This window comes from Bombina bombina, chromosome 1 (assembly GCF_027579735.1).
Source record: "Bombina bombina isolate aBomBom1 chromosome 1, aBomBom1.pri, whole genome shotgun sequence".
Classification (NCBI taxonomy): Eukaryota; Metazoa; Chordata; class Amphibia; order Anura; family Bombinatoridae; genus Bombina; species Bombina bombina.
In genome coordinates, this window is record NC_069499.1 from 1,240,949,342 (window position 1) to 1,241,021,430 (window position 72,089).

Genomic DNA, 72,089 nt, shown 5'->3' on the forward strand with positions numbered 1-72,089 from the left:
CTTCGGTTGACCAGATCTGCAAAGCAGCAACTTGGTCCTCTTTGCATACTTTTACTAAATTCTACCATTTTGATGTATTTTCTTCTTCTGAAGCAGTTTTTGGTAGAAAAGTTCTTCAGGCAGCGGTTTCAGTTTGAATCTTCTGCTTATGTTTTTTGTTAAACTTTATTTTGGGTGTGGATTATTTTCAGCAGGAATTGGCTGTCTTTATTTTATCCCTCCCTCTCTAGTGACTCTTGTGTGGAAAGATCCACATCTTGGGTAGTCATTATCCCATACGTCACTAGCTCATGGACTCTTGTTAATTACATGAAAGAAAACATAATTTATGTAAGAACTTACCTGATAAATTCATTTCTTTCATATTAACAAGAGTCCATGAGGCCCACCCTTTTTTGTGGTGGTTATGATTTTTTTGTATAAAGCACAATTATTCCAATTCCTTATTTTATATGCTTCGCACTTTTTTTCTTATCACCCCACTTCTTGGCTATTCGTTAAACTGATTTGTGGGTGTGGTGAGGGGTGTATTTATAGGCATTTTAAGGTTTGGGAAACTTTGCCCCTCCTGGTAGGAATGTATATCCCATACGTCACTAGCTCATGGACTCTTGTTAATATGAAAGAAATGAATTTATCAGGTAAGTTCTTACATAAATTATGTTATTATGAACTAAATTAATCCTATTTAAAACTAAATGCTTAACTGTAAAATAAACCCTAATATAGCTACAATATAAATAATAATTATATTGTAGCTATCTTAGGATTTATTTTTATTTTACAGGCAACTTTCAATTTATTTTAACTAGGTACAATAGCTATTAAATAGTTATTAACTATTTAATAGCTTACCTAGCTAAAATAAAGAGAAATTTACCTGTAAAATAAATCCTAACCTAAGTTACAATTACACCTAACACTACACTATACTTTAATAAATTATTTCTATTTAAAACTAAATACTTACCTGTAAAATAAACCCTAAGATAGCTACAATATAAATAATAATTATATTGTAGCTATCTTAGGATTTATATTTATTTTACAGGTAACTTTGTATTTATTTTAGCTAGTTAGAATAGTTATTAAATAGTTATTAACTATTTAATAACTACCTAGCTAAAAGAAATACAAAATTACCTGTAAAATAAATGCTAACCTAAGTTACAATTAAACCTAATACTACACTATCATTAAATTAATTAAATAAACTACCTACAAATAACTACAATTAAATACAATTACATAAACTAACTAAAGTACAAAAAATAAAAAAAGCTAAGTTACAGAAAATAAAAAAATAAGTTACAAACATTTTACAAATATTACAACAATTTTAAGCTACTTACACCTAATCTAAGCCCGCTAATAAAATAACAAACGCCCCCCAAAATAAAAAAATGCCCTACCCTATTCTAAATTAAATAAAGTTCAACGCTCTTTTACCTTACCAGCCCTTAAAAGGGCCATTTGTGGGGGCATGCCCCCAAAAGTTCAGCTCTTTTGCCTGTAAATGAAAAATACAAACCCCCCCCAACATTAAAACCCACCACCCACATACCCCTAATCTAACCCAAACCCCCCTTACAAAAACCTAACACTAATCCCCTGAAGATCATCCTACCTTGAGTCGTCTTCACTCAGCCGAGCAGCGATGGAACCCAAGTGGACATCCGGACCGGCAGAAGTGATCATCCAAGGGGCGCTGAAGAAATCTTCCATCCGATGAAGTCATCATCCAGGCGGCGCTGAAGAAGTCTTCGATCCGGGCGATGTCATCTTCCAAGCCGGGTCTTGAATCTTCCTTCCGCCGCCGCGGAACCTCCTTCTTCACCGACGGACTACGACGAATGAAGGCTCCTTTAAGGGACGTCATCCAAGATGGCATCCCCTCAATTCCGATTGGCTGATAGGATTCTATCAGCCAATCGGAATTAAGGTAGGAAAAATCTGATTGGCTGATGGAATCAGCCAATCAGATTCAAGTTCAATCCGATTGGCTGATCCAATCAGCCAATCAGATTGAGCTCGCATTCTATTGGCTGTTCCGATCAGCCAATAGAATGCAAGCTCAATCTGATTGGCTGATTGGATCAGCCAATCGGATTGAACTTGAATCTGATTGGCTGATTCCATCAGCCAATCAGATTTTTCCTACCTTAATTCCGATTGGCTGATAGAATCCTATCAGCCAATCGGAATTGAGGGGACGCCATCTTGGATGACGTCCCTTAAAGGCGCCTTCATTCGTCGTAGTCCGTCGGTGAAGAAGGAGGTTCCGCGGCGGCGGCGGAAGGAAGATTCAAGACCCGGCTTGGAAGATGACATCGCCCGGATCGAAGACTTCTTCAGCGCCGCCTGGATGATGACTTCATCGGATGGAAGATTTCTTCAGCGCCCCTTGGATGATCACTTCTGCCGGTCCGGATGTCCACTTGGGTTCCATCGCTGCTCGGCTGAGTGAAGACGACTCAAGGTAGGATGATCTTCAGGGGATTAGTGTTAGGTTTTTGTAAGGGGGGTTTGGGTTAGATTAGGGGTATGTGGGTGGTGGGTTTTAATGTTGGGGGGGGTTTGTATTTTTCATTTACAGGCAAAAGAGCTGAACTTTTGGGGGCATGCCCCCACAAATGGCCCTTTTAAGGGCTGGTAAGGTAAAAGAGCGTTGAACTTTATTTAATTTAGAATAGGGTAGGGCATTTTTTTATTTTGGGGGGGTTTGTTATTTTATTAGGGGGCTTAGATTAGGTGTAAGTAGCTTAAAATTGTTGTAATATTTGTAAAATGTTTGTAACTTATTTTTTTATTTTCTGTAACTTAGCTTTTTTTATTTTTTGTACTTTAGTTAGTTTATGTAATTGTATTTAATTGTAGTTATTTGTAGGTAGTTTATTTAATTAATTTAATGATAGTGTAGTATTAGGTTTAATTGTAACTTAGGTTAGCATTTATTTTACAGGTAATTTTGTATTTCTTTTAGCTAGGTAGTTATTAAATAGTTAATAACTATTTAATAACTATTCTAACTAGCTAAAATAAATACAAAGTTAACTGTAAAATAAATATAAATCCTAAGATAGCTACAATGTAACTATTAGATATATTGTAGCTATCTTAGGGTTTATTTTACAGGTAAGTATTTAGTTTTAAATAGGATTAATTTATTAAAGTATAGTGTAGTGTTAGGTGTAATTGTAACTTAGGTTGGGATTTATTTTACAGGTAAATTTCTCTTTATTTTAGCTAGGTAAGCTATTAAATAGTTAATAACTATTTAATAGCTATTGTACCTAGTTAAAATAAATTGAAAGATGCCTGTAAAATAAAAATAAATCCTAAGATAGCTACAATATAATTATTATTTATATTGTAGCTATATTAGGGTTTATTTTAAAGGTAAGTATTTAGTTTTAAATAGGATTAATTTAGTTCATAATATAAATATTATTTAGATTTATTTAATTAATATTTAAGTTAGGGGGGGGTTAGTGTTAGACTTAGGTTTAGGGGTTAATAAATGTATTACAGTGGCGGCGTCGTAGTGGGGGGCAGGATAGGGGTTAATAAATTTATTATAGGTGGCGACGGTGTAGGGGCAGGATAGGGGTTAATAAATTTATTATAGGTTGCGGCGGGTTCAGGGAGCGGCGGTTTAGGGGTTAAACTATTTATTTAGTTGCGGCGAGGTGCGGGATCAGCAGGATAGGGGTTAATAATTTTATTATAGAGGGCGCCGGTATAGGGGGTAGAACAGTGCAGTTTAGTGTGAGTGCTTAGTGACAGGCTAGCAATAAAGCTGGGAAAAAGCCAAAGAGCAGCGAGATCGGATGAGTGATAACTGTCACAGTCCGCTGCTCATCGCCCCGCGGCTTTTTGACAGCTTTATTTGATAACTTAGGCGTATTTTTTCAGGTCCGCGGCGGCGAAGGTAGGCGAGCTTAGGCGGGCGTATTGGGCCGGCGAAGCCAGAAAAGTAGACGGCTTGATAACTACCCCCCATTGGCTGACCACTAATAGTGGTAACAAAAAGTGAGTGACCATTTTATTACAAACAGTATGTGAAGATTATCCTTTAATGTGCCTGCTGTCACAGATTCATAGACTTTGTCTTCAAAGACAAGTTAGAAGGGCAGAAAACTTTGAAGTTTATGACAGATAAAGGTGGGTATTTGGCTTAAAGGGACACTGAACCCAAAATTTTTCTTTCGTGATTCAGATAAAGCATGCAATTTTTAAGCAACTTTCTAATTTACTCCTATTATCATTTTTTCTTCATTCTTCTGGTAACTTTATTTGAAAAGCAAGAATGTAAGTTTAGATGCCAGCCCAATTTTGGTGAATAACCTGGGTTGTTCTTGGTGATTGGTGGATAAATTCACCCACCAATAAACAAGTGCTGTCCAGCGGTCTTAACCAAAAATTGTCTTGCTCCTTAGTTTAGATGCCTTCTTTTCAAATAAAGATAGCAAGAGAACAAAGAAAAATTGATAATAGGAGTATATTAGAAAGTTTCTTAAAATTGCATGCTCTGTCTGAAAGAAAAAATTTGGGTTCAGTGTCCCTTTAATTTTGTACCTCCTACCAAAGTTAAGCCCTGTCTTTTACCGGCCTGATAGGACAGTTTCAGAGTAAATGCCCCTTTAAGCCACAGTATAAATAGAGTGTCATGCCCCAAACATGGTAAGGGCCACGCTACACTTACTAGGTGTTGGGTCCTGGAAAGTGTTAGGAGCTGAGCTGCAATGGCTGGCAGGGCTGGTGGGCGCCCTATCCATAGAAGGACTGTAACAGTGGATGCTTGGGGCCAAGACCGTCTTTAACACAGGGCAAAAGGGGCAGCTGCCCTGGGCCCAGTCTCTGTTGAGGGGCCCAAGAGTCCTAAAAAAAAAAAAATTTTTTTTTTTTTAATGGTTCATACCAGACTGCTGATGTGACATGGGGAACACACACATTCAGTCCTAATACTGTCACAGTCAAAAGTACTCTGCTTATATTTTTTTTAAAAACTGTGCCAGACCGTGCTGGTGTCATGTGACATGCCAAGCTAGTGCCATGTGCTGTTTTAGATGTGCACTGTGCAGCACTGAATGCAAAGCCCTAACTCGGCATCCAGCCATTTCCCACTGCATCAGAAAATGTCCTACTGGGGTTACCACTGTTACCAGGTAACTGCTCTGGTGGTGGGGATTGTTTCTGGGTAGGGCTGACTGTAGGCGCATGCAGCAGAAAGCTGGAGCGGCAGGCACATGAGGATTTGAGCATCTGTGCAGCTGCATACACTGCTCTCTTCAGTCTTGAGGCTGTGTGACTCATCTCACACTGTATCCATGCCGCCTTGGACAGACAGCATCATGTCTACTGGTCCCCTTAGCCCTGCTCTTTCTGCTGTGGCCCTAAGATCAACTAACTGAAGTTTGTTAGGGGAATAGTGCTTTGTAGAAAGGTGTCAGTGGGAAGAATAAGTGAGTGCACACACACCCCTCCCCATGCAGCAGTGTCTAGTTCAGGGTGAGAGGGAACTTGTTCCTAGCAAAGAAGCTACATGTGCTGGTGTGGCTGATGTATAGCGTCATGCTGATACTTCACACATTATTTTTATAGTTTTTATTTTCTCTCTGTCTCAGATTTTACAGCTTCCCATAGTAGTTCTGCTGTTCCAGTCAGTAAACTTATATTTGTCTGCACCTCCATGCTTCCTCCTTTACCTTGCTTTGCTCCTTTTGGCTACCCTAAATCTCTTTAACCAGCTAACCTCACACCAGAATCACATTCAAAAGAATATTAAATTAATCCACAGTGGAGGAATTTATATATTTATTTACTTATTAGTTCTGCTTAGGTCCAGTTTCACATATTGCAATTTTTTAATTTTTTTTTTTTTAAATGATTAGCCCAGCAGTGGATGACCCACCGCTGGGCTAATAATAAAAAAAAATTTGATTTAGTTGTTTTTTGGGATTTTGGGGTGGAGAGCGAAATTGCATGGGGTGGGGGGGGGAGGCCAAGAAAATTTTTGCCCAGGGTCCAATCAATATTAAAGACGGCCCTGCTTGGGGCTGTGCTTAAAAGCCTTCAGCTTAGCATTGCCAGCAGTGCTGTGTGTGCAGTCTGTGCTGCATCTTTGTTCAACCATGACTTCCTGTTTCACAGGGGTAAATATGAAGTAACACATAGGCCAATTTCACTTAGTCATTCATCACAATGGATAAGACCAAGGAATATAGCTGTGATGTGCGGCAAAAGGTTGAAGAGCTTCACAAAATGGGAAGTGGCTAAAAGAAAATAGCAAAAACATTGAAAATGCCCATTTCCACTATCAGGGCTATAATTAAGAAGTTCTAGTCAACTCAAATGTTAATAATCAACTTGGAAGAGGAGAATGGCAGAAGTTAGTTGGGTCTTGGGGTCATAAAGTATCCAAAACTACAAACTGACGTCACCTATATCACCACAATAAAAAAAGTCCCTACTCTCATAAAAGAACAAACTCAAGCATCTTCAGTTTGCCAGACACTACTGGAACTTCAAATGGGATTGGGTTCTATGGTCAGATTAAACCAAAATAGAGCTTTTTGGCAATTAACAATAGAGGTGGGTATGGCACACACAGAGAGGTAGCTATATGGAAAAGTACCTCATGCCCATTGATAAATATGGTGGTGTCTCTTTAATGTTTTGGGGCTGCTTTTCTACAAGAGGACCTGGATATTTTGTTAGGATACATGACATCATGGACTCATGAATGGACCTTCCAACAGGACAATGATCCAAAACATAAATCAAAATCAACACAAAAATGGTTTACTGACCACTAAATCATGGTCCTGCCATGGCCATCCCAGTCCCATCCCAGTCGCCTGACTTGAACCCCATAGAAAACCTGTGGAGTGAACTGAAGAGGAGAGTCCCCCAGCGTCCACCTCTAAATATGAAGGATCTGGAGAGATTCTGTATGGAGGAATGGTATCAGATCCCTTGCCGTGTATTCTCCAACCTCATCAGGCATTATAGGAGAGGACTAATTACTGTTATCTTGGCAAAGGGAGGGAGCAAAAAGTATTGACAATAAAGGTGCCAATAATTGTGCCACACATATATTTAACAAATATTTGTATTTATCTTTTTAGATAAACCTGCGTTGTGTTTCCAATTGTTTTATATCCATGAGAGCAGAGTATTTTTGTGTATTTTTTTAACAAAAGATCAAAAGGTTAAACAATAAAGACACATTTTCACAGCCTTCTTTGTACCAAGGGTGCCAATATTAGTGTTGGGCACTCATAATGATACAATAAAGTTACAACAGAGTCTCATTAAATAACCCCTATAAATCTAGCATATTATGGTATGATCAAGAATTAAGGACGATGGGGGGCAGAGCTAGCCTTTGAAAAGCACGGACACGTTTTCTTGGAGCTCCCACTCACATCTGTATTATACTTATTTACACTGAGAACCCAGATGAAATAATACTTCTCTAAAATATTGTCTGCAATAGTCTGAGATTTTTGGAACAATGAAGTCAAGTGATTTTGCTGAGTGGGAGCTACGACACATAGCTCCTATATAAAGCCCTGATCCTGGGAAGCACTGAACTCGCAGCACTGTCCTGTGACTATTTCCTAGTGGAACTGAACAATAAATTGGAGCACTTTTACATAATCCACAGGCAAGTACATAGAATCTCCATATCAATCTGTCGCGAACAGCCATTTTTAGCCCGCATATATGTGTAACACCACTCTAAACCAAAGTGCTTGAAAACAGTGTACTACAACTTACCGATATAGAGATCAGGGCTGCAGTGCCCCCTCTACCTCCATTGTACTTAATAATTGGGTCTCAGTACTGTACTCAGAAGGAATACAAAGGTGGGCCTTATTACATACTTTGTAAGACTCTGTACAAAATCACAAACTTCACATTTGAGCCGTTCTACTCACGTGTAATAGAGCCTCAACAGCTCTGGATATAGGAATCTTATATAAAAGAATCCATGGATGCCGGATTATCATAAAAACAAAGTTATAGAAGATTACTAAGGGTCTACAAATGCACCTCTCTAATTATGGCTGCTGCCATTTTAGAACCTCAACCTAGGTTTCACTCTAGATATCTTAAGAAGAGTTGCTGCACACATATTTATTATTATTATTCTTTATTTATAAAGCGCCGACAGATTCCGCAGCGCTTCCCATATGTCAGCCCATGATTTATTTTTCTAACTGGTCCTAATATATATATATATATATATATATATATATATATATATATATATATATATATAGAGAGAGAGAAGAAAGTAAAATGTGTTCACTCAGTATACTGGGTAGACACAAGTGATACTCTATAGTTGGCGCTAGTCAGTATTGTGTATGGTATAGTGGCAGCTATATAAGACAAGTACTGGTTGAGATGTGAGGTCCCAGTCAGTAAGTGAAAAATGTGTATACAAGAATAGATACAGCGCCTATATATCCATTTAAAATATGGGTGGTGTATGGGAATATGAGTGAAAACTAGAGCTGATTGTTAGAAAAATAATAGCAATTAAAAGAATATTTAAAAAATATAAATTATTAGAATCAATTATGCTTGAAGAATGATGAATAGATTATGAAACAGTGTTCATATGAGTCTTTAGACAATATATAGTCCGTAGTAAATCTTCATAAGCAGTTGGTATCAGTAAATAGATGGTATGTAATACCCTTACCAGATAATACCTCAATCTGATGAGGTAAGTATGCCGCACTGGGGGTATATACAGATGGTAGACTCTTCTCCTTGTATTCAGATGTGGTGCCTCTTGGGTTTTCGTGAGCCTCCTGGAGTATGCAGGGATATGTTTCTTGTTGTAGATAAATCCCTTGTACTTCCTTTATGTTGGTAGTTAGCCTCTTGGAGTACCTTTTCTGTCTTGGTATACACTTTCTCCAGCGTAAAGATACCCAGGGAGACAAGAAAGGATATATAGTGTAATACAGTTTATTTACAATTTAGGCATAAAAATATAATTCACATAGCACTCACATTTGGCATCCTCAGATTATATGAGGTATGTATAAGGCATATAGGACTCTAGTGGGTCCTTCCACATACAGGTATGAGATACAAGTGCCCCAATCTAGGTATAAGACTTCGTAGTGAAGTATTATATAGCTATTGCTATTTCCCAAATGAGGTAATATGGTATAGTACACTTATCCCAAAAAGTATATGCCAGCAAACTGGCTACAAGGAGTGACACTGGTATAAAAAACGATTTAAATAAAACACATTTAAAATTAAGAGCATAAGAAATAAGTAGTTGGTGTCCCTGACGCGTTTCAAAGGTTTGTGTGGATAAATCCTTCTTCTTCAGAGGGTTGAGTGAGGAGCTGGGCCGTTATCGCTATTTGTACGCTTCGGGCGGCGGCACGCCCTCTGCGTGCGTGACGTCATGCGTGCCAGCGTTACGGAACGTGAATATCACGTTTGTATTAGGCATAGTGTCTCTGCTCTAAAGCTTATTCATTGGTTACCTGTAGCTGCATGGTTGATTGGATCGGTGCAGCCTAGGCTCATGGGATATGTAGTTCTATAGTTATTGCCCATAGTTAGCTACGATCTCTGGAGGTATAGACAAAATGTAGCACTCGCAACAGTATAGTGTGTACATATTGTAAAGTGTGACCTTGCAATAATGCTTACATACACTTATACTTATAATACCTCACCTATAGAGATGTAAGTTGGTTAGACTTAGTAGAGGCCTGTGGGATATGTAGTTTACTAGGGAATATCCCTCTATAAATATATCTCCACTCTAAAGTGCAGTCTAACAGAGTTAGTGGCTAGATGTAATAAAAGTATTGATGGGGCATGGACATGTCATAATGTATACTCTAAAATAGATATTCACACTGTGTAATCCCATGAAGTATTTTTGTATTTTACAGTTCCTGGATATACAGTGATTAATACATCCTTTGTATATTTTCTTAGTAAGATTAGTATGCATAGATGACATTGCATATTGGTTTCTTACTGATAATTCTTTTTGTGAAAAAGTTTTTCTATATATTTAAAGCTCTCTTAAGTTGTTAAGTTAAGCTTGAGCTTTATTATGGAACATGAGTTGTATACTATATATCTTAGTTAGGATGTAGAGCTCTATATAGTTTTCTGTATTTTTAGAATGTGAGACCTCTTTTATGTAATTTATAGTTGAGGTTCAGTTAGTTGTTGGGCCTATATTGGAAGGCCAGATAATGTTTTATTTTAAAGATATATATTCTCTATATTGATATATGGTACACAAGTGTTCCTTAGTATTGGGTGTATATTATATATTATGCAGGAAGGTATTGTACCTGGTAGATAGATATATATATATATGATCAGAGTGAAACTAATCTTTATTATTCAGCTAGATATATGTGTATTCCTTATACTGTATTTTTTACCTATTATTAGGTCTCAAGAATATTAGTCTTTGTTTTTCTGCAGTTATATATTTGTAATATCTTATATAAAGAATATAGTACTATTCTGTAGTAAGCTTAGTGGGGTCTGGTTGGATATAGAGTAGTATAGATACAATTTATAGGTTAATCAAAGGTTTTAATATATTTGGGAGGCTTTGATTCATGTAACCTACTGAATTAAGAAAGCTGCAATATCTATATCCTTATTTAGACCTTTGGGAGTCATAGAGTCTAGTTTATGTATCCATTCTGTTTCCTTCCTTCTCAGATGGAGTTCTCTACTTACTCCCTCAGGTGGATCTCTGATATGTTCAAGTATAGTGCCTCTTAAACATGACGGATTGGAGTTATGTATTAAGCGAAAATGATTTGAGACACTATGTTTTTTGAAACTACTTTCTATATTTCTAATATGTTCCAAAAGTCTGGTTTTGTAGGGTCTAGTGGTACGTCCTACATACTGGAGCTTACAGTCACATTCAATAAGGTATACTACGTAATCTGTTTTACAGTTTGTAATGGAGTCAAATTCCCAGCTTTTTTTGTTTGTGGATGAAGTGATTTTTTTAGTTGGTTTATTAATACTATAGTGATGTTTGCAAGCCTCGCAGTGTAACCGGTTGCATTTAAAGAAGCCTTTTGTTTTATTTTGCAGCCAATTGGTGGTTTTTTTGGTTTGAGATATAGATTTCAGTTTACTTGGAGCTATTATTGCTCTAATGTTTCTACCTTTTCTAAAAACCAATTTTGGGTTGTTTTTAGTTATTCCGTTTAATAGGTTATCTTTTTTTAATATGTGCCAGTGTTTGTTTAAGATAGTTCTGATAGCATTGGCACCTTCATTATATGTTGTGATCATAAGTGGCACATCTTTTTGTTCTTTGCTATTTTTCTTCGAATTTTTTGTTATTAATGTGTCTCTATTCATTCTATTGACCTTATTCAATGCCTTTTGTACATTATCAGCTTTGTAACCTTTATTTAATAATTTATTGGTCAAAATTTTTGATTCGTGTAAGAAGTCTTTCTGTCTGGAACAATTCCTTTTTATGCGTAGGAATTGTCCATAGGGTATACTTTGTATCCATGCTGGATGATGGCTACTCGTTGCTGTTAGATAACTGTTGCTGTCTGTAGCTTTGCTATATACTTTAGTTTGAATGGAGTTTTCCTCCTGATAGAGTATGAGGTCTAGGAATTCAATTTCTTTAGGATTAGTTTTATCTGTAAATGTTAGGTTGAAATCATTAGTATTAATATAGTTGACGAAATCTTGGACTGCATTCTTATTGTCCTTGTGTTCCCATATTATTATGATGTCATCGATAAAGCGGTAATATGATTTGATGTTGTCTATGAAGGGGTTATTTTCCCAAATGTATTTGTCTTCCCACATGCCCATATATAGGTTGGCATAGCTGGGGGCGAATTTCGTCCCCATAGCTGTGCCACCTATTTGAAGAAAGTATTCATTATTAAAGGTAAAGTAATTTTTTTGTAGGATGAACTTAGCAGAATCCTTTATGAATTCGATTTTATTTGTTTCTAGATTTGATAGTTTATTTAGCCAGTAGTCTAGTGCTTCTATACCTTTATTGTGGGGGATATTGGTATATAGAGAGCTGACGTCCAGTGTAAGCCAGCAATAATTGTCTTTCCATTTGATGTTAGATAATTTACTAATAGTGTCTGGTGTGTCTCTGATGTGTGATTTAAGGTTGGGCACCAGAGGTTGGAGGAATGAGTCTATATATTCTGATAGTTTTGTAGTGAGGGACCCTATTCCTGAAATAATTGGTCTACCAGGAGGATTAATATTGCTTTTATGAATTTTAGGTGTAAGACAATTATTGCTGGCTTACACTGGACGTCAGCTCTCTATATACCAATATCCCCCACAATAAAGGTATAGAAGCACTAGACTACTGGCTAAATAAACTATCAAATCTAGAAACAAATAAAATCGAATTCATAAAGGATTCAGCTAAGTTCATCCTACAAAAAAAATTACTTTACCTTTAATAATGAATACTTTCTTCAAATAGGTGGCACAGCTATGGGGACGAAATTCGCCCCCAGCTATGCCAACCTATATATGGGCATGTGGGAAGACAAATACATTTGGGAAAATAACCCCTTCATAGACAACATCAAATCATATTACCGCTTTATCGATGACATCATAATAATATGGGAACACAAGGACAATAAGAATGCAGTCCAAGATTTCGTCAACTATATTAATACTAATGATTTCAACCTAACATTTACAGATAAAACTAATCCTAAAGAAATTGAATTCCTAGACCTCATACTCTATCAGGAGGAAAACTCCATTCAAACTAAAGTATATAGCAAAGCTACAGACAGCAACAGTTATCTAACAGCAACGAGTAGCCATCATCCAGCATGGATACAAAGTATACCCTATGGACAATTCCTACGCATAAAAAGGAATTGTTCCAGACAAAAAGACTTCTTACACGAATCAAAAATTTTGACCAATAAATTATTAAATAAAGGTTACAAAGCTGATAATGTACAAAAGGCATTGAATAAGGTCAATAGAATGAATAGAGACACATTAATAACAAAAAATTCGAAGAAAAATAGCAAAGAACAAAAAGATGTGCCACTTATGATCACAACATATAATGAAGGTGCCAATGCTATCAGAACTATCTTAAACAAACACTGGCACATATTAAAAAAAGATAACCTATTAAACGGAATAACTAAAAACAACCCAAAATTGGTTTTTAGAAAAGGTAGAAACATTAGAGCAATAATAGCTCCAAGTAAACTGAAATCTATATCTCAAACCAAAAAAACCACCAATTGGCTGCAAAATAAAACAAAAGGCTTCTTTAAATGCAACCGGTTACACTGCGAGGCTTGCAAACATCACTATAGTATTAATAAACCAACTAAAAAAATCACTTCATCCACAAACAAAAAAAGCTGGGAATTTGACTCCATTACAAACTGTAAAACAGATTACGTAGTATACCTTATTGAATGTGACTGTAAGCTCCAGTATGTAGGACGTACCACTAGACCCTACAAAACCAGACTTTTGGAACATATTAGAAATATAGAAAGTAGTTTCAAAAAACATAGTGTCTCAAATCATTTTCGCTTAATACATAACTCCAATCCGTCATGTTTAAGAGGCACTATACTTGAACATATCAGAGATCCACCTGAGGGAGTAAGTAGAGAACTCCATCTGAGAAGGAAGGAAACAGAATGGATACATAAACTAGACTCTATGACTCCCAAAGGTCTAAATAAGGATATAGATATTGCAGCTTTCTTAATTCAGTAGGTTACATGAATCAAAGCCTCCCAAATATATTAAAACCTTTGATTAACCTATAAATTGTATCTATACTACTCTATATCCAACCAGACCCCACTAAGCTTACTACAGAATAGTACTATATTCTTTATATAAGATATTACAAATATATAACTGCAGAAAAACAAAGACTAATATTCTTGAGACCTAATAATAGGTAAAAAATACAGTATAAGGAATACACATATATCTAGCTGAATAATAAAGATTAGTTTCACTCTGATCATATATATATATATATCTATCTACCAGGTACAATACCTTCCTGCATAATATATAATATACACCCAATACTAAGGAACACTTGTGTACCATATATCAATATAGAGAATATATATCTTTAAAATAAAACATTATCTGGCCTTCCAATATAGGCCCAACAACTAACTGAACCTCAACTATAAATTACATAAAAGAGGTCTCACATTCTAAAAATACAGAAAACTATATAGAGCTCTACATCCTAACTAAGATATATAGTATACAACTCATGTTCCATAATAAAGCTCAAGCTTAACTTAACAACTTAAGAGAGCTTTAAATATATAGAAAAACTTTTTCACAAAAAGAATTATCAGTAAGAAACCAATATGCAATGTCATCTATGCATACTAATCTTACTAAGAAAATATACAAAGGATGTATTAATCACTGTATATCCAGGAACTGTAAAATACAAAAATACTTCATGGGATTACACAGTGTGAATATCTATTTTAGAGTATACATTATGACATGTCCATGCCCCATCAATACTTTTATTACATCTAGCCACTAACTCTGTTAGACTGCACTTTAGAGTGGAGATATATTTATAGAGGGATATTCCCTAGTAAACTACATATCCCACAGGCCTCTACTAAGTCTAACCAACTTACATCTCTATAGGTGAGGTATTATAAGTATAAGTGTATGTAAGCATTATTGCAAGGTCACACTTTACAATATGTACACACTATACTGTTGCGAGTGCTACATTTTGTCTATACCTCCAGAGATCGTAGCTAACTATGGGCAATAACTATAGAACTACATATCCCATGAGCCTAGGCTGCACTGATCCAATCAACCATGCAGCTACAGGTAACCAATGAATAAGCTTTAGAGCAGAGACACTATGCCTAATACAAACGTGATATTCACGTTCCGTAACGCTGGCACGCATGACGTCACGCACGCAGAGGGCGTGCCGCCGCCCGAAGCGTACAAATAGCGATAACGGCCCAGCTCCTCACTCAACCCTCTGAAGAAGAAGGATTTATCCACACAAACCTTTGAAACGCGTCAGGGACACCAACTACTTATTTCTTATGCTCTTAATTTTAAATGTGTTTTATTTAAATCGTTTTTTATACCAGTGTCACTCCTTGTAGCCAGTTTGCTGGCATATACTTTTTGGGATAAGTGTACTATACCATATTACCTCATTTGGGAAATAGCAATAGCTATATAATACTTCACTACGAAGTCTTATACCTAGATTGGGGCACTTGTATCTCATACCTGTATGTGGAAGGACCCACTAGAGTCCTATATGCCTTATACATACCTCATATAATCTGAGGATGCCAAATGTGAGTGCTATGTGAATTATATTTTTATGCCTAAATTGTAAATAAACTGTATTACACTATATATCCTTTCTTGTCTCCCTGGGTATCTTTACGCTGGAGAAAGTGTATACCAAGACAGAAAAGGTACTCCAAGAGGCTAACTACCAACATAAAGGAAGTACAAGGGATTTATCTACAACAAGAAACATATCCCTGCATACTCCAGGAGGCTCACGAAAACCCAAGAGGCACCACATCTGAATACAAGGAGAAGAGTCTACCATCTGTATATACCCCCAGTGCGGCATACTTACCTCATCAGATTGAGGTATTATCTGGTAAGGGTATTACATACCATCTATTTACTGATACCAACTGCTTATGAAGATTTACTACGGACTATATATTGTCTAAAGACTCATATGAACACTGTTTCATAATCTATTCATCATTCTTCAAGCATAATTGATTCTAATAATTTATATTTTTTAAATATTCTTTTAATTGCTATTATTTTTCTAACAATCAGCTCTAGTTTTCACTCATATTCCCATACACCACCCATATTTTAAATGGATATATAGGCGCTGTATCTATTCTTGTATACACACATATATATATATATATATATATATATATAATAGATTAGATAGAAAGATAGACATATATATACTGTATATGTGTATATATATATATATATATATAGATATATATATATATATATATATATATATAGATACAGTATATATATAATTATTTATATATATATATATATATATATATATATATATATATATATATATATATATATATATATATATATAAAAGAAAAATGGCATAAAGGTACAATACTGGGTACCTGTGCAAATGGTGGAGAGAACGCTGTCGTCCTTCAGCGTGGAGGAGACTTAGCACCCGGGGACCCGGAATTGCACGTAAGATCCAATGCAATAGCACTTAGTCTGAACTTCAAATGAGTAGTAGATTTTTTAATAACAAATTTCAAAGTTATGTATATTTCCACTCCCCTTGTACCATGTGATAGTAATCAGCCAATCACAAATGCATATACGTATAGTCTGTGAATTCTTGCACATGCTCAGTAGGACCTGGTGACTCAAAAATTGTAAATATTAAAGACTGTGCACATTTTTTTTAATGAAAGTAAATTGAAAAGTTGTTTAAAATTAAATGCTGTATCTGAATCATGAAAATTTAATTTAACCTGAGTGTCCCTTTAATAAAACAATTGAAAATGTATTCAATATACATTAAAAGTTTGAGACAAACTCACAAAAGACAATGAGGAGATACGTCATCTGACTCGTTTCACGTCCCACTGGCGCTTTCTCAAAGATGGTCTGGGAACATCAAAATACAGATATAAAGACCAAGTGAAAAAATACGCCCCCAAACACCTGACGTATAAGATGTCTGTGTGTACTGCCGTGGGTAAGCCCACCCCATGATTGAAGACTTCAATGTATATCAACAAAGTAGGTATTGACACAGATACATTGGTTATCAAGGGTGAGCCCTATTACACATGGGAGTACAAGCAGATCAGAAGATTATTATTATTATCGGCTATTTGTAGAGTGCCAACAGATTCCGCAGCGCTATAAACAAAGGCGGAGTACAACAAAACAATTATAGGGATCAAATGGGTAGAGGGCCCTACCAAGAGTTGCACTGTTGTAGTCAGCTCTTAAGAAGGTGATCTACAAACAGCTGGACTCTTAGGCTTACATGCTAAGGGGGTTCAGGGGATAGCAATAGAGGAGAGGAACTGGTATAAAGAAAGGTTAGCGTAGGTTGTATGCATCCCTGAACAGTAGAGTCTTTAGGGAGCACTTGAAGCTTTTAAAACTAGAAGAGTCTTGTGGAGCGAGGCAGAGAGTTCCACAAGATGGGAGCCAGTCTGGAGAAGTCCTGTAAACGGGAGTGTGATGAGGTGACAAGAGAGGAGGAGAGTAGGAGGTCGTGAGCAGAGTGAAGGGGACGGGAGGGAGAGTATCTGGAAACAAGGTCTGAGATATAGGGGGGAGCAGTGCAGTTGAGGGCTTTGTATAGAAGATACATGTATAATACTCAGTATACTATAGTGAACAAGATAAATGGTGAAAAACACAGAGACAATGTGACAAGTAATAAATAAAACAATAATAAAAAACAAGAAAAATTGAACAAAAACGGTAGATATAAACCATTGTAAATTTGTGCACGACAAGTTGATACCTTTTTAAATGTGCATTTAGATAGAGAGAGCTCTAAATATTGGACCAGTAGACTCCCTATTAATTAGAGGGAAAATATATCTGTCCTAGATCAACAAATATACGATAAAAGATACTTTCATTATTACTTTTTTGCTTTAATACTTATTCACATTTTGTTCTTATACTTTAACTTCTAATGTGATTATGTATGTAAAGACTCACTGAATAATGTCGGCAGCATAGACAATTGGAGTCATAGGTACACCTGATTATTGTGACATATTATTCATATATTTTTAATTATATTTTTAAATGTTTAATGTCACATAAAAACTATTTGTATTTAGTGAAGATTAGGCATTTAATTGTAGTTCACGTCAGTTATCAAAAAGAGACTCAATTATAAACATACATATCGGGAATGTAGAAACAATGTGGATGGAGTAAACATCTACAATCACATTGATCAAAACAAGTTTATACAGGGAGTGCAGAATTATTAGGTAAGTTGTTTTGAGGATTAATTTTATTATTGAACAACAACCATGTTCTCAATGAACCCAAAAAACTCATTAATATCAAAGCTGAATAGTTTTGGAAGTAGTTTTTAGTTTGTTTTTAGTTATAGCTATTTTAGGGGGATATCTGTGTGTGCAGGTGACTATTACTGTGCATAATTATTAGGCAACTTAACAAAAAACAAATATATACCCATTTCAATTATTTATTTTTACCAGTGAAACCAATATAAAACGTCAACATTCGCAAATATACATTTCTGAGATTCGAAAACAAAACAAAAACAAATCAGTTACCAATATAGCCACCTTTCTTTGCAAGGAAACTCAAAAGCCTGCCATCCATGGATTCTGTCAGTGTTTTGATCTGTTCACCATCAACATTGCGTGCAGCAGCAACCACAGCCTCCCAGACACTGTTCAGAGAGGTGTACTGTTTTCCCTCCTTGTAAATCTCACATTTGATGATGGACCACAGGTTCTCAATGGGGTTCAGATCAGGTGAACGAGAAGGTCATGTCATTAGATTTTCTTCTTTTATACCCTTTCTTGCCAGCCACGCTGTGGAGTACTTGGAAGCGTGTGATGGAGCATTGTCCTGCATGAAAATCATGTTTTTCTTGAAGGATGCAGACTTCTTCCTGTACCACTGCTTGAAGAAGGTGTCTTACAGAAACTGGCAGTAGGACTGGGAGTTGAGCTTGACTCCATCCTCAACCCGAAAAGGCCCCACAAGCTCATCTTTGATGATACCAGCCCAAACCAGTACTCCACCTCCACCTTGCTGGCGTCTAAATCGGACTGGAGCTCTCTGCCCTTTACCAATCCAGCCACGGGCCCATCCATCTGGCCCATCAAGACTCACTATCATTTCATCAGTCCATAAAACCTTAGAAAAATCAGTCTTGAGATATTTCTTGGCCCAGTCTTGACGTTTCAGCTTGTGTGTCTTGTTCAGTGGTGGTCGTCTTTCAGCCTTTCTTACCTTGGCCATGTCTCTGAGTATTGCACACCTTGTGCTTTTGGGCACTCCAGTGATGTTGCAGCTCTGAAATATGGCCAAACTGGTGGCAAGTGGCATCTTGGCAGCTGCACGCTTGACTTTTCTCAGTTCATGGGCAGTTATTTTGCGCCTTGGTTTTTCCACACGCTTCTTGCGACCCTGTTGACTATTTTGAATGAAACGCTTGATTGTTCGATGATCACGCTTCAGAAGCTTTGCAATTTTAAGAGTGCTGCATCCCTCTGCAAGATATCTCACTATTTTTTACTTTTCTGAGCCTGTCAAGTCCTTCTTTTGACCCATTTTGCCAAAGGAAAGGAAGTTGCCTAATAATTGTGCACACCTGATATAGGGTGTTGATGTCATTAGACCACACCCCTTCTCATTACAGAGATGCACATCACCTAATATGCTTAATTGGTAGTAGGCTTTCGAGCCTATACAGCTTGGAGTAAGACAACATGCATAAAGAGGATGATGTGGTCAAAATACTCATTTGCCTAAGAATTCTGCACTCCCTGTATGTTTCGACATCTAGCTATAGGGGCATATTTATGATTGTGCGAACGGACATGATCCGATATAGCCGATCAAGTCTGCTGCACATCGATAAATGCAGACAGCATACGCTGTCAACATTTATCAATGCACCAGCAGTTCTTGTGAACTGCTGGTGCAATACCGCCCCCTGTAGATTGAAGGCCAATTGGCCGCTAGCAGGGGGTGTCAATCAACCCGATCATATTCTATCGGGTTGATTTCTGTCGATTTCTGTCCCCTGCCTCAAAATACTCATTTGCCTAAGAATTCTGCACTCCCTGTATGTTTCGACATCTAGCTATAGGGGCATATTTATGATTGTGCGAACGGACATGATCCGATATAGCCGATCAAGTCTGCTGCACATCGATAAATGCAGACAGCATACGCTGTCAACATTTATCAATGCACCAGCAGTTCTTGTGAACTGCTGGTGCAATACCGCCCCCTGTAGATTGAAGGCCAATTGGCCGCTAGCAGGGGGTGTCAATCAACCCGATCATATTCTATCGGGTTGATTTCTGTCGATTTCTGTCCCCTGCCTCAGAGCAGACGGACAGGTTATGGAGCAGCGGTCTTTAGATACAGAGCTTGATAAATATTTCCCATAGAGAGCGTACAGGATTCAGGCAATAGATAATGTTTTCAGGATATAGACTATATTCCCCAAACAGAAGAGGAGGAGATAAATACAGAAAGCTGTTGGACAGGGATGTCCAATGGATCTTTAAACTAGAAACTAAAGAACCAAAAGGAATAAATCTGAGATGGGACCTGGACCTATACCAAGGTCCCTGATCTATGTATTTAATCACTTGTATGTGGCTAATTATTATCCTGTACTCTCTCTATAGCTAGATGTCAAAACATATAAACTTGTTTTGATCAATGTTGATTGTAGATGTTTACTTACATCTACACCCATCCGCATTGTCTCTACATTCCCAATATGTACTTTTATAATTGAGTCTCTTTTTGATAACTGACGTGAACTACAGTTAAATGCCTAATCTTCACTAAATACAAATAGTTTCTATATGATATTAAACATTTAAAAATGTAAAAAAAAATATGAATAATATGTCACAATAATTAGGCGTGCCTATGACTCCAATTGTCCATGCTGCCGACATTATTCCGTGAGTCTTTACATAAATAATCACATTAGACGTTAAAGTGTAAGAACAAAATATTAATAAGTATTAAAGCAAAAAAGTAATAATGAAAGTGTCTTTTATTGTATATTTGTTTATCTAGGAAATATATATCCTCCCTCTAATTAATAGGGAGTCTACTGGTCCAATATTTCGAACTCTTTCCATCTAAATGCACATTTAAAAAGGTATCAACTGGCCTTGCACAAATTCACAATGGTTTATATCTAACGTTCTTGTTCTATTTTTCTTGCTTTTTATTATTAATTTTTTTATTACTTGTCACAGTGTCTCTGTGTTTTTCACCATTTATCTTGTTCACTATAGTATACTGAGTGTTATACATAACCAATGTATCTGTGTCAATACCTACTTCGCTGATATACATTGAAGTCTTCAATCATGGGGTGGGCTTACCCACGGCAGTACACACAGACATCTTATACGTCAGGTGTTTGGGGGCGTGTTTTTTCACACGGTCATTTATATCTGTTTTTTGACGCTCCCAGAACAACTTTGAGAAAGCGCCAGTGGGGCATGAAACGCGTCAGATGATGTATCTCCTCCTTGTTTTTTGTGAGTTTGTCTTGAACTTTTAATGCATATTGAATACATTTTCAATTGTTTTATTAAAGCTTGTGCATAGTGTCTATCCTCTACTATTAAGGACTGCATTTAACTCTTTACCTGTAAGGTAACCAGTATCGTACCCTTATCCCCTTTTCTCTGTGATAGCTTTCAAGCTAATTGTTCCAAGAGTGTCACAATATCTGTTTTTTCAACTATTTGTTTTATCACATTCACTTTGAAAATGCACAAGGTCTGTTTGACACCATTTGCCTCTCTCTTTGCACCAAAAAAGCTATTGCACTGACTTAATATACTGTGTATGTGCAAGAGCTTGAAGCTAAACCTCTCCTATTTGGAAAGGACTGAAGGGATGTACTAACCCCACAGTTGGTAATACAACAGACCTGAGTGTATAAAAGTGTGTTGGCAGTTTTTCTTCTACAATATTAGAATATAATGTCTATTGAATGATATAAATGCCGCTGAACACACACTATACACAAAAGTTGATCTATATCCTATGAACTTTAAACAAATATGTATACTTAAAGGGATAGTAAACCACAAAATTTTCTTTTATCATTCAGATAGAACATACAATTTTAAGCAACTTTCCAATTTAATTCTATTATCAAATTTTCTTCTTTCTCTTGTTATCCATTGCTGAAGGGACAGCATTGCACTACTGACAGGAAGCTGAAAATATCTATTTAGCCAATCACAAGAGACAAATGTGTGCAGGCACCAAATAGCAGCAGCAGCTCCCACTAGTGTATGATATGTGCGTACTCATTTTTTAACAAGGGATACTAAGAGAATGAAGCACATTTGAAAATAGAAGTGAATATAAAAGTGTCTTAAAATGACATGCTCTATCTGAATCATGCAAGTTTAATTTTGACTTTCCTATCCCTTTAAATACAAAATAAGAGGAATTCAAACCTAATTAAGACACACTATGGCACAATCACAAGCCTTGGAAGATATTTTCAACAGAAAAGAAAGACAAAGTGAACTATCACCCAACCAATCACAACTATATGATTTACGTCAACTATTTCTCAATATGGAAAATCTGAGACTAAAAGAATTTAAACTGTGGTATGAAATTATATACCTTGACAAGTACATTAACTCAGCAAGCATCCCAAAAGGATTAAGGATGAAGGATGGATAAAGAATTTATGAGGGAGTAGAATGAGACACTAAGTGAATGCTCACTTAAACTGATGAACAAACTTTTGACCATTAAGAACATCAAAAGATCTAAGGTAATAGAAGAGATTAAAGATCTACAGAAAAAGATGTTACCTTTACAATCCCATGAAAAATATCATGTTTGATGCAGAATTGGCCAAACATCTAGATGATCTAGAACAGGATCTAACATCAAGGAAGGACAACAAAATGCTCAGAGATGAACAAGACTATGCCCTAGATGTAGTGTACAATTGGAACACCTCGACATACACTAGCAAAAAGGGCCAACATTCAAAGAATGCCAATAAGCATAACAAACAACATTGGAAACAAGGAAATCAACAAAAAGAGAAAAAGGTCAATTTCTCGGATTCAAATTTCTCAGTAAGGAGCCACATTGCCTCAACTCCCATACCAGGATCTTTAGATGTATCCAAAACTAACCCTCCTGAAAATGACAACCAAAGATACACAGAGCATCTAGGAGCAAGACCAAAGATACCAAATAGATCCAGTAGTAATGACTCATCCAGTCCCTGCAAAAAAGATGAAAAAACAACAAACCTGTCAAAAAAGTCAGAAAAAAACACAAAACAAGAAAAAAACAGTGATGAGAAGATATGCATTATAATAAATGTGTCCAAACAACTGTTGGAAAAACATGAAATTGAAGTCTTGGAAAAATTACTGGGCTTTGCCCCATCCACAGACTTTGACTTATTTCATACAATTACTGACGTTAATCGTTTTGTGAGAAAGTTGGTATTAAAAAAGCACTTCATGCAAATACAATCTGCTGATAGTTCACATGTATATACTCAAACTACGGTAGATAAAAAGTATGAGAGTCCACTTTCAAAGTCATGTTTACTAGACTCTAATAATACAGATGTTGATTTGAACTTTGAAGATGCTTTAACCGAACAGGTGCTTGAACAGCTTTTAATGTATCTGATAGACCAATAGCAGACATAAGCGCACACAACGTTGTAAATAAACATCTGAGAACCAAGGGTACTTTGTACCCCATACATTGTCGTAACCACTACATAGACATGTTCATACCAAGTAAACCAATCATAAACAACAAAAACATAAATTAAATCTTACACACAAACAGAGACAAGTTCTAAAAAATTTTTTAGAAAAAAAAACAAATTATAACAATTACCCCAGCTGATAAAGGGGGGTCCATAGTGACTCAGGACACAATAAACTATCTCAGGGATGCAGAGAATCAATTAAATGATAAAAACACCTACAGACTGCTCCCTAGAAATCCCACACGTATCTTTTTGACCGAACTGAAAAAACTGTTGGACTGGGGAAAACACCTAGGTATACTGGATAAAAAGCTGTGTGAATATCTGTATATAGACCAACCGGTAACAGCCAATTTTTATCTTGTACCTAAAATCTATAAGAACATGGAGTCCCCCCCCAGGTGGCCCAATAGTTTCAGGGGTTGGCTCTATGGGAGAACATTTGGGGGAATGGCTTGACAACATTCTTCAGCTATTTGTCCAAATAATTCCCAGTTTTGTCAAAGACACCACACATGTGATAAACAAAATGAGTAGACAAATTTGGGAAGATAAGTTTAGGTGGCTAACAATAGACGTCTCATCCCTTTACTCATGTATCCCCCATGAGTTGGGGATCAAAGCAGTTGAATACCATTTGCAACTTAAGAGTGACTTCCCAAATTAATTAATTGAATTTGTGTTGGAAGTATTAAAAATTCTGCTCACCCATAATTTTTTTCATGTTTGACTACTACTATGTACAAATATGTAGTACGGCAATGGGGGCAAAATTTGCTCCCTCATATGCCAATCTGTTTCTGGGGTGGTTCGAGTCAACATATATTTATGGTGTGCAGAATATATACAGCAATTTCATCAAGTCATATGTAAGATACATTGATGACCTGATCTTAATTTGGTCAGGAACAGACAAACAGGCTAGAGATTTCCTTATGTACTTAAATTCAAACATAATGAACCGAAAATGTACCTACCAACTGACTAATTACACCATAGAATATCTAGATATTCTCCTAAAAGGTGAAAATGGAAAGGTACCCTCAGAATTGTATAGACAGAAAATTGCTGGAATAACTATTCTGAGAGCAGACTCTTGCCACTCTAATCATCTAAAATGTATAGGCGGGGAGTGTATCCCCGAAACGTCACACAAGGGATTAAAGAGATTACTCTTATTCAAATCCGGAGAGCGCCATTTGTTTTTTTACATTATGGATTTATTTGTAGTGCACCCCGGTATAAACACGGTCATCGTGAGTGCTAGGCTACACTGTGTATATATATATATATATATATATCTCAAAATAACAAGAGTATTGCATTGAGCAATGATACTTTTTTTATTAGACTAACTATACATTTATAAGTTGACAAGCTTTCGGAAGAGTTCCTTCCTTTATCAAGTCTAAAGCAATACTGACCAATTCAATGGAATTTACAGATTGTATCTTAAAACACAGAATAGCTAAGAAGACAGTGCAGGGATAGGAGGAGGTGTCGTAAAAATCATGAGGGGGGCTTAGGTAACAGGCCGACAGTGTCCAGTGTAGGAGAACAGACAGGGGAAATATATAGCTTTACATAGAGTATATACTGACATAAAGTTATATATATATATATATATATATATATATATATATATATATATATATATATATATATATATATATATATATATATAAAAGCACTCACTGGACTTCAGTCAGCTGTAAAAAAATATTTTATAAAGTGACGTTTCGGAGTAAAAGAACCCCTTCTTCTGACAAGCAAACAGTGTTGAATACAAACATATAAAGGCCTGTTAAGCCCTCCCATAAGCAATCAACCAATCAGTGAGCAGTGTGTGCAAATGATAGCTACTGAGCATGTGTGCAAAATAAAAGATAACAATAACATTTGTATCATGTCATATGTATCAAAATGTGAATCAATAAGTGATAATGATTTCAGGATGTATCAGCTGTGCTCGATGCTGTGGATCCAAAAGGTAACAATAAATATACCCCTGACAGCATTCAAAACATCCTAAGCCGAAAAAAAAGTGTCCTCATTGGCAGGGCCGTTTCTAGAGAATCTGGCTCCCAGGGCAAAGTTCCAAAATGCACCCCCTAACAAATTCTAAAGTCCCCCTCCTAGACCTTGCATGTCCCTCTGTCATTTAGAGGTCAGCTCCAAAGCAGCAGTGCACTCCTGGGACCTAGCTGAACACATATGGTGAGCAAATGACAAGAGACAAATGTGTGTTGCGTAGATTAGAAAAGGACAAAGAACGATGGCACTACTGGTGTTGAGTTCTAATATTGTTAAAGAATACCTCTATATATCTGGTCGGGGTTTATATGTGATTAATACAAATAGAACTGGTGCTGTACATAAAAAGAGACAAGAACTGAAGCGAATTTCTAATGCAAAGCAGAAGAACAGTATGTACATAAATAGCACTCCACAACACATGGAATACTGGACCAAGGGTTCCCACGGGACATATGAAATCCCCCAGTATTAGGGGTAAAACACAGCTTTTATTTGACTAAATTAAAATAAAATCAGTGTGTGTACTAAAAGCCCAAGAAAGTAGCGAAGGTACTTCTATACAGGAGTATTACTCTGGAGTATAGGTGAAGGGTTGGCGACAAAAAGCACCTAAATTACCCCACCGTGTAATTGTATATAGTTCCAGTTTTAGAGTAAAGACTCCAAATATAATAGAGAAAATTATACCACAAATAAATTATGAATGGCTGTGTACAATTGAGGCACACTTATTGATAGGTGAAATAAGTCACCAATGGGTCCGGTAGGTAAGGTACCAAACGAGTGGCTACTTGGACGAAAAGAGTATATATAGTAGGTATTGCCTCACGGAAGATAGTGAGAGTGAATTACCAAAATAAATAATAACCTCTCATGTAGCGGTATAGTACTGACAGGCAGAGGGAGGGAAGATGGTATACAAATATGCAAATTAATAATTCACTCAGGGGTTCAGAATATTAAGTCAATGCCGAATATAAAATAAGGTTACTTGAACATATATCAAGGGAATTGTTGTATAGTCTATTAGATGTACTGGGTTACAACTTAGTATAGAAATAAATAGGTATAGCTCCATAACAGTTAAATAGATATATATATATATAGGACACTGGGTAATTGGCCTTAGTACCAACTAGAATATAAATATAATAGTCAAATTCTAAATTGTGTATCCACAAGTAGGGATGTATTGCTAATATACAGTACAAGAAGATGTAAATTATAGACTTATTATCGCACGGGGGGTTCAAGATAGTAAGTCAGTGACGAATATTAAATGAGGTTACTTGAACATATATCAATGGAATTATTCTATAATCCAGTGCTTTCCAAACTGTGTGTCGGGACACACTAGTGTGTCGGCAGCAGTGTGTAGGTGTGTCCCTGCTTCAGCACAAATTCTTTTTTTAGTTTCTGACTTTCCACCTGCCTGCTACGCATATCACATGGTTGACACATGATTGATACCTAGGGGGACACAGATCATGTTAACCTATTGGCACAGCTCAGTTGGAACTGAAACTATTCCCATTGGCGGTACATTGGCTCCTGACTGCACGCGTAGTCTCCTTAATTGGCTCGTGACTGCATGTGTACTCAGTGAGTGGGACAGCAGTGTGTATACAGCGCGGGCAGTAGTCAATCGGACTCACCGAGCTCTGAGGGCGGCAGATTAAACGCTGAGCTGAAGTCAGAAGTCAGTTGGGTTTTTTTGCAGCTAGCTCCCAGTAGTGCATTGCTGCTGATGCTCTTGATATATGGATAGGAAGTGGAAGCTTAAAAATGCTTGATGATGAAATGCGAGTGTCTTTATCTAATATTCCACCAAATATTCAGAAATTGTGTTCATCCCATCAACCTCATACATCCCATTAAAATAATAAGTAGCTATTGGTGTTATTAAACTTTTTTTTTAATTCTTGCACATACATACTGTTACCTGTAAATACATTTTGTTATTATATAATTTATGTATGTGTCTGTATCTCTAAAAACAAGTTAGATTAACCTCCTTTTTGCTAGTACAACTGAATTACTGTGTCGCGAAATGATGTAGGTCTAAAAAGTGTGTCACCAACATGAAAAGTTTGGAAAGCTCTGCTATAATCTATTAGATCTACTGGGTTACAACTTAGTATAGAAATAAATAGGTATAACTCTGTAACAGTTAAATAAATATAAGGCACTGGGTAATTGGCCTGAGAACCAATTTCAATGTTAATATAATATTAAGCAACATACACTCGTCTCATAACAAGACAGGTATACCATTGGTGGCCACAATTATAACTCTCTTGGCAGAAAGGTCCACACTATATTACCCAACGATGTTAAATTTTAGGTCAAAAAGTTTATTTACTAGTCGGTAACATTGTTAGGTTAGGAGATAACTCAGCCAAGAGTAACCATTTAAATTATCTTTAGATTGTTTTAAATTAACTTAGAAGTATATAAGTACACATTCACGCTTTCTGCTGTTTAAAAATGGAGACTACACGTCCCCAAACGCCCTGACATGTTTCGCCTTTCGGCTTTGTCAAAGGTAAAATTTAACATTGTTGGGTAATATAGTGTGGACCTTTCTGCCAAGAGAGTTATAATTGTGGCCACCAACGGTATACCTATCTTGTTATGAGACGAGTGTATGTTGCTTAATACTATCATTATTCTGAGCTAGTAAAAGTATTCCCATTAGCACTTTCCGGGACAAGATTATAGCAGCGACTGTTTATAGTGCAATTGCATGGACGTAATAAATCTCCTCCCGATACAGAGGACCTAACATATACCTATGCCACAAACATGTTAGTGATCCCAAGGGAGTGTTCGTGCAATATATAAACAATACAGTTACCGTTTTTTTAGGTACTCAACTTAGAACTTGATTATCACATTTTAGGTGTATTACCCAGTGTTTAATAAGTTATTCAATCTTCCTGCTGTTGTACCTATCAATCTCAATACGAAGTTGTTCCGATTATAATGGCAGTACTTCCCAGTCTATAAGCCTAATAATAGGATTAGCCAGAAGAGAAATACTCATAAGTAGGCAATATTGTTGTAACATTAAAACTTTTCAGACACTCTTTTCTGATACCTCTAATTAAAAGTTAATACTTGTTCATTTGAAGCAACGTTACTGTCTTACAGCAATAATAATTCTATAATTTATACTTACTTGTACTGTATACTAGCAATACATCCCTAATTTACTCAGAGGTATTTCTTCAGATTGTTCAAATCTGGGGACTTCCAGAAATAGATCTGATGGCCTCTCATCTAAACAAAAAACTTCCCAGGTATCTGTCCAGATCCAGGGATCCTCAGGCGGAAGCAGTGGACGCGTTGTCGCTTCCTTGGAATTATCAACCTGCTTATATCTTTCTGCCTCTAGTTCTTCCAAAAGTGATTTCCAAAATCCTAATGGAGCGTTCGTTTGTACTGCTGGTGGCTCCAGCATGGCCTCACAGGTTTTGGTATACGGATCTCGTTCGGATGGCCAGTTGCCAACCTTGGACACTTCCGTTAAGGCCAGACCTTCTATCTCAAGGCCCATTTTTCCATCAGGATCTCAAATCATTAAATTTGAAGGTATGGAGATTGAACGCTTGATACTTAGTCATAGAGGTGATTAATACTATGTTACAGGCTCGTAAATCTGTGTCTAGGAAGATTTATTACTGAGTCTGGAAGATTTACATTTCTTGGTGTTCTTCTCATAAATTCTCTTGGCATTCTTTTAGAATTCCTAGAATTTTACAGTTTCTTCAGGATGGTTTGGATAAGGGTTTGTCTGCAAGTTCCTTGAAAGGACAAATATCTGCTCTTTCTGTTCTTTTTCACAGAAAGATTGCTAATCATCCTGATATTCATTGTTTTGTACAGGCTTTGGTTCGTATCAAGCGTGTCATTAAGTCAATCTCTCCTCCTTGGAGTCTTAATTTGGTTCTGAGGGCTTTACAAGCTCCTCCGTTTGAACCTATGCATTCTCTGGATATTAAATTACTTTCTTGGAAAGTTTTGTTCCTTTTGGCCATCTCTTCTGCTAGAAGAGTTTCTGAGTTATCTGCTCTTTCTTGTGAATCTCCTTTTCTGATTTTTCATCAGGATAAGGCGGTGTTGCGGACTTCATTTAAATTTTTACCTAAAGTTGTGAATTCTAACAACATTAGTAGAGAAATTGTTGTCCCTTCATTGTGTCCTAATCCTAAGAATTCTCTGGAGAGATCTTTACATTCTTTGGATGTAGTAAGAGCTTTGAAATATTATGTTGAAGCTACTAAAGGTTTCAGAAAGACTTCTAGTCCATTTGTTATCTTTTCTGGTTCCAGGAAAGGTCAGAAGGCTTCTGCCATTTCTTTGGCGTCTTGGTTAAAGTTTTTGATTCATCATGCTTATGTAGAGTCGGGTAAGTCCCCGCCTCAAAAGATTACGGCTCATTCTCCTAGGTCAGTTTCTACTTCCTGGGCTTTTAGGAATGAAGCTTCTGTTGATCAGATTTGCAAAGCAGCAACTTGGTCTTCTTTGCATACTTTTACTAAATTCTACCATTTTGATGTTTTTTCTTCTTCAGAAGCAGTGTTTGGTAGAAAAGTACTTCAGGCAGCTGTTTCAGTTTGATTCTTCTCCTTATTATTTAAAAATTTTTTATTTGGGTTGTGGATTATTTTTTTCAGCGGAATTGGCTGTCTTTATTTTATCCCTCCCGCTCTAGTGACTCTTGCATGGAAGTTCCACATCTTGGGTATCTGCTATCCCATACGTCACTAGCTCATGGACTCTTGCTAATTACATGAAAGAAAACATAATTTATGTAAGAACTTACCTGATAAATTCATTTCTTTCATATTAGCAAGAGTCCATGAGGCCCATCCTTTTTTGTGGTGGTTATGATTTTTTTGTATAAAACACAATTATTCCAATTCCTTATTTTTGATGCTTTCGCTCCTTTCTTATCACCCCACTTCTTGGCTATTCATTAAACTGAATTGTGGGTGTGGTGAGGGGTGTATTTATAGGCATTTTGAGGTTTGGGAAACTTTGCCCCTCCTGGTAGGAATGTATATCCCATACGTCACTAGCTCATGGACTCTTGCTAATATGAAAGAAATTAATTTATCAGGTAAGTTCTTACATAAATTATGTTATTTATTCAAAATCACAAATTCACACTCACAAAGTTGAACCTCAAACATATGAGGTATGATATGCGCACTGGGAAACAGATTGTAGGTCTCCCAAGGCACAAACACACTGCAGCTGTTCTATGCAGCTCACTCAGTCTGGAGGTCCAGTCTGTGTATATCACAAAGTCCGTGGCAAAGAAATTCCACTTAACAGTCCCGGTTTTACCTTAAATCCTCTTACTGTCCCCAAATGTCATGAATGCCATTCCATAAATGCATATCATATCGTAGATGTAAAGCAATAAAGTTTTTATGAATACCACCACGTCTAATCCTCAAACGGTGATCACACAAGTTGATAAGCCGGCTGCTTGTGGATACTGGGTTCGGTAAACTTCAAATAATATGTCAGTATATGGCTGGGTTATAATACAATATATTATAAATTATTCTTTAAAACAACCCCCCAATAAAATGCATATACGAAACAATTAAAATTAATATAAATTCCGAAATTCTTTATATTAGTTAAAGTTATAAACACATTGAATTATATTTATAGAAACCAGATATAAATCAAACTATACAAGCTTAAACTGTTACAATATTCTATACAAAGATCATAAAAATATACCTTTTACAATTTACCTTATTCACAATGGATTACATTAAAATACCACAATGAAATGCCAGAGTATGGATAACTAACTTTAACAGTGCTTAGTTAAACAATAGAACAATATACTTTAAGAGCCAATTTCTATGCCAAGTTATCTGAGATGAAATAAATTCTTATTCATCTACAATAAGGCAAATTATAAAATATATTTATATAGTTGCAAAGATAAGTTACTTTGTAAACAAAAGACTAGTTTTAAACTACACAGGACTATGAAACACAAGCTTAAAATACTAATTGGCCGTTTTATAATTAATAACGGCAATCTAGCTATAGTTACCAAATAGCTTTGATTTAAATATTATATATATATATATATATATATATATATATATATATATATATATATATATATATATATATATATATATATATATATTTATCAATCGCGTATACTTTACCAAAAATAACCAAATCGATAATTCAGTTTCCAGATTTTTTGGTTTCACCTCATATGAATAAAGGTATTGCCATTTGGATAATAAAAGGTAGCCCAATTTTGCTTATAGTGACTGTGTTCCAAGGCAGCAAGTTATCAGTCAAAAATTCAGCAAACAGCCAGCCAGCCTCTTCTATCCTCTTGCATGAGGTTATATCACGTGATAATCCCCTCCCTTTATTATTCTAATCATTGTTGAAATGGTATGATAGGCCCTCGGAGCTTGTCTCTGATTCGCCCTTGGATCTGAACATCTCATAAGTTATTTTGGGAAACGCCTCCCTGAGTAGCCAAATGCCTTTTGGTTGTAATACCATTTTTGAACTATAGGTGGCAGCAGATAACTAGAAATGCAGTTTTACCATCAATGCTGCTACAGTTTAATATAGTTTCATATATATATTTTTACAATGTATTATATTTTCTAGTATTAATAAGTCACACATGTGTAGTGGACCACGTCACACCCACCACTCATCCTGAGCATTTCAAGACCAGATATGATATATTTCTCATAATACAAAGTAATTCTTATACATTTAAAATATATGGGTATTTAAAAGGACTTTAATACTTTTTAGCATGGATCCAATTAATATTTCAGCCATCATCTTAAAATCACATACATAGCTTGAGATCAGCAATCAGATGTCATTTTCATATAATTATATCTATATTGGATTACTATCCCATATAGATTAATATTTCATATCTGTATATCTCTTGCTGATTGTATAAAACATATGATATTATTTAAAGCACCAATTATATATGTACTTATTAGATGCCTGAAAAATATAAAGAAATAGGTTATTAAAATTGGACATTTTAAATTGATTGTATGGCTTCTTATTAAATTCAGCATATATATTCTAATTTGTCCCTTAAATGTCTGGCATTGTATTGTATCTCAACAGGAATGCAGTATATTTCATATTTCTAATGCATTTTGAATGCATGAAACACCAGATGCAGGTCTGAAATGAAAGAAATAATGTTGTTATTAATTTTGAGACATTTTAAATCCTTAAGACATTCTATGCTTTCAAAGGGCACATGTTTTTAAAACCATGATTTACATTTCCAGATTGTCTGGAAATGAGAATGTGGATTGTAACTCAGCAGGGACAATTTTAAACCTATGTGGTATGAGCTGTTTCCTCTAAGTATGTTTGTATATTGAGAATCTTCAAGGGGCTTCTGATCATATCTTCCACCAAAACACAGACTATTGGCTTCATCAACCCATGGTTTTGTGCTGGTTAATGAGACAGATGCTCTCTTTTGAACTCTTAGATGCTATGTTAATCAGGAGAAAGTATCTCATGTCTGATCTCAGATTTTGAATACATGAATGTATTCAGTGATAAAATCAGCATGTTCAAACATACTATTTGAGAGATTTCATACTTATTTTATCTTATTTTATATATATATATATATATATATATATATATATATATATATATACATACGTATATATATATGTATTGTCCACTGACATTTACAGATACCCTGACAGGTATGTCAGCGTATGTAAGGGTCAAGACTCACTGACTCTCAAAGTGTCACTGTGCTTGTAGCGTCTCTCAGTATTAGGTCCAAGTATACCATCACTCATCGAGGAATAGCCGTTCCTTAAAGGGGCAGTAAACCTAGAAAATAATGTTATATAATTCTGCACATAGTGCAGAATTATATAACATTATCTTAGCGCAAACTTTATGCAACATAATTTTGCCGCTTAAATTTAATTAAAAAAGAGGGTTTTTTAAGACCGCCGCTCTATGCTCTACTGGTCTGGCTTTCCCCCTGAGCGCATCTGGGCAGCTGTCTAGTCACAGCTCGGCCCAATCGCACCATTACACTCAATGTAGCTCGCTCCTGCTCTGTCTGATAGTGGGAGCGAGCTACATTGAGTGTAATGGCACAATCGGCCGGGCTGTGACTAGTCAGCTGCCAAGATGCGCTCAGGGGGAAAACCAGACCCGCTCAATAGAGCATAGAGCGGCGGTCTGAAAAAAAAAACTTTTTTTTTTTCACATCTCATTTTTATTGTTGAGAAAGACAATATGCACACAAAGATGATTACAGTATTACTACAATCAATCAATACATTCCGGATGTTTCCATCCAGGTACAAAATACAGCAGGTAAACATATCCCCCAATTGTTGTTGTTATACATATATGTTTAAGCAACATTTTTGAAGTTACACTTTACTCTTCCCGGTTCGATCTCACAACCTACAAAACCTGTCAGATGTCAATCATGCACTAGATTACCGTTTGTTTCTGTGTGTGCACATATCCTCCCAACCTTCAATTTTCATATTTTTCCATTAATTAAATAACTTAACTTAAACAGAAAAAAAAAAAACACAAACCTTTACTATCTATAACCTGAGGATCGAAGACATCATCGGGCGGACGTACGTGGAGTCCGGCGGCAAAAGAAAGAGAAAAAAAAAGGGGGGGGGGAAGTGGTCAAATATGGACTTCCAATTGTCTAATTAGTCATTAATTCTCTCTAAACAAATGTTCCCCTTCTCCTCTCAATCTGGCCTCTCTGAGTATAACAGAATCCCTGAATGGTACTAAAACCAGTCTCTGTATTTCTAACTCAAATGTTAGAATAAGTCTACGCCACTTCCGTAAGAAAAGGCTCAGTCTGTTTTGGACATCAATTCTGACATCCATTTGTTCTGTGAATATTTGTAGTTTCAGTAGGTTTTTGAAGCCATTAAAAGAGGGGCCTGTCTTTTTTGTCCAGCGTTGTAGTATACACTTCCTAAATACTAGTATTATGAGACTCAGTATTGCCTCATCTTGTTGATATTGGGTATCCCATTGAAGAAACAGTATAGTCTCGGGAAGCAGTGTTATTGGTATATGTAGTGTTTTATTAATCCAGTATTGTATTCTACCCAGTATTGTCTAATTAGTGGGCATGCCCACATGCAATCTAGGAGATTTGGGGATTCCATTGAACATTTAGTACATATATTAGACCAGTGTTTTTCAACCAGTGTGCCGTGTCACACTAGTGTGCCGTGAGAGATCCTCAGGTGTGCCACGGCAGACTGACAACAGTGCGGGGGTGTCCCTCTTTCAAATTTTGAAATATTGGGAGGTATGTGACAGGCTCATCAGGCATCATTTACAACCATAACATTGACATTCATTCACAGACAATCATTATGATTGTTTGTGAATGAATGTCAATATGTCATGTATAGTTTGTAGGAGGCATGGCATGACAGCACAGTACAGTGTGTGTGTGTATATATATATATATATATATATATATATATATATATATATATATATATATATATATATATATATATATCCTGTATTAGGCTACAATGTGTGATTTTGTAAAATTTTGGGATGGTGGTGTGCCGCAGGATTTTTTAATGTAAAAGAGTGTGCCACGGCAAAAAAAAGGTTGCAAATCACTGTATTAGACCAATCAGTTGCCCATTTAGCTATTACTCATGGAGTAAGATAAGCCCTATTTAGGATGCGCACCTGGGATTCCCTGAACATTGCGGACAAAGTGACTTTCCTTGTCTTTTCCATGCTATATCGTATTACCTCCCAAGTGGTTTCCACAAGCCCCTCTCGGACCCATCCAGATTTAATGGCTTTTTGTGAGGCCACTAAGTGCTGATGCTTTGTGTTTGATATATCCCAGAGAGTATAAATCTGCCCATGTGATATAGGGATTGTGTGAGACGGAAAGGAGATCCTTCCCAAAATTCCAGTCTGTCCCTGACCAATGCCCCCACATAATGGCGCACCTGTAGGAACGCGTAAAAATGTGTCCTGGGTAGGTTAAATTCCCTCTGTAAAGAGCCAAATGTTTTCACCGTTCTGGAGAGAGGATCCAGTAAGTGTTTAAGGGACTTCAGCCCCCTCTGTTCCCACTACAGGAAAGGTCTTGTCTCAGAACCCGCTGGGAAATCTGGGTTGTTGACTATAGGTAGATAACATGACGCGTGGCATGATCTTTCCAGACATTTATGTGCTTGTTGCCAAGCTCTTAAGGGGTCTTTGTACAATAGACTCAGACCCAGGGCATTGATAGCCCGCGCATTAGTTATATGTGTTAGGTAAGCCAGTGATATATTCCCCAGAACCGCTTGTTCCAGCGTGGGTCTGTAGAAGTGGTGGGAGCCCACCTGCCAATCAATTACTAAGCGAATCAGTGCCGCCCAATTGTATAGTCTGAAGTCAGGGAGGGCCAACCCTCCATTCAGCAAGCCCAGACATAGTTTGTTCCTCGTGATACGCGGTTTCCCTCCCTTCCATATAAAACATCTGGCCACTCTATTAAGCATTTTGATGTCTGCTTTAGTCAAAAGCAGAGGAAGCATCAATAAGGGGTATAGCAACCTGGGGAGGACCACCATTTTAACAAGGCTGATCCGCCCTGAGAGCGATAGGGGTAAGAGTTTCCAACTCCTCATCTGTGCTTGTAGCTTGGCGCAGATTGGAGTTATGTTATTGGAGTATAGCTTGTTGGGGTTAGCCGAGATCTTAATTCCCAAATAAGTGATATCGTTTTAAGCTACAGTGAATGGGTACCCTTCGGGTGAGCTCGCCCTCGTATGGAGTCACAGGATTTCAGACTTTTGCATGTTTACCTTGTAGCCAAAGAAAAGGCCGAACTCCTGGAGAACATCCATAATGCGAGGGATATGCGTCTGTGGGTCTTGGACAAACAGGAGCATATCGTCCGCGTATATCGCTAAGTGTTGGGGTGCCCCTGCTATATCTATGCCAGGGAAGATTTGCCGCAATTTAATGGCCAAGGGCTCCAAGGCAATGTGGAAGAGGAGGGGTGACAGAGTGCAACCCTACGTCTGATGAGAACATGTTATTAATGAGTATATTCGCCAAGGGGGATTTATATAGATTTTGTGTAAATGTCAAAAAAGGACCAGAGAAGTTCGCTTTGCACATGGCCGAGAAAAGGTAGTCCCATTCAACACGGTAAAAGGCCTTCTCTGCATCCAAGGACAGCAGGAATGCCTCTGGGCTCGTCTTTCCCGCAGATTCTTGTCCCCTGGTCCAGAAGTGCTGAACCACCTGTAAAACTCTTCGCACATTAACCACAGACTATCTTGCATACATGAAACCCGTTTGATCCTCATGGACTATGCTGGGTAAAACAAATTTCAATCTTTCAGCCAACAGTTTTGCCAGTATCTTATAGTATCTTATATATCAAAGTAGTCAGTGTATAATTCAGTGAGTATCGGGGACACCTGGGGTTTGAGCAACCGTTAGAACTCAATCTGCAGCCCATCAGGTCCTGATGCCTTACCCAGTGATATAGACATAATGGACTTTTCAACTTCCTCTCTTACTATGGGGGCATTCAGTTTTTCCTGTTGGGTCTCTGAAATTTGCGGGACCTTAATGGAATCCCAGAATCTCTCCTGCGCCTCATTCCCATTGGGACGTTCACTAGTATATAGGGAGGAATAGTAAGAAGCGAATGCTTTCGTTATTGATTTGGAGTCCCGAATAATCTTTCCCGGGGATTTCAGCGCGGCTATATGCTTAGTGGATGTATTTATATTAACTAGGGATGCTAACAGCTTCCCTGATTTATCTCCATATCGATAGTAGTTACCTCTGGTACGCAGAAGCGACTCTGAGGCCTGATGCGCTAGTAGAGTATCATATTCTTTTTTTATATCTATATATCTCTGGTACTTCTGGGTATCAGGAGTAGTACAGTACAGGAGTTAATATTGCCTGATAAAACAACTTTTGCCGCTGGCCAAAACAATTCTGGTGTCTCAAGGTGTTGTATGTTATCTGCCTGAAAGTTATCCCAGCAGTGTATTAAGTAGTTCTGAAACTCCTGAAAAGAGGCCAAATATTTTGGGAATCTGAAAGTGCGTCTATTGCTCATATGCGTATCCTCGCTGAGGAAAAGCGATATGGGGGCATGGTCAGAGACAGCGACCTCTTCAATTTTAGTGCCTATTACCTGCGAAACTAATGTGTTCGAAATCAAGAAGAGATCAATACGTGACATGGAGGGCGAAACCCTTGAGATGCACGTATAATCCTTTCCATCAAGATTTAATTGTCACCAAATGTCCACAACATCCAGAGACCCTCCCAGTTGAGCAAAGGTCTCCCTTTAAAATTTATCTGAGATCTTGGGGGTCTTCCCAGATTTGATTTTATTCAGATCTCTAAGTCTATCACAATGGGGGTTAAGGGCAAGGTTGAAATCTCCTCCCATAACAATATGAGTGCCCAGGTATGGAGTGAGTATAGCTATTAGATTCTCCCAGAAAGTTCTATCTTTTTGGTTTGGAGCGTAAATATTACATAAAGTGTATATTTTCCCTGCAGTACGAATTTGTACTATAATGTATCTACCCTCCTGGTCTTTAAGAACCTCAACTATGTCATACTCCATCTGTCTTCCAAAGAGTATAGCCACCCCTCTGCTAGCCGACTTGTACAATGCAAATTCAACCCTCCCTACCCAATCCGATTTTAACTTTTCATGTTCTATGTCTGAGCTGAGTTAGAATGGTTTTTCTTTTGATGGAGGAGTGGATTCCCCCTACATTCCATGAGTATAGATTGAATCTTAAATTCTAAATTGATTCTGTGTTGAGAGGAGAGTGTGGTGCATGTAGAGGGACGGGGGGGGGGGGTAGACAAGAAATAAAAAATCTCACTGCAATGTGTAGGCTCCCAGTTCAGCCTCCCATTACATTGTGTTGCCACCAGACCCCACCGTCCATCCTGCTTCACTCTCTGTATTTGTAAGGAAAGAGCATTTGTCATATTGTTACCCTCAGACACATTGTCATAACATTTACATTTTCACATAATGTGACATAAACTTCCATCCTGCGTACTACACCCTTGTTTCAGTTTCATTCCAAGTATAACCCAACAAATAAATTTCAAGCAAAAAACCCTGACCTTTCCTGTCTCTCTAAACAAGTAGTCTAACCACCCCTGGTGTTGCCCTGTTCATCACATAATATCATTAACCATTAACCATATTATTAGACCATGGTGATAAGCATATAGAACAGTGGTGAGGGGAGCCCCCCTATCAAAATGAGTTATAATCTTGTTTGGGCTATATAAGCCATTAATCAACCGATGTAAGATAAATCATGTTTATTTCCAATTCAGCTTATTCTATCACCCTCCCCTCCTCTAGAGTGGCCAGTGCTCCTGGAGCCATTTTCTGCATCTAGATACTCTTGTGCTACCTGCGGGAGTCGAAAAACTTAGGGCCTCTAGGGGTTGCTAATTTCAGCTTAGCCAGATACAGCAAATAAGCCTGTCTACCCTCTCAGTGTAATTTTGAACAAATTGAGGAGAACTCTCTAAGCCTCTTTATAAGATCCACCGAGTAGTCTTGGAATAACAAAAGTCTAGAATTTTCATAAGTTAGGGATTCGACCTTCCTGTACGCCCTCAGAATAGTTAGTTTAGTCTGAAAGTGAAGGAACTTAATCATTACAGGCCGCGCCTGCGCATTATGGTCCATGGACGGTCTCTCTGGTCCCACCCTATGAGCTCTCTCAACACTACCCACTAAAGTTTCCGCTGGTATGTCTAACAGGGAGGGGAGGGAGCTCTCTACAAATTTTAAGATGTCAGCTGGCTTAACCGATTCCGGGAGCCCCAGTAGGCGGACATTATTTCGCCTAGAGCGATTCTCAAGGTCATCAATTTTTTGTTGTAATGCAAGGGAGTGCCTTTCTAGGGCTTCTAGTTTACCAGAATTAACCACTTGTGTGTCCTCAAGGTCAGAGATCCTAGTCTCTGCCTCCATTTTTCTCGTTGAGAACTGTTTCACATCCTCTGACAAGGTATCCACCCCTTTTTGAAGTTTTTCTATCTTGGGCAGAAACAGAGTGGAGATTTGCTTAACAATGGGGTGTGGATCTATCATATGACCCTCTTGTGTTGTTTCATAAGACTGAGGTTGTCCCACAGTATCAGCACTCTGTTTGGCTCTGCGATCAGTAATTTTATTGCGGCTCGCCATTGGATCTTGGATAAGATATTTCTTCATACACGTTAACAAAAATACTTTAAAATTCAACAAACCTCAAATCAATGTACAGAAGACCACACATCAGCTTTTAGCTCTACACAGATTACAGTTTAATCTATACCAATGCAACCCCAGAAAGTGTGCAGCGTGCTGTGGATAAAAGTGAATGGTTAGACATGTTAAGATACATTACACAAATAATACTACAGAATAAGACATATCCTGCATTAAGAAATGAATGCACACTATATTCCTGTAGTCCCTGGCACAGTTACAAAGCGTGTAGGATGAACATATATCCGTCGAGGGCCAAATCCCTGGATCACAGTTCCCTGAATCACACACTCCCTCCTGCAGGCTTTTACTGTGTGCAGAATTATTGGGTGCAAAGCTACCTCAGGCCACAAAGCAGTCCCAGGCCACGTAGCACCCACCACTAGAGATGTGTAAAAGAAAAGTCCCGTGCAGATATCACCTGAGTGGGTTTATAAATAAACAGCGTTCGCTGTGTGGATCCCTAAGTCTTTGACTCTAAGCCCAAACTCTGTCCAGGCCCTTGTAAATCAGTTATAGCTTAGACACCTTGTGATGTTTTCCAGTAGAAGCCTTGTAGATGTGCTAATCCACACTGCCTTATAATTTGCAGGAAACCCCCAGGGAGTTGGTACTGCAAAAGGGCATCCAGGCAATGGTAGATGCACGGGGAAGATAAGGCCCAGACCTCTAGGGGTATTACAGAAAAGCGGCCAATCAGAGTGTTCAAGCTATCCCTGCAAAGCGTTTCTGGTTTATTGTGTATCTGAGGGGGGCTTAAGTAGTTCTTGTTATATTTTTTAATGTTCTGTGTTGTTTGATTTTCTTACCCCTCCACCGAGACTGGGTCTGGCTGCTTCCTCAAGGGCTGATTACCCCAACTGAGACCCGTAGTTGATTCCGCCTCACACAGCTGTAGGGATGCTAAGATCCGTCTGGTCACTGGTCATCTGTGATTTCCCCAAGCAGTGTATTGAGCTGCTGTGACCGAGCATTCCTGTCTAGCTTTGTCTCCGCTCGGCTGCTGCTGTTTCTCTGTGACCGCTTGAACCTCGTGCAGGCCAAGTCCCTCACCATGTGGCAGTCCAGTACTTGGGGCTTAATGAGAACCTTCTCCTCTGTCAGAGAAGCAGATGTAGCGACGAGATTCCGGAGGGTCAGGGGACTGCTCAAAGCCAGCCACCAGCCTGACACCTATAGATCCCTCCGGGTGTTTCGAGACCTCTCTGCAGCGCTTATCTTAAGCCAAGATGGCGGCCGTTGCCGTTTACAGCGCCTCTCCACTTCACCACTTCAAACTGCTATAGTGGACTTTGGTGGGGGAAGGTCGACACCCTCCAACCTCTCCGACGCCCAGACACACTCCCTGCCAAGGGCACAATAGATTCGGGCTCTGTTTGTAGAAATCACCGTAGTTTATATTGAGATCCACTACGGAGCTCCAAGCTTGTGCTGTTGTTGCTAAGCCCGCCCACCGGAAGTCCCCCAAAACCCCCTTTTTTAATCAAATTTCAGCTGCAAAATTATGTTGCATAAAGTTTGCGCTAAGATAATGTTATATAATTCTGCACTATGTGCCGCATTATATAACATTATTTTCTAGGTTTACTGCCTCTTTAAACTTGCTCCTTTCACAAAAGCTAGTAGTTATTCGGACAGAACTCAGTTTGTACTCCAGCGTTTAACTGAAAGCAGGCGAGAGTCTCTTCCTACAGAGGACTCTGACGAAGCAGAGATATCCGAGAAACGCATAAGGCCATGCCCACTTCAGGCTACCGAATGCTGTCAGCTTGTTCCACGCTGTGGGAAGAGACTCTCATCTGCTTTCAGTTAAACACTGGAGCACAAACAAACTGAGCACTAACTGACCTCTGTCCGAAGAACTACTAGCTTTTGTGAAAGGAGCAAGTTTAAGGAACGGCTATTCCTCGATGAGTGACGTATACTTGGACCTAATACTGAGAGATGCTACAAGCACAGTGACACTTTTAGAGTTGGGGAGACTCGACCCTTACATACGCTGATATACCTCATATTGTTTGAGGGTCTATTCTGTGAGTAGGCACCCTAAGGGTTTGGATTGTTATTTTTTTTAGAATTATTATTCTTATTATTATTATTAGAATTTACAAATATACGCACTATGAGGATTTTCCTTGTGCGCTTCCTTCTTTCATTTCAGATTTAACTTCACCTTCAGGAACAAATCCTCCACCTGTATATCTGGGAAGCTGCTTGTCTCCTTCCCTATATTCAGCCTAAGGACTTATTGGAAGTAGTTATTTGATTGCTTTTTCACTTTAAGTAGACATTTTCAACATGTATAATTTTTATTTTTTATTTTTCATAGTGTGCACAGTTATATCTTGTTTATTTATATATATATATATATATATATATATATATATATATATATATATATATATATATCAAAATAACAAGAGTATTGCATTGAGCAATGATACTTTTTTTATTGGACTAACTATACATTTATAAGTTGACAAGCTTTCGGAAGAGTTCCTTCCTTTATCAAGTCTGAAGCAATACTGACCAATTCAATGGAATTTACAGATTATATCTTAAAACACAGAATAGCTAAGGAGACAGAAAGTGCAGGGAGAGGAGGAGGTGTCGTAAAAATCATGAGGGGGGCTTAGGTAACAGGCAGACAGTGTCCAGTGTAGGAGAACAGACAGGGGAAATATATAGCTATACATAGAGCATATACTGACATAAAGTTATATATCAACATTGAATCAATATCTATAAAGATGTGAAATTGTATATACAGGGGGAGTACAAAAGTTAAAAAAAGACAAAAGTGTGGACATAGGCTTACCTGTGTACCTATGTATAAAGAATGTGGAATATACCATGTAACTTCATCACAGAGGGAAATAGACAATTATCAGATCAAACTTATTACAAAAAACTGGAAAAGGACCCCACCCAGGAATACACTTTGCAACTTCGAAAAATAATTAAAACATTCCCTAAACACACGCAACATAAACTGGACAAACTGGTGCCCTCTAACCCTAGCATAGGGACATTCTACATGCTCCCAAAAATCCACAAACCAGGGAACCCAGGAAGACCAATAATAACAGGCATGGACACTCTGACTGAGCAACTATCGGGCCTAGTGGAGAATATTCTTAAGCCATTAGTTATTAACACCACTAGCTTTATAAAAGACACCACTGATTTTCTTAACAAAATCAGCCAGATAACAGAATTGCCAGAGGATACTATACTTGTGACAATGGATGTGGAATCCCTGTACAGCAATATTCCACATAAAGATGGTATTGATGCCTGCTTAAACTTTCTTTCCTCCAACAGCCCTAACCAGACATATAGTGCTTCTACAGTCAGTAAACTTACAGAATTTATACTTACTCACAATTATTTCATCTTCAACCACTCCATCTACTTACAAACCATGGGAACAGCCATGGGCACCAAAATGGCACCACAGTACGCAAACCTCTTCATGGCTGACTTAGAGCAGAGATTCCTAGCCACTCACCCTCACAAACCCTTCAAATACTTTCGCTACATTGATGATATTCTCATCATATGGACAGAAGGAGAAAAAAACCTTGAACATTTTCATAAATCATTTAATCTATTTCATGCATCAATCAAGCTTAAAATGAACTTTTCTAGAGACTGTGTCAGCTTCCTGGATACAACAATATCCATCACAAATGGCAAACTGCACTCATCTGTATACAGGAAACCAACAGATAGATGCAGCTACCTCCACAGCTCCAGCTCCCACCCCAATCACATTAAAAAATCCATAATCTACAGTCAGGCTACAAGATACCACAGAATTTGCTCAGATACCAAGGACCGTGACAAACACCTCATCACACTGTCCCAATCATTCAGAGAAAAAGGTTACAAAACAAGGATTATAAATAAAAAAATTAACTCTGCCCTCAATACTCCACGTGAACACTTACTACAATACAGGGAGAAGAAAAACATATCACGTATCCCACTAGTAGTCAAATACAACCCTGCTGTGGAAGGTATACGAAAAATCATAAAAGACTTACAGCCACTACTCTTAGAGGATCCCACACTCAAAAAAATCTTTCCAAAACCCCCAATCCTGGCATACAGACAACCACCTAACCTAAAACAGAAATTGGTACATAGGAAGCTACCCCTTGAGAAAAAGAACACTCAGAATGGAACCAAGTGCTGCTATAAAGCACTCTGCAAACTGTGTCAACACGTTTGTGAAAGCAGCAGAGCAAACCACAATAATAAATCTTATAACATTAAAGGGGCATATTCATGTATATCTGCAAATGTGGTATACATGATACATTGCACTGCATGTGAAATGGGATGCTATATTGGAGAAACAAGCCAAAAACTGCACCTTCGAATGAACTTACACAGACACTCAATCAAAAACCACTGTGAAACAAAATACTGCACCCCTGTTGGTCACCATTTCACCCAACCTGACCACTCCATCCAAAACCTCAAAATCAAAATTCTCAGAGGCAACTTCAAAAACACCATGGAAAGAAAAACCTTTGAAATGAAAATGATAATGCACTTCAACATGTTTAATTCTGGACTAAATGTGGACTCTGGATTCTTAACACATTATCAAAATTTTTTGTAATATACTTTCATTTAGTCAATTACATTGTATATTCCACATTCTTTATACATAGGTACACAGGTAAGCCTATGTCCACACTTTTGTCTTTTTTTAACTTTTGTACTCCCCCTGTATATACAATTTCACATCTTTATAGATATTGATTCAATGTTGATATATAACTTTATGTCAGTATATGCTCTATGTATAGCTATATATTTCCCCTGTCTGTTCTCCTACACTGGACACTGTCTGCCTGTTACCTAAGCCCCCCTCATGATTTTTACGACACCTCCTCCTCTCCCTGCACTTTCTGTCTCCTTAGCTATTCTGTGTTTTAAGATATAATCTGTAAATTCCATTGAATTGGTCAGTATTGCTTCAGACTTGATAAAGGAAGGAACTCTTCCGAAAGCTTGTCAACTTATAAATGTATAGTTAGTCCAATAAAAAAAGTATCATTGCTCAATGCAATACTCTTGTTATTTTGATATCTAAATCTCTGGACTAACATGGCTACTGCAATCAACGTATATATATATATATATATACAGGGAGTGCAGAATTATTAGGTAAGTTGTATTTTTGAGGATTAATTTTATTATTGAACAACAACCATGTTCTCAATGAACCCAAAAAACTAATTAATATCAAAGCTGAATAGTTTTGGAAGTAGTTTTTAGTTTGTTTTTAGTTATAGCTATTTTAGGGGGATATCTGTGTGTGCAGGTGACTATTACTGTGCATAATTATTAGGCAACTTAACAAAAAACAAATATATACCCATTTCAATTATTTATTTTTACCAGTGAAACCAATATAAAATCTCAACATTCACAAATATACATTTCTGACATTCAAAAACAAAACAAAAACAAATCAGTGACCAATATAGCCACCTTTCTTTGCAAGGACACTCAAAAGCCTGCCATCCATGGATTCTGTCAGTGTTTTGATCTGTTCACCATCAACATTGCGTGCAGCAGCAACCACAGCCTCCCAGACACTGTTCAGAGAGGTGTACTGTTTTCCCTCCTTGTAAATCTCACATTTGATGATGGACCACAGGTTCTCAATGTGGTTCAGATCAGGTGAACAAGAAGGCCATGTCATTAGATTTTCTTCTTTTATACCCTTTCTTGCCAGCCACACTGTGGAGTACTTGGACGCGTGTGATGGAGCATTGTCCTGCATGAAAATCATGTTTTTCTTGAAGGATGCAGACTTCTTCCTGTACCACTGCTTGAAGAAGGTGTCTTCCAGAAACTGGCAGTAGGACTGGGAGTTGAGCTTGACTCCATCCTCAACCCGAAAAGGCCCCACAAGCTCATCTTTGATGATACCAGCCCAAACCAGTACTCCACCTCCACCTTGCTGGCGTCTGAGTCGGACTGGAGCTCTCTGCCCTTTACCAATCCAGCCACGGGCCCATCCATCTGGCCCATCAAGACTCAATCTCATTTCATCAGTCCATAAAACCTTAGAAAAATCAGTCTTGAGATATTTCTTGGCCCAGTCTTGACGTTTCAGCTTGTGTGTCTTGTTCAGTGGTGGTCGTCTTTCAGCCTTTCTTACCTTGGCCATGTCTCTGAGTATTGCACACCTTGTGCTTTTGGGCACTCCAGTGATGTTGCATTTCTGAAATATGGCCAAACTGGTGGCAAGTGGCATCTTGGCAGCTGCACGCTTGACTTTTCTCAGTTCATGGGCAGTTATTTTGCGCCTTGGTTTTTCCACACGCTTCTTGCGACCCTGTTGACTATTTTGAATGAAACGCTTGATTGTTCGATGATCACGCTTCAGAAGCTTTGCAATTTTAAGAGTGCTGCATCCCTCTGCAAGATATCTCACTATTTTTTACTTTTCTGAGCCTGTCAAGTCCTTCTTTTGACCCATTTTGCCAAAGGAAAGGAAGTTGCCTAATAATTATGCACACCTGATATAGGGTGTTGATGTCATTAGACCACACCCCTTCTCATTACAGAGATGCACATCACCTAATATGCTTAATTGGTAGTAGGCTTTCGAGCCTATACAGCTTGGAGTAAGACAACATGCATAAAGAGGATGATGTGGTCAAAATACTCATTTGCCTAAGAATTCTGCACTCCCTGTATATATAAGGGGTATAACAATAACTAAGGATGTTGAATTTCAAATGTATCAACGTTAAATAAGTCTCGCCATACAACCAGCGTCAAAAAGAAAACTTTACTATTGTTTTGGGACTACCGTAGATACCAGAGTATAATGTGTCAGGGTTTTCTACCTGCTTTGTTTGCCATGTGCTGCTGGCAATCATTTTACTCACCTCTCTTGCTGCGTCTGGTGCAGAGTGTGTGATGCTGCTCATTTCCTGCATGCCCTCTTATGGCCAGACTGGTGTACATCATCCGTGTGAGACAGGTTGCAGTCTCAGAATTGTGATGTCATCACTTATTATTTAAAGGGCCTCTATTTAGCATGCTGTGCCCTTGAGTTGTCTCAGACCTGTTTGTGAGTTCCAGTTCCTGTGTAATACCTGGCTGTCTGATGTCCCTCCTGGTTCCTGATCCCTGGCTTGTTCCTGACTCTGCTGTTCTCCCTGTTGCTTATTCTGGCTCGTCTGACTACTTGCTTTGGCTCCTGACTTGGCTCGTCTGACTAATCGCTTTGGCTCCTGACTCGGCTCGTCTAACTACCAGCTCTGGCTTTGACTCCTGGCTTGTTATTTGACTTGTGGACTTTTTATTATTTTTTGTTATTAATAAAGGTGTGATTATTTTTGCACTTCTTGTCTCAGTCTGATTCCTGGCACCCTGACATTACGCAAGGGCCATGAATCCTGATGGTGCTAATAATCCACCTTTATCTACCATAATTTCCAGGATGGATGAACAGGATCACCGCTTGGATCAATTTGCACTAGCCCTGTGTAACATATGCCTGCCTGATATTACTGTCCCTTTAAGACTGCCTTCCCTGCTACTGACAATCATACTGTTTTAGGCAGCATCTGCATTCAACTTACCTGCCTAATTAATCATTCATGCACCTGATTCCCTCAGCCTCTTTTTAAACCATATCAGGCCTAATGTGCATTTCATTAGCTTTAAAGTTTTGTTCCAGAATAACAGAGGTCTGTGACTGTTCCTGCATGGATTTTACCAGCATATTCAAGCTACAGCCTTTCCTTTTAGCTAGGCTTAAAATTATCTAATCACAAGTATCCATATAATTCCATTTTGTTTCCTGGACACTGCTACTTAACAAACTCTGAACTTTATTGCATTTGGTTATAATCACTCTCTAATTACTACAACAGCATCTTACTACAAGGTGTCATAGCTGAAATATCCTACTCCAAATATGTTAATATATTCAGAACTCTGCATCTATGTGTTCAGTTAAAAAGCTTTCATGTGATTCTCCAATATATGCGCAAACAGTATTTAATGCCTTAAACTTGCAACTTGTCTATCACCTGTGCTGCTCTGCTTATTACTGACATACAGCTCTATATAATATTATGTACTTTGAACCTGCAACAAACCTTAGTTTGCATCTATGAGTCAATCTTCTACCAGTTTACTCTGAAGCCTGAATATCCTACATTACTATATTTTTCTCTCATGAATCCTGCAGCTACTCCTATTAACTAACTATAAGTCAGTGAAGCCAGAATATATTGTATACATATGTTGCACTCTCCATGAATTGTACAATAACTTCTTGCAACTATGAATCACAGAATATCATCTATCCACGTCCAGGATACTCTTCCCCGGGTCAGGGGTCAGTGTCTCCAATTCCCTACCACTGCCCTGAGGGTCTGTGTCCTAAATGCGTATATACACCAGAGCATGACATCCTGCAAACCCTGCTGATTCACACTGCACATTTGGACCAAAGTGTCCCGCAAGTTGTGGCTGCTCCATTTTCCGCTGCACCTCTACCTCAGCGATATGGAGGCGATCCTATTCAGTGCAGAGGGTTTTTGAACCATGGCATTTACTTTCAGATGTTACCTCAGGCATTTCCCTCTGACAGAGCTAAGGTGGGATGTCTCATCTCGTTACTCTCCAGAATTGTGATGTCATCACTTATTATTTAAAGGGCCTCTGTTTAGTATGCTTTTACCTGTTTGTGAGTTCCAGTTCCTGTGTAATACCTGGCTGTCTGATGTCCCTCCTGGTTCCTGATCCCTGGCATGTTCCTGACTCTGTTGTTCTCCTTGTTCCTGATTCTGGCTCTTCTGACTACTTGCTTTGGCTCCTGACTCGGCTCATCTGACTACCAGCTCTGGCTTTGACTCCTGACTTGTTATTTGACTTGTGGACTTTTTTTTTTTTAAATCTCTTTTTATTGAGGTTAAAATCATATTACAGCATAGTCCAAATGAAAATATGCATTATATAAATACAGGAAAAACAAAAAGATAAACCTCACAGTATAAACGTGTGACATACACAGATTCGTTTCCGTCACCAAAAAGGTCCGTATATATGGAAAGGGAATTAAACATAACACAGGATCTTAACCTCGCTTTTTTAAAGATTCACCCATGGAATTCTAAACCTTTACAAAACTTCTAGAACATTTATTTCAAAACTAGAAGAAAAAAAAGATACTTCCTTGTCAATTAGTGTGGCCTAGTAAAAAAGAAAAAGCCTAAGTAAAGAAAATTAAATTAAATTCGATTGCCCTATACTATCTTAAAAGACCAGGTACATCAGCATCAACCTAAAAATACCAGAGAACTGAGGGGGGGGGAAGCGGGGGAGAGAAAACAACAGAAACAAAACAGACTAATAGATAATCAGAACAACCAACAATCAGACAAACCGAAAAAAAAAAAAAAACACTGTTTAAAGAAGCCTCTATCAATTAAGCCTCTCCGTTAACCACAACCTAGGTAGTACCCCAGATATTATCAAATTTAGAAATGGAACTGCATTCCGGAAGGGCTCCAAGAAACGAATCTGCTGCTCTGGGGCCCAAGAACTAATCAGACTTCCCCATTTTTTGAAATAACTTTTATACTGATTTTCTGAGTCATTCTTAAGATTCTGCCTTTCGACAAACATCTGGGTTTTAATAACATTGATAACTTCCCTAATACAGGGGATTTCTCTTTGTCTCCATCTTTTAAAAAGCAGACTTCATGCTACCAATATCACTATGTTCACCAGCTGTCTGTCTCCCGTATTAGCTAAAAAATTTTAAAAAAAATATAACCTCTGCCTGTAACTCAACTTTATTCTGAAGATGGCAGTTCATCCAATACTGAACCTTTGCCCAGTACTGCCTGACTTTGGGGCAACTCCAGATACAGTGCAACAGATCCGCCCCTGCCTTTGTACATTTGAAGCAGTTCCCTACATTCGCCTCCGTCCACTTAGCCATTCTAGCTGGGGTCAAGTAAAAATTATTTATTATTTTGCACTGAGACTCCCTCCAGCTAATACACAAAGTCGCCTCTGCTTTCTAATACCTCCTCAGCTTGTAACCTATCAAAATATTTGTTAAATTTGTCTTTGGCTTTATTAATATATATCGGCCCTTTAATATTTAAAAAAATTTGGTACCACCATGAAATTGAGCGTTTCCTTGCCTGATAAAGCTTTAAGCCCGGAGCTAATTGGGCCAGTCCCCAATCAGCTGCCACTTCTCTATTGACTTGTTCGATATAATGGCGTACCTGCAAGTATGCATAAAAAGTATTAGTTGGCAGATGATATTGCTCTGCCAGACTCTGAAAAGTACAGGTCTGACCCCCCCTATCGTTTTTCAATTGAGCAAAATAACACAAGCCCTTCTCCCTCCATTCCGAAAACAATCCATAGTTGGAACCTGATGGAAAATTAACGCACCCGATAATCGGTAGATACAGAGACACCCGAAATTCCTGTCCCACTAAGCGACAGTATAACTGCCACCCTTTAATGATATTGGCAAATGTTAACATTACCTCTATATTCTGTGGTAACTTCCTGTATGGGCAGTGTAGTATGGCTTGAGGGCTGAAAGGTCTAATCAACTCAGCATCTAAATCATAATATGTTACATACTCTGATTTTGTAAGCCAGTCTAATCCAAATTTTGCCAGAGCTATTAAATTGTAGTGTTTAATATATGGAATGGCGAACCCTGCATATTGTTTTGAATTACTCATTTTATCTAAAGATATTCTTGGTCTCTTTTTCCCCCAAATGAAGGAGGTGCAGGCTTTGTTGTATCTGGTTATATCTTTCCTTGTGACAAGAAGGGGAAGGTTTTGCATCATAAATAAAATTTTCGGGAATATAATTGTTTTAATTATCATGCATCTGGCCGAAATTTACAGAAAGTATAAATTCCATTTATTTAAATCATCTTGAATCTTATCAAAAAATTCAGTATAATTTAATCGGTACCATTCACTGGGGTTCCTAGCAATCTTAATCCCTAAGTAATTGATGGCCTTAACTTCTCTAAAAATAGAGTTAGTACTTTGCCTTGTTTGGTTAACCCATAATAGCTCTGATTTTTCAGGATTAATTTTATAACCTGAAAAGGTACTAAACTCTGTGATAATTTTGAGGACACAGGGAATAGAATTTACAGTATCCTGCAAGAACAGGAGTATATCATCTGCATACAAAGAAATAAGTAGAGTCTCCCTGCCTATCTTAACTGGTTGTATTGTTTGCCGAATATACACTGCCAAAGGTTCTAGAGCAAGGTCGAACAGAATCGGGGATAATGGACAGCCCTGACGTGTTCCTTTTTCTAGGATAATATATTGTGTTTATTCCCCGTTCACTAGAAGCTGTGATCTAGGTTTATTATAGACCACCTTCACCAGATCAACCAACCGGCCAGAAAAGCCAAAGTTTTCAAGAGAGGTTATAAGATGGTTCCACTCGATAGAGTCAAAAGCTTTTTCAGCATCGATAGTAATTAAAGGGAAATCTTTTTTCTTGCTGTTGTGATAATCCTTGCTACCCGGCTGGCTGATCTGGCGAAAGTGGTCCACCACTGTCAGTACTCTTCTCATATTACGGACCGAGTTCCTATTCGGGATAAAGCCTGCTTGGTCCGTGTGTAACAACTTACCAACAACACTTTTTAGCCTATCAGCTATAATTGACATGAGAATTTTATAATCCTGATTTAACAGGGAGATTGGGTGGCATGCTGCTAACTCATTTGGGTTTTTCCCCTTCTTATTTATAAGAGTAACGGTTGAATCAGAGAAGTAAGGAGATTTTAGGGCTTGCCTTAAAAAATAATCATTGTATAGATTCTGTAGTGTGGTGCCCACTGTTTCTGATAGGATTTTGTAAAATTCAATTGAAAGGCCATCTGGGCCTGCTGCTTTACCTGCTTTTATCCTTTGTATTACCTTTACTATTTCTGACTCTGTTATTGCTGCATTGATTTGATTCAGATCCTCAGATGATATACTGGGTAATTTAATTTTTTCCCAGAATTGTGCCTTTGCGCTTTCATTTATTTCGCCACTGGTGTAGATACTATGAAAATATTTAAAAAAAAGCTTCCCTGATATCTGAGGATTGAGTTATTATTTTATTACCATCCTTAATTGCTGATATACTATTTTTCTTTTGTCTAAACTTTACTATTTTTACCAAATACTTAGCTGAAACCCCCTGATATCCTTGATACTTGGCCCTCGCCTTAAGATCTTCCCCAGCCCATTTCTCTCTGAGAAAATCTTCTCGTTCACTTTTAAAAGAAGTATATTTACTCCAGGTAAGCTGATTCGGGGATTGAAGAAATCTGTTATATGCATTTCTAAGCTGGTTAGACAACTGTAGCTCTCTTGCTCTAGATTTGCGCGTTAAATTCACCATGTATGCCTTTATTTCTCCACGCATAACTGCTTTCCCTGCTTCCCAGAAAATTTCTGGTTTGTTCTGATATTCAACATTCTGAACACAATACTCTTGCCATTTTACTTTCAGCCAATTTACAAAATGTACATTTTGACTCATGTATGATGGGAAGCGAAATGAATTCCCAGGACTTCTAATTTTTTTATCCGGCCAGACCCGCAGGCTAATGATGGCGTGATCAGATAACAAAATGTCCCCTATCTGGGTTTCCATCTCAAGCCTTGCTACTTGCCGGTTTATCAAAAATAGATCAATGCGAGAAAAGCTCCTATGCGCCTTAGACTCGCACGTATATACCCGGTCATCCGGGTGTTGGAGCCGCCAGATATCCTTCAGTTTTAATGCCTTAATGTAATTCATAAAAAATTTGGCTTCTCTATTATTCGATTGGCTACATCTAATTCTAGACCTATCCATCTCTGGGTATGGAGTAAGATTCATGTCCCCAGCTATAATCAGATTCTGCTCTAAATATGGTATAAGTTTTTGTTGGATCTTTTGCCAGAAACCTTTCTCAAGTTTATTGGGGCCATATATATTGCAGAAGGTCCATCTTACCCCCTCTATCTGAATCTGAAGGACTATAAACCTGCCCTGGTGATCACACTCTTGTTTCAAAATTTTATAGTTCAACTTCCTGTTTATCATAAAGGCTACCCCACACTTACGCTTACTACAGGGTGTTGCTATGATTTCTGCCACCCAATTGACTTTCAGTTTCTTTCATGTAATTAGCAAGAGTCCATGAGCTAGTGACGTATGGGATATACATTCCTACCAGGAGGGGCAAAGTTTCCCAAACCTCAAAATGCCTATAAATACACCCCTCACCACACCCACAAATCAGTTTTACAAACTTTGCCTCCTATGGAGGTGGTGAAGTAAGTTTGTGCTAGATTCTATGTTGATATGCGCTCCGCAGCAGGTTGGAGCCCGGTTTTCCTCTCAGCGTGCAGTGAATGTCAGAGGGATGTGAGGAGAGTATTGCCTATTTGAATTCAATGATCTCCTTCTACGGGGTCTATTTCATAGGTTCTCTGTTATCGGTCGTAGAGATTCATCTCTTACCTCCCTTTTCAGATCGACGATATACTCTTATATACCATTACCTCTACTGATTCTCGTTTCAGTACTGGTTTGGCTTTCTACTACATGTAGATGAGTGTCCTGGGGTAAGTAAGTCTTATTTTCTGTGACACTCTAAGCTATGGTTGGGCACTTTTGTATAAAGTTCTAAATATATGTATTCAAACATTTATTTGCCTTAACTCAGGATGTTCAACGTTCCTTATTTCAGACAGTCAGTTTCATATTTGGGATAATGCATTTGAATAAATCAATTTTTTTCTTACCTTAAAATTTGACTTTTTTCCCTGTGGGCTGTTAGGCTCGCGGGGGCTGAAAATGCTTCATTTTATTGCGTCATTCTTGGCGCTGACTTTTTCGGCGCAAAAAGTTTTTTTCTGTTTCCGGCGTCATACGTGTCGCCGGAAGTTGCATCATTTTTGACGTTTTTTTGCGCCAAAAGTGTCGGCGTTCCGGATGTGGCATCATTTTTGGCGGCAAAAGCATTTAGGCGCCAAATAATGTGGGCGTCTTTTTTGGCGCTAAAAAATATGGACGTCACTTTTGTCTCCACATTATTTAAGTCTCATTATTTATTGCGTCTGGTTGCTAGAAGCTTGTTCACTGGCATTTTTTCCCATTCCTGAAACTGTCATTTAAGGAATTTGATCAATTTTGCTTTATATGTTGTTTTTTCTATTACATATTACAAGATGTCCCAGATTGACACTGAGTTAGAAGATACTTCTGGAAAAACGCTGCCTGGTGCTGGATCTACCAAAGTTAAGTGTATCTGTTGTACTCAGAGTGTTCCTGTTAACATAAGAGATTTTGTTTCTAAATCTATTAAGAAGGCTATGTCTGTTATTCCCCCTTCTAGTAAACGTAAAAAGTCTTTTAAAACTTTTCATTTTTCAGATGAATTTTTAAATGAACATCATCATTCTGATTCTGATAGTGGTTCCTCTGGTTCAGAGGATTCTGTCTCAGAGGTTGATGCTGATAAATCTTCATATTTATTCAAAATGGAATGTATTCGTTCTTTACTTAAAGGTTTTAATTGCTTTAGAAATAGAGGATTCTGGTCCTCTTGATACTAAATCTAAACGTTTAAATAAGGTTTTTAAATCTCCTGTAGTTATTCCAGAAGTTTTTCCTGTCCCTGATGCTATTTCTGAAGTAATCTCCAGGGAATGGAATAATTTGGGTAATTCATTTACTCCTTCTAAACGTTTTAAGCAATTATATCCTGTGCCATCAGACAGATTAGAATTTTGGGACAAAATCCCTAAGGTTGATGGGGCTGTCTCTACTCTTGCTGAACGTACTACTATTCCTACGGCAGATAGTACTTCCTTTAAGGATCCTTTAGATAGGAAGATTGAATCCTTTCTAAGAAAAGCTTACTTATGTTCAGGTAATCTTCTTAGACCTGCTATATCGTTAGCGGATGTTGCTGCAGCTTCAACTTTTTGGTTAGAAGCTTTAGCGCAACAAGTAACAGATCATAACTCTCATAGCATTGTTAATCTTCTTCAACATGCTAATAACTTTATTTGTGATGCCATCTTTGATATCATTAGAGTTGATGTCAGGTATATGTCTCTAGCTATTTTAGCTAGAAGAGCTTTATGGCTTAAAACTTGGAATGCTGATATGTCTTCTAAGTCAACTTTGCTTTCCCTTTCTTTCCAGGGTAATAAATTATTTGGTTCTCAGTTGGATTCTATTATCTCAACTGTTACTGGAGGGAAAGGAACTTTTTTACCACAGGATAAAAAATCTAAAGGTAAATTTAGGTCTAATAATCGTTTTCGTTCCTTTCGTCACAATAAGGAACAAAAGCCTGATCCTTCGCCCTCAGGAGCGGTATCAGTTTGGAAACCATCTCCAGTCTGGAATAAGTCCAAGCCTTTTAGAAAACCAAAACCTGCTCCCAAGTCCACATGAAGGTGCGGCCCTCATTCCAGCTCAGCTGGTAGGGGGCAGATTACGTTTTTTCAAACAAATTTGGATCAATTCAATTCACAATCTTTGGATTCAAAACATTGTTTCAGAAGGGTACAGAATTGGCTTCAAGATAAGGCCTCCTGCAAAGAGATTTTTTCTTTCCCGTGTCCCAGTAAATCCAGCAAAGGCTCAAGCATTTCTGAAATGTGTTTCAGATCTAGAGTTGGCTGGAGTAATTATGCCAGTTCCAGTTCTGGAACAGGGGCTGGGGTTTTATTCAAATCTCTTCATTGTACCAATGAAGGAGAATTCCTTCAGACCAGTTCTGGATCTAAAAATATTGAATCGTTATGTAAGGATACCAACATTCAAAATGGTAACTATAAGGACTATTCTGCCTTTTGTTCAGCAAGGGCATTATATGTCCACAATAGATTTACAGGATGCATATCTGCATATTCCGATTCATCCAGATCACTATCAGTTTCTGAGATTCTCTTTCCTAGACAAGCATTACCAGTTTGTGGCTCTGCCGTTTGGCCTAGCAACAGCTCCAAGGATTTTTACAAAGATTCTCGGTGCCCTTCTGTCTGTAATCAGAGAACAGGGTATTGTGGTATTTCCTTATTTGGACGATATCTTGGTACTTGCTCAGTCTTCACATTTAGCAGAATCTCATACAAATCGACTTGTGTTGTTTCTTCAAGATCATGGTTGGAGGATCAATTTACCGAAAAGTTCATTGATTCCTCAAACAAGGGTTACCTTTTTAGGTTTCCAGATAGATTCAGTGTCCATGACTCTGTCTCTGACAGACAAGAGATGTCTAAAATTGATCTCAGCTTGTCGAATCCTTCAATCACAATCATTCCCTTCGGTAGCCTTATGCATGGAAATTCTAGGTCTTATGACTGCTGCATCGGATGCGATCCCCTTTGCTCGTTTTCACACGCGACCTCTTCAGCTCTGTATGCTGAACCAGTGGTGCAGGGATTACACAAAGATATCTCAATTAATATCTTTAAAACCGATTGTACGACACTCTCTGACGTGGTGGACAGATCACCATCGTTTAGTTCAGGGGGCTTCTTTTGTTCTTCCGACCTGGACTGTAATTTCTACAGATGCAAGTCTGACAGGTTGGGGAGCTGTTTGGGGGTCTCTGACAGCACAAGGGGTTTGGGAATCTCAGGAGGTGAGATTACCGATCAATATTTTGGAACTCCATGCAATTTTCAGAGCTCTTCAGTCTTGGCCTCTTCTAAAGAGAGAATCGTTCATTTGTTTTCAGACAGACAATGTCACAACTGTGGCATACATCAATCATCAAGGAGGGACTCACAGTCCTCTGGCCATGAAAGAAGTATCTCGAATTCTGGTATGGGCAGAATCCAGCTCCTGTCTAGTTTCTGCGGTTCATATCCCAGGTATAGACAATTGGCAAGCGGATTATCTCAGTCGCCAAACGTTACATCCGGGCGAATGGTCTTTTCACCCAGAGGTATTTCTTCAGATTGTTCAAATGTGGGGTCTTCCAGAAATAGATCTGATGGCTTCTCATCTAAACAAGAAACTTCCCAGGTATCTGTCCAGATCCAGGGATCCTCAAGGGGAAGCAGTGGATGCGTTGTCACTTCCTTGGAAGTATCATCCTGCCTATATCTTTCCGCCTCTAGTTCTTCTTCCAAGAGTAATCTCCAAGATTCTGAAGGAATGCTCGTTTGTTCTGCTGGTGGCTCCAGCATGGCCTCACAGGTTTTGGTATGCGGATCTTGTCCGGATGGCCTCTTGCCAACCGTGGACTCTTCCGTTAAGACCAGACCTTCTGTCACAAGGTCCTTTTTTCCATCAGGATCTCAAATCCTTAAATTTAAAGGTATGGAGATTGAACGCTTGATTCTTAGTCAAAGAGGTTTCTCTGACTCTGTGATTAATACTATGTTACAGGCTCGTAAATCCGTATCTAGGGAGATATATTATAGAGTCTGGAAGACTTATATTTCTTGGTGTCTTTCTCATCATTTTTCCTGGCATTCTTTTAGAATTCCGAGAATTTTGCAGTTTCTTCAGGATGGTTTGGATAAAGGTTTGTCTGCAAGTTCCTTGAAAGGACAAATCTCTGCTCTTTCTGTTCTTTTTCACAGAAAGATTGCTAATCTTCCTGATATTCATTGTTTTGTACAAGCTTTGGTTCATATAAAACCTGTCATTAAGTCAATTTCTCCTCCTTGGAGTTTGAATTTGGTTCTGGGGGCTCTTCAAGCTCCTCCGTTTGAACCTATGCATTCTTTGGACATTAAATTACTTTCTTGGAAAGTTTTGTTCCTTTTGGCCATCTCTTCTGCCAGAAGAGTTTCTGAATTATCTGCTCTTTCTTGTGAGTCTCCTTTTCTGATTTTTCATCAGGATAAGGCGGTGTTGCGAACTTCTTTTAAATTGTTACCTAAGGTTGTGAATTCTAACAACATTTGTAGAGAAATTGTGGTTCCTTCATTATGTCCTAATCCTAAGAATTCTAAGGAGAAATCATTGCATTCTTTGGATGTAGTTAGAGCTTTGAAATATTATGTTGAAGCTACTAAGAATTTCCGAAAGACTTCTAGTCTATTTGTTATCTTTTCCGGTTCTAGGAAAGGTCAGAAGGCTTCTGCCATTTCTTTGGCATCTTGGTTGAAATCTTTAATTCATCATGCTTATGTCGAGTCGGGTAAAACTCCGCCTCAAAGGATTACAGCTCATTCTACTAGGTCAGTTTCTACTTCCTGGGCGTTTAGGAATGAAGCTTCGGTTGATCAGATTTGCAAAGCAGCAACTTGGTCTTCTTTGCATACTTTTACTAAATTTTACCATTTTGATGTGTTTTCTTCTTCTGAAGCAGTTTTTGGTAGAAAAGTACTTCAGGCAGCTGTTTCAGTTTGATTCTTCTGCTTATAATTTCAGTTTTTTTCATTATAAGATTTAAACTTTGTTTTGGGTGTGGATTATTTTCAGCGGAATTGGCTGTCTTTATTTTATCCCTCCCTCTCTAGTGACTCTTGCGTGGAAGATCCACATCTTGGGTAGTCATTATCCCATACGTCACTAGCTCATGGACTCTTGCTAATTACATGAAAGAAAACATAATTTATGTAAGAACTTACCTGATAAATTCATTTCTTTCATATTAGCAAGAGTCCATGAGGCCCACCCTTTTTGTGGTGGTTATGATTTTTTTGTATAAAGCACAATTATTCCAATTCCTTATTTTTTATGCTTTCGCACTTTTTTCTTATCACCCCACTTCTTGGCTATGCGTTAAACTGATTTGTGGGTGTGGTGAGGGGTGTATTTATAGGCATTTTGAGGTTTGGGAAACTTTGCCCCTCCTGGTAGGAATGTATATCCCATACGTCACTAGCTCATGGACTCTTGCTAATATGAAAGAAATTAATTTATCAGGTAAGTTCTTACATAAATTATGTTTTTTTCTATTTCATGGCTCTTCAGGTGCAGTTCCTGAAGAAAAATTACATCCGGTTTCCCCCTTTTCAACATTTTCAAAACATTCTTTTGTTTAATGGGGGAGGTTATTCCACCCACATTCCACGAAACTAACTTTAAGGGTTCTGCCATTTTAATCTTTTAACCAAATGAGTCAAAAAGAGCAAAGGAAAGGAAGGGGGGAAAGAAGAAAAAAAAACACACAAAAAAACAACCCACTACCCCCCCCCCCCCTCTCTGGAACATTTTATTTCACTCAACATTCTACAGTTCTGATACATTATCAATACTTAAAACATACTGGTTAAATAGAGACTTCAACTCAGACCTCTATATTATTCTCCTGACAAAAATCTTTCGCTTCCTTGACCGAGTTTAACACTTTTCTCCCTTCCATAGTTAAAACAGTTATTTTTGCCGGATATATCATCACTGTTTTTAGCCCAGCCTTAATAAATCCTGAACAAAAAGGTGCCATTGCCCTCCTCTTAGAGGCTGTTTCCAAGGAGAAATCCTGAAACAGCAGGATTTTTTCCCCTCAATTGTTAATGTTTGTAATTTCCTATAGTGCTGCATAATGTTAATCTTGTCTTGAAAATTCAGGTACCTGATTAAAACCATCCTGGGACGTGTATTTCCTTCTGTAGAAGGCCTGACACTTCCTACCCTATGGGCCCGTTCAACTTGGAGTGTATCCCTGTCTGTCTGGATCCCTAGTAACTTAGGCAATGTGTTAGCAGCGAATTTCAGGAGGTCCTCAAACTCTCTACTCTCTGGGAGTCCCACTACCCGGACATTATTCCGGTGGGATCTATCCTCCAAGTCTTCCACTTTTAATAACAGTGCCTTGATTTTATCTGTGTTTTCCCTCAAAATGATATCTTGGGTATTTAACTTATCTTCCGCCTCTGAGACCCTAGCCTCCACTTCTGAGATTCTGAGAACAGTCTTATTTCCTGTGATAAATCTGCAATATCCTTTTTTACCAGTTCAAATTGAGGAAGCAAAAGTTCCGCTAGCTGATTTATTGTCATCTGTGCATCTTGATTTATACCAGGACTTTCAAGACCAATCTCAGTTCCTATTTCTTGACCTGTTTTCTGTCTTCTCTTTAAAGGCATGGCGGGAGATTTGTTTTTTACACTTGACATGTATTTGTCCATAGAGATTAAGGGGCTGGGATCCTTTTAAGGTTAATACACTCTATACACTTATATCTAGGCCACAGATAATCTTACTTATATCTTATAGTTATTGCACACTGATTATCATTAGAGCAACCTTTTAGAGCCTCTTCTTTTGTCTCTGCGACTATACTTAAAGTGTCTACGTGCCTTCTAGCTTTTAAGCTTCTTAGTAGCTGTGACCTTTATATGTCTACTCAGTGATCTTACTGTGAAATAACCACAGGCCCTTCTTATGTAGAAGTGCAAAATTCACACCACCCCTGCACCCTTGAGACCTTTAAACCAACTCTGTATGTATTATATTTGTGTCAAAATCTCTATCTCCCAGCTATCAACTCAGGCCGGGAGAGCATATAAAAAAAAAAAAAAGTAACACTAATACAGAGGAAACAGAAAACTAAATAACAAAACAGAGATATATTATAAACCACTGATATGTAACTCTTACTGAGATTCCTTATTCCCCTTATTCCGCCCTCCTAACCCCTTCCCCTGTACTTCTACTAATGCTACTAGTACTCAATGTTGTGTCTAATATTTTTCCAAAACTATACTGAATAAAGAGGTTAACGTGTATTCCACGTACCGAAGAAGCCTGCAGTTAGATTCTCTGTTCAAGCGCGCAGCCTTGCGCTTTGCTTCCTCCTTAGCTCGTACTAGTCTGGTGTGCTATTATTATCCTAACTAGCTCTTAAAATTGATATTAATCCAGCATTAACATCTGCAGTTTTCTAATACTGTTATGCTGATAGCAACTAGAGCAAAACACCTCCCTAGCTAATGTGATTTTTCAGCCCTACCGCTGCTGCCCTAGTATGTGTGTCTATTGTTAGCTTTTCCCCCTAGTGGTTTCACTATAGTAGCATGTGCTTGCCTCCTGTGACAGCCTAATATTTAACTTCTGTGAACTAATAGTGTGTGTAATGTGTTCTTAATTACTTGCTGCAAAATTTTAAACATATACATTGTGCACATTCAAATGAAATAAAAGACTTATACTAGCATGAGACACCAAAAAAGGATGACCAGTTTGCCCACAAAACAGGTCTTTGCAGAATTATAAGAAAAAGCTGTGCAATTCTAATACTTGTATGAGAGTTCATGGCCTATGACCACTACTCGGCCCCAAGTCCACGTCTTAACAGTACTTGAAAAGAAAAAAAAAAAGGAAAAAAAAAAAAAACACTTATATGCCAAGCATCCGATTTATCATATTCCAGTGTCTTTCAGTCCCTTTGTCGGTTTTTCTGAGTCAGACCGGTGTAAAACATACCCTAGACCTTCTTACAGTCTCTTTTCAGACTCATCTTTTAACAAGCAGTTCATGGAGGGTTATTTGAATTTATTTTTCAGAGGAGGGTGCTTGGTTATCTTGATAGCAATTTATACACAGTAACTCCTCGTTCTTTTGTTGCTTCTTTACCCCTCCGATTGCCCTGCAATGCAGCCTACTCCTTATGCTGATCTTACAAACGTTGGTGGATATATGCTAGTCCTTTATTGGGGCAAGGATCGTATCCCAGATTCACCTTAGCTTTTAGTGCAGTTATTATATGCTCGCTTGCTTTTACAGCCACAACTTTAACAGTAAGCCCCCCTCTTTCAACACCAATAGACTGATAAGTATTGCAGATCTATTACCATATCAGCAGAAGGTACCCCTGAACTTGTGAAGACCAGGCCCTTTTAGTTGTACTTCTACGATAGTAATGGCAACAGTTCAACAAATTTTTCCTTGTTACTTACCCCCGTTCCTCTTCACGGCATATGCTAGGCTTTCGTACCATCTCGGGCGGCTCTCTCTCCAGCCAGATTTCTGCCTATGTGCTGTGCTCGGGGCTGTCGTATTCCAGTGCGGTCGAACACCGCCTCCCCACACACTACCCGACCTGTAGAGATGACGTCACCTGCCTTCGCCGACTTACAAGGGGGTAAAGTAGCTCCACTCTCCGCTGCTTCCACGGAACTGCAACTTACTCTACACCGGTAATTATTTTTCTTCTTGTCTCCTTCCTTGTCGGCCACTTGCAGCCTGCTTGTAAGGGATGGCTACCCTCTTCCTGGGCTCACTCCCAACTCTCTCCCAGCTGGTCCCGCCACTGGTCTCACCCTTTGGACTTAAAAGCGGCAGTCTGTATCACACCAGGGGCACTTCTCTCCGGAACCGATACACTTCCAGCCACTTTGTGAGTATATTTGACTTGTTTCTTTAAAGTAGACTTGTCTTGACTATAACTGTGGTGGAAGCCGGCAAACAGCGACCATTCGCGCTGTCCTCCACACTCCTTGCCGTCCCCACGCCTGTGTTTTACGGCTGTGTCCAGGCAGCCTTTAAAGGATATATAGACTTCCTACTGTCACAATAGTTTCCCCGGGCAGGGTACTTCTTTCCCCCAGCAATAGGGCTCTGTGACTGGGTATCCGCTGGTAAGTTGCTCCACGATCAAGGGAGCAGGAGCGTGCTCACCTTCCTCCACGCTCCACCCACAGGAAGTCACCTAAAAGCTTATGTTTTGATGACACATCAGCAGACCAAGATTTTGACTTGTGGACTTTTTATTATTTTTTATTAATAAAGGTGTGATTATTTTTGCACTTCTCGTCTCATTCTGATTCCTGGCACCCTGACATAATGTGAGATTTTTTAGACATTTTGAGACATAAAATAAGATACAAATTTGAGGGGTTGTGGTATATTTAAGACATTTCATTTCATCAGATTTGATGCTGCCTTTAAGATGTGCACTTAACATGTCCCAAACATTATCAAGCCAGAATTTCACTCCATCTTTGTCCATCCAGCCTTTTGGTTGAACTCTAATGATGAGAGATAGGAATTTCACATTTTTGCAGCAGAGTTTTTCACTTAAAAATGAAACTACTGTGAAGTGAGTTTTCTCGTGACCGGTTGCCTGCTCAAGCTACAAAATTCAAATTAACACCAACCTCACCAGACTTCTTGAGTTTCAATGCTTGGAGATGTATAGCATATATTATATAAAGTTTATTCCAGTTTTGGATATTACGGTACAGAGATTAGATTACATTACCGTACTGTACACAGACTGCTGAAATTTTCTTTAATTACCATAAACCGTTAAAAATGTATTTGAAAAGACAACGCTCTTCATATAATGCGTCATTTAAGCTAAATGTTATCAAAGTGGCCCAATTAAGCAATAATTCTGCTACTGCGTGTCAGTTTGGTATAGCAGAGAGTACAGTTTGTGACTGGCGTAAAAAGAAAACAGAACTAGAAATGATGCTGCAGACTAAGAAGGCCTGCAGAGGGTTAACATCTGCATATCCAAAACTGGGATCAACTTTATATGATTGGGTCATGGAGCACAGAAATAACGGCTATGTCATTTCATGAACAGCTATACGTCTCCAAGCATTAAAACTGAAGAAGTCTGGTGAGGTTGGTGTTAATACAAATTTCATAACTTCAGCAGGATGGTGTACACGCTTTATGGAACATCATAATTTAACGTTATGCCAAAGAACAAAGCTATCTCAGAAACTGCCAAAGAATCTTGAGGCAAAAGTTGACAGCTTTCACAGATTTGTTCTTAAACTCTGTCTGCAACACAACTATGAGCTTGGTCAGATTGGCAACATGGATGAAACAACCATGACGTTTGATTTGCCTGGAAATCCTTTTGTTCTCGTGAAGACAACCGGTTACGAGAAAACTCACTTCACAGTCGTTCTATCCTGCATGGCTGATGGCACAAAACTAAAACCACTGATTATTTTAAAGCCAAAAAATACGAAATTCCCATCTGGTGTCATCGTTAGAGCTCAACCAAAAGGCTGGATGGACGTAGATGGAGTGAAATTCTGGCTTGATAATATTTGGATCCATCAACCTGGCAGTCTGCGCTCCAAAAGAGCATTACTGGTGTGGGACATGTTTAGTGCATATCTTAAAGACATCATCAAATCAGCTGTCAGCAATAAGGGCACTGACATTGCCGTTATTCTAGGTGGATTGACATCACAACTTCAACTGCTTGACATTTGTCTAAACAAGCCATTTAAAGACAGACTTCACCAGATGTGAGTCGATTGGATATGCTCTGATGCGGTAACAACAACCAAGTCTGGCGTGCCTCAGAGACCAGATATTCCTGTTGTTTGTTGTTGGGTTAAAGACGCCTGGGAATCAATACTGCCAGAAATGATCCAGAAATCCTTCCGTAAATGTGGCATAAGCAATGCCATGGATGGGACGAAAGATGATGCCATCTACGAAGATGATGAGAACTTGGAGTTTGAGACAGATGATACTGTTGATCCTTATCTGGATACTGCAGAATCTCAAGATGACGTAATTGCACTGCTTGCAGAAAAGGATTCAGACAATGACTTCGAAGGATTTTAATATTCAGTACCGGTAGGCCTACCGGTACTCGGTAGTTTACTATATTCTTTTGTTACTGTTTACCGTATGTTACAATTACGGTATGTACTGTGAAAATGTGTTTTTATACTTTGATATTAAAATGTATACTTTTTTGCTCCGTAAAATTGTGTTTTCCATTCTTTGATTTATACTTTTTTGCTCCTCACGTTATACTGGTGTCTTGAACTTTTCTCCCATTTCTAGATTATAGCTTTCCCCTCACGTTATACATGAGTGGCGTTATACTCAAGTATTTACGGTAGTCACACAAATAATTCTTTCTAAAACTCAGTGGAGGCATTAGGCATTTCCATACCATATACGTGACAATTGAGAGGCTGTAAAAGGGATTTATTTGTCAAAATAACTTATATATAAGATCTAATTTATTTTTTGTGGAAGAAAAATTGCAAGTTGTGTGAAATGTAGTTTGATCAATTTTGGTCTTTTGAAAATGCCATATGCTGTGGTACCTTCTACACTTTTTAAAGAAGCAAATAAGTTTTCAAGGTAGTTTAGTATTTTTTTTTGCTTACAAAAAATGTTTTTTTTACATACAAATTAAGATAAATAAAGACTTGCATTTCCCTTTATAATAAGAAAAGTGTTAATTTGTCAGCATTTAACTTTGGTAATTTTGTGTTAGTCATACTGAACCTTTACCTAATTTCATAAGGTTAAATTGTGCCAATCATAAAGAACAGTCAGTCATATGAAGGGTCATAATTGCCTACAAGAGAGAGAATGTCAACTTGGCTCTGTTCCTCTGTAAGAAGGTTTTGCTTTTTAGTATGACTATGAAGGTTAAGACGGTAACATCACGTCACATGTGTAAGGAGTAACAAAGCCCAGAGAATTATTGTGTAAATGCACAGAACAAAAACGCAGGCACTTGCACAAGACCTCTGCAACTCACTGTCTTCTGGAAACAGTGTGTGGGAGATCATTGTTCTGCATGTTTTCTTTGATACAGGGAAAAAAACTAGATTGCAAAGCCCAATTTTCTTTGAAATACATTTTGTGAAAGTAATTGAGATGACTTATTTTTGGTTTATAAAGTGTCTTAGTGTTCTATGTGTAAGATTAGAAACACAAAATGTTATAGCTGGTTGGTACAGTTTGACTCACTTAATATAACTTTTTATCTGGCAGAACCATAATAGATATTTTGATTTCTTTTAAATTCAGCAGGAACTATTGCCTGGCCTAAACATGTAATTCCACTTCTGTATTCAAATTAAAGGGACAGTCAACACCAGAATTGTTGTTGTTAAAAAAGAAAGATAATCCCTTTATTACCCAATCCCCAGATTTGCATAACCAACACAGTTATATAAATACACTTTTTACCTCTGTGATTACCTTGTATCTATGTTTCTGCAAAGTGCCCCCTTATTTTAGTTCTTTTGACAGACTTGCATTTTAGCCAATCAGTGCTCACTCCAGGGTAACTTCACGTGCATGAGCTAAATGTTATCTATATGAAACACATGAACTAATGCCCTCTAGTGGTCAAAATGCATTCAGATTAGAGGCAGTCTTCAAGGTCTAAGAAATTAGCATATGAGCCTTCTAGGTTTAGCTTTCAACTAAGAACACCAAGGGAACAAAGCAAAATTGGTGACAAAAGTAAATTGAAAAGTTGTTTAAAATTACATTCCCTGTCTGAATCATGAAAGTTTTTTTGGGACTTGACTGTCCCTTTAAATTAATCTCCCGTAGAGCTTAGCCTTTTGCTCTCAAATTTCATATCATGGTCTTATTTTACCACTTCACTTTTTGTGCAGTTTGCTTCCTCTTGTACCGGGAAGTGTAGGATCAAAGCAAGGTTAATTGCATATTTAAATTTTAAAAGACCCTACCGCTTCAGTGACAGCTGCTCTGTGTAAGATTTAAAAGGAAACGTTTCTCTGTAAGATCTCTGAGAACAAGCAGTTAACTTACAACTAATATTAAGTCATTAATGATGGGCAACATACAGAGCAATATCAAGTATAAGCATTAAACTGAAAAAAGTTTTGTATGATCTGAACATTTTAACTTGTCTTCTTCGCCCCAGAGATGATTGCATTCTGTTGAATTCAGGACTTGCATTTTAGCCAATCAGTGCTGACTCAATAACTCAATGGAAGTGAGCACAATGTTATCTATATGGCACACATGAACTAGCAGTGTCTAACTGTAAAAAACTGCCAAAATGCACTATAATAAGATGAGACGGCCTTCAACGGCTTAGAAATTAGTTTGAGCCTACCAAGGTTTAAGGGACAGTTTACTGTAAAATTGTTTTCCCTTAATATGTTTACAATTGCTTTTTTTTACCAACTGCAGAGTATAAAATGTATGAAAATTCACTTTTTAAGGCTTATTTGTGTATATTAAAGCTCTGAATTTGTGTTTTGAAGCCACAACCTAATAAAATGGGTTGAGCTTGTGGGTATAATCAGATCTCATTACTGTATCACATTGTGTAAATATACCTGCTTCTTTATCTTATATCTGTCCTTAAAACAATCACCAATACTTGGAAAGAACAATGGAAATTAACATTTTATTACCTTATCTCTGCTATATCCCACTGGCAGTGTAATTTCTTCTGCTGGCTGTGTTTACAAAGCTTATTTATAGCTTGGACCTGTGGCCACAAACTTTCAGCATAGGTGGGGATACCACATGCTAAATCAACTATTTCAAATGCCAATATAAGGGTAAAGGAGCTACTTGTAAACAATTTAATTCACTCCAGCAGGTAAAGTGAATCATTGGGAACAAATTAAAGGGGAGAAAATTTTTGAGTAAACTGTCCCTTTTAGCTTTCAAAAAAGAATACCAAGATAAGAACAAAGCAAATTTGGTGATAAAGTAAATTGGAAAGCTGTTTAAAATTGCATGCCCTATCTGTATCATAAAAGTTTAATTTTGACTTGACTGTACTGTGCGTCAGGTTAGCACGACTGAAGATTGTGTAAAAGGTTTGGGATAAAATAAAAGTTGCACAAAACACAACATAAATACATTACAATGTACTGTTACACTCATATAAAAACTGTCTGATAAAAATAATTCATATACATAATTACATAATAATATATGATATATGGCCATGTATTTGACTGCAAATGGCTATAATATATATATATATATATATATATATATATATATATATATATGTATATGTCTAAATAATAATTATATAATAATATTTAATATTTGGCTAGATTACGAGTTTTGCGGTAGCTGAAAAAGCAGCGTTGGCCGGTCCCAACGCTGCTTTTTAACGCCCGCTGGTATTACGAGTCTTGCAGGTACAGGTGTACCGCTCACTTTTTTGGCCAGACTTGGAAATACCGCAAATCCACTTACGTAAAATGCGTATCCTCTTTTTTCAATGGGACTTGCATAGCGCCTGTATTACGAGTCTGACAAAAAGTGAGCGGCAGACCCTCTCTTGTCAAGACTGGTAACGCATTTTAAAGTCAGTAGTTAAGAGTTTTACACTACAACGCCGTAGCATAAAACTCTTAACTAAGGTGCACTAACTCCCATAAACTACCTATTAACCCCTAAACCGAGGCCCTCCCACATCGCAAACACTAAAATAAAGTTTTTAACCCCTAATCTGCCGCCACTATAATACATATATTAACCCCTAAACCGCCGCACTCCTGCATCTCAAACATTAGTTAAATATTATTAACCCCTAATCTGCCGTCCCTAACATCGCCGACACCTACCTACATTTATTAACCCCTAATCTGCTGCCCCCAACGTCACCGCCACTATATTAAAGTTATTAACCCCTAAATCTAAGTCTAACCCTAACCCCCCCTAACTTAAATATAATTTAAATAAATCTAAATAAAATATCTATAATTAAATTATTCCTATTTAAAACTAAATACTTACCTATAAAATAAACCATAAGCTGGCTACAATATAACTAATAGTTACATTGTAGCTATCTTAGGGTTTATTTTTATTTTACAGGCAAGTTTGTATTTATTTTAACTAGGTAGAATAGTTATTAAATAGTTATTAACTATTTAATAACTACCTAGTTAAAATAAATACAGATTTACTTGTAAAATAAAACCTAACCTAAGTTACAATTACACTTAACACTACACTATAATTAAATTAATTCTCTAAATTAAATTATCTAAAGTACAAACAAACCAAACACTAAATTACAGAAAATAATAAAAAAATTCACAAGATTTTTAAACTAATTACACCTAATCTAATCCCCTAACAAAATAAAAAAGCCCCCCAAAATAAAAAAGCCCTACCCTACACTAAATTACAAATAGCCCTTAAAAGGGCCTTTTGTGGGGCATTTCCCCAAAGTAATCAGCTCTTTAACCTGAAAAAAAATTACAAATCCCCCCTAACATTAAAACCCACCACCCACACAACCAACCCTACTGTAAAACCCACCCAATCCCCCCTTAAAAAAACCTAACACTAACCCCTTGAAGATCACCTTACCGGGAGACGTCTTCATCCAACCGGACAGAAGTGGTCCTCCAGACGGGCAGAAGTCTTCACCCAAGCCAGGCAGAAGTGGTCCTCCAGACGAGCAGAAGTCTTCATCCAGACGGCATCTTCTATCTTCATCCATCCGGCGCGGAGCGGGTCCATCTTCAAGATATCCGATGCAGGGCATCCTCTTCTTCCGACGGCTACGACTGAATGAAGGTACCTTTAAGTGGCGTCATCCAAGATGGCATCCCTTCAATTCTGATTGGCTGATAGAATTCTATCAGTCAATCTGAATTAAGGTAGAAAAAATCCTATTGGCTGATTGGATCAGCCAATAGGATTGAAGTTCAATCCTATTGGCTGATCCAATCAGCCAATAGGATTGAGCTGGCATTCTATTGGCTTTTCCAATCAGCCAATAGAATGCAAGCTCAATCCGATTTTTTTCTACCTTAATTCCGATTGGCTGATTTCTATCAGCCAATCGGAATTGAAGGGACGCCATCTTGGATGACGTCATTTAAAGGAACCTTAAAAGAGGTACAAGCTTTATTATATCTATCAATATCCTTTTTTGTTATGAAAATGGGTAAGTTTTGTAATAGGAATAGGAACTTAGGGAATAAAATTGTTTTTATTAACATACACCTGGCCGATAGTGACAGATAATATAAACTCCATTTATTTAAATCTGTTTGAATATTATCGAAAAATTCACTATAGTTTAAACGATACCACTCACTGGGGTTTCTGCTTATCTTGATCCCTAGATAATTAATAGTTTTAACTTCTCTAAAGATATGCTTTGTGCTTACTCTTGTTTTGCTTACCCATAACAGCTCAGACTTAGGGTTGATTTTATAGCCTATAATTCTATAGAGAATGAACTAAACTCTGCTATAATTTCCATAAATCTTGGAATGCTTTCTGCTGTATTCTGTAAAAATAAAAGAATATTGTCTGCATAAAGTGAGATCAATACGCTCTCCCTGCCCAAATATACTGGATGTATTGCTTTCCTGTTGTAAAAAGCTAGATTAAATAGTAACGGTGATAGAGGGCATCCTTGACGCGTTCCTTTTTCTAAAGTTATATGTTGTGAGAGCTCCCCATTCACCAAGAGTTGCGATCTTGGTTTGTTATAGATCAATTTAATCAGGTCAACCAGGCAGCCTGAAAAAACAAAATTTTCAAGTGTAGTTATCCGGTGGTCCCATTCAGTAGAGTCTCAAGCTTTTTCTGCATCCACTGTGACTAATGCTACAACTCTATCCGTATTATCATTATGTTCTGTTCTGCCGTCCTGGTTGACCTGATGAAAAAAATCCAGCATTGTTAGAACCCTTCTCATGTTGCGCACTGAGTTTCTGCTCGGGATGAAACCCGCCTGGTCTGTATGTATCAAATTGCCCACTACTTTTTTAAGTCTATCCGCTATCACTGACATGAGTATTTTGTAATCCTGATTTAACAGGGAAATCGGGCGATAAGAAGATAATTCCTCAACACTTTTTCCTTTCCTATGTATAAGAGTTATCACTGAGTCAGAAAAATAAGGTGAATTCAGTTCTTTTCTTTGGTAGTAATCATTATATAAATTATCCAGTGTTCCTCCTACTGTGTCAGCTAATATTTTATAAAATTCAATTGATAAGCTATCTGGACCTGGTGCTTTACCTGTTTTTGACTTTTGAATTACCTTTACTATCTCTGACTCAGTAATCACCACATTAATTTGTTTTAACTCATCTTCAGATATACGGGGGATTGTGATTCTATCCCAAAACTGATCCTTGACTCCTTTATTTATCTCTCCACTGGCATATATATTCTGACAGTATCTAAAAAATGCCTCTTTAATTTCTGATGGTTTAGTATGGATTATCTTTCCTTCTCTGATTGCTGATATTAAATTTTTCTTTTTCCAGAATGTTTTAATCTTTGCCAGGTGCTTTGCAGAGACCCTCTGGTGGCCTTGATACATGGCCCTGACTTTAAGATCTTCCCCTGCCCATTTTTCTCTCAAGAAATCCTCTCTTTCTGTCTTGAATAGTATGTATTTACTCCATGTACCCTGATTTGGACTCTTTAAATATTTATCATTTGCATTTCTTAGTTGATTCGCTAGTTGTGTCCCTCTCGCTCTCCTTTTACGGGTCATTTTAACCATATAAGCCTTTATTTCACCGCGTATCACTGCTTTCCCTGCCTCCCAAAAAATTTCTTTTTTGATTCTGTACTCTATATTTTGTGAGCAATACTCTTGCCATCTTGTCTTTAACCAGTTTACAAAATGTATGTTTTTACTCATATAAGCTGGAAAGCGGAATGTGTTCACCCCCCTTCCTATATTTGTATCTGCCCAGATCTTCAAACTTATGATCGCATGATCTGAAAGGATTATATCTGAAATATTTGTTTCCATCTCAAACCTTAAAATTTGTTCAACTATTAGGAATAAATCAATATGAGAGAAATTTCTATGCGTCTTAGACTCGCAGGTAAACGTCCGGTCATCCGGATGTTGTAACCGCCAGATGTCCTTCAGTTTCAAAGATTTAACATAATTCTGAAAATATTTTGCTTCCCAATTATTTGTCTGTCTGCATCTAATTCTGAATCTATCTATCTCAGGATATAATGTGAAATTCATATCACCTGCTATAACTAAGTTCTGACCTAAATATGGTGTAAAGTTTATGCCGGATCATTTGCCAGAAATTTTTCTCAAACTTATTTGGGCTATAAATATTACAAAACGTCCAGTTTAAACTATCTATCTGCATTTGAAGTATAATGTACCTGCCATGGGGGTCAAGCTCTTGCTTTATAATCTTGTATGTAAGTTTCCTATTCACAATAATAGCAACCCCACGCTTACGTTTATCACATGGTGTGGCGACTATTTCTGCTACCCAATTTGATTTTTAATTTCTCTACCTCAGTGCTTTTTAGGTGCAGCTTTTGAAGGAAAATAATATCTGTTTTTTTAC